This window comes from Anoplophora glabripennis, unplaced genomic scaffold, assembly GCF_000390285.2.
Source record: "Anoplophora glabripennis isolate ALB-LARVAE unplaced genomic scaffold, Agla_2.0 scaffold278, whole genome shotgun sequence".
Lineage (NCBI taxonomy): Eukaryota > Metazoa > Arthropoda > Insecta > Coleoptera > Cerambycidae > Anoplophora > Anoplophora glabripennis.
In genome coordinates, this window is record NW_019416472.1 from 222,823 (window position 1) to 294,869 (window position 72,047).

At 31.8% G+C, this 72,047-nt stretch overlaps 3 protein-coding genes across 3 annotated transcripts in view; all 3 read left to right on the plus strand.

The window, feature by feature from the left end:
* Positions 1-14,252: 14,252 nt before the first annotated feature.
* On the plus strand, positions 14,253-32,695 carry LOC108906610 (myrosinase 1). The gene is made up of 8 exons (XM_018709914.1): positions 14,253-14,332; positions 19,662-19,928; positions 23,928-24,328; positions 25,256-25,344; positions 27,778-28,071; positions 28,987-29,121; positions 29,169-29,275; positions 32,421-32,695. Exons 1-8 carry the CDS (start codon positions 14,289-14,291, stop codon positions 32,656-32,658), a joined length of 1,575 nt encoding a protein of 524 aa, XP_018565430.1. The 5' UTR covers positions 14,253-14,288; the 3' UTR covers positions 32,659-32,695.
* A 2,484-nt stretch (positions 32,696-35,179) lies between these two features.
* On the plus strand, positions 35,180-60,243 carry LOC108906595 (myrosinase 1-like). Its single transcript, XM_018709900.1, has 9 exons — positions 35,180-35,281; positions 41,255-41,314; positions 45,982-46,247; positions 52,039-52,439; positions 54,471-54,565; positions 56,324-56,617; positions 59,085-59,222; positions 59,290-59,396; positions 59,946-60,243. The coding sequence occupies exons 1-9, from the start codon at positions 35,180-35,182 to the stop codon at positions 60,076-60,078; spliced, it is 1,596 nt and encodes a 531-aa protein (XP_018565416.1). The 3' UTR covers positions 60,079-60,243.
* Positions 60,244-67,948: 7,705 nt separating this feature from the next.
* LOC108906615 (myrosinase 1-like) overlaps positions 67,949-72,047 on the plus strand; it is a 23,623-nt gene continuing 19,524 nt past the window's right edge. Inside the window, exon 1 of the mRNA XM_018709919.1 lies at positions 67,949-68,012. Coding sequence (XP_018565435.1) covers positions 67,966-68,012 — 47 coding nt within the window. The 5' untranslated portion in view covers positions 67,949-67,965. The remainder of the gene's footprint in view (positions 68,013-72,047) is intronic.

The following is a 72,047-nucleotide window of genomic DNA, read 5'->3' on the forward strand; positions in this document are numbered from 1 at the left end:
ATTCTGCTCGAAAACAGTGTAAGTAATTATTTTTGGAAAAAGATATCAATAATCTCGAGAATTGTCAAATTGTACCTATAAGTTTTGAAACATTAGGAAAAATTCCCATAAGATAACTAATTTGAACGACTGACAATTTTACTTGACTGTAAAGTTTACAGTTGAATAAAATTTGCAGTCCCAGTAGAAGACAGTAAAACAGTTTAATTTAAATTTATAAAAAAATACGTACTTATATAAAATATTATTGTTTATANCACTATCAAGGTAGAAAGTGCCAGAACCTTCCCAAAGGGTATTTCCTTTGGTACGGGAACATCCGCTTATCAAACCGAAGGTGCTTGGGACCAAGATGGAAAATCTGAAAATATATGGGACCGTTGGATTCACAGTGATCCATCACGCATAAAAAATAATGAGACCGCTGAAGTCGCTTGTAATTCTTATAGGGAACCACTAATTGGCCCATATTTCTCATCGCTATTGGACGTCCAACATTACCGTTTTTCTATATCATGGAGCAGGTAAACTCAAAAACACTGACTTCATCATTCATTTAAATACAACATATTGAATCTGAAATACACACATATTAAACAACATGTCGAACATGTAATTAGTGCGATTTTTACACAAAAAGAAATAGGAATAAAAAAGTCTAATTTGAAATGAACATGGGTGATTTTTTAATAAAAAACTTGTTGAGAATCGTTGACCACACTGTGTCATTTACGAGTCGCATAGATCAACTATGCAGATGTTATACGAAATTCTTAAACTCATTTTTTTATGATATAGGACGGAAATTTTGAAATATCTTATAAAAAAGTTTATAGCTTCATACTGCTCTTATGATTTCCGTTTTTACTAATAAACTATTACGTAGATAAATATTGGACTTTGGTCAAAGGATGGCTACCAATATTTCTTTACAATTTATTATGTTTATTATATTTTCAGTTAATCACGTTTCTTCATATTTGTATCAAATGTACACTAAATGTGTTATATTGTCTTCCGATTTATCAGCTTACTTTCATTTGGAATATTTCTTTCACAGACTATATGCAACATATATATGAATTCTCCATTCGTGCGAATAACCAAATTCTATTTGAGTGTATTCATTAAAAATTTTAATTCAACTTAAAGGCACATACTTCATGTGGTTCCTTCGAGGAACACTGATCGTAAAATTTTTATTTACAGGGCGATTTTGACCAGGTCATTTTTGGAGGATCAACAATTCCTCAACGAAAATTTTAGAGGTCATTGGATTGGCCATAGGGGATCTATTGAGTGGCCTGCGAGGTACCCTGATCTTTCCTGTCTAGACTTCTTTCTCTGAGGCCATTTGAAGTCTACAGTTTATAAAACACAGCTAGCTTCTCTTCAGGTTCTGCAAGAACGCATAACTGTAGAATGTCAAAGGATAACTACCCCTGCCTTGCGTTCATAATGAAAGAGGCTGAATTGCTAAGAAATGGAGTAGATACAAGGTTTATTCCTACAGGAAAAATCCAACAGGAATTAACGTCCTTGTTCATGTCCATATGAATGCTGAGAGTAATACAAAGGAGTACGACAAAGAGATTGGTTATTGCAAGAACTAAGCAACATGCGTTAGATGAAAAATATACAATAAATTTCGAAGACACAGATATGTGAGTATGATAGAGTTTTACAACCTGGTAAGACGAAAAGCATTGGCAATCGAACAACATCCAAATAATATGAGTGGTGAAGAAGGTTTTCGGATGAGTAGAAACTGTTAACCTAGCAACGACGGCGACGCGAGGGAAGAATGTGTTACACCAGCGCTGAGGTCTTAAAGCATTCACAACGGTATCGACGTTTCGACAATACCGTAGATTAACAGACGTCATCCACCACCGTACCGCGCAGGCGTGGAGCGCTCGCGACGGTGCTGGAGAGGCCTAAAGACCACGCCCTCTATTTTCCTCCAGTAGATTAGAAACACGCGCATTGTATTGATATAAAGCGAGCTCATCGACACCGGCGCTATAAGAACGGTCACGAAGTCGCAGGCGGTCTCAGTGGAAGCGAAGCTTTTACAGGGACATATCAAACATATTTTTTTTATAAAAATTCTTGAAAAAGATCAAGACTCATATGACGTAAAAATATTTGCGAAAATTGGAAAAATAATTTCGATGACGTCACAGCTCTTGGGCCGATAAACTTATCAAGGTCGAACTTTATGTCAAACCATGACATAAAGATTCCCGCTTGCAGTTTCCTACTTGCTTTTCCATTTTCTTTTAATGGCGGCCAATTTCTTGGTCACTCTGTTACCGCTTTTTTGCTCCACAGATGGAGCCATTATTTTCAATGTCAATGTCATAAGTTTTCCAGTTACGTAGAAGTATTTAAAAAATTGTAATAGCGATGTTTTACTTTATTTTTCTTGTGTATCACAATTGTTTCGATGTATTTTTAGATTAATTGTACACTGTAGGGCTCCCCTTTAATTAGCTTTGTTGTAACAAAGATGTATGCTCAGTTGCATAATAATTAAAAAAAAATACTGAGGTGTACTCTGAATTGTGAAAAGTATCAGTTTTCGAGTCGGTGGACAGATGTCGCAAGAGACATTCCTATTTGGCTCATAACTGAATAGCAGAAAGATATCAGTGTTCAGTAGAGAAAATCCTAACGGAGAGTGTAATGAAAGGGTGCGAGGGTGGTGAGCTGAAGATTACCAAATCACGAGTTTCCAGTAACTGTAGTTTGTCTGAGCTAAGTCGTCGACTCGCATCAAACCGAACAACCCAGTGTGGTTCTCCGCTACTAGCGATATTAGCAAGAATTAGGTGTACCGTCTCAAAGGCGTGTTTATTTCTTGTTCACTTGTCTCATTTCTACAGGTTTATTTCGTTAAAGTAAAAACAAACCACCACAACACCGACCCTTTTTTTCCAATAAATTTTTAATTTCCTCAAATAATATATTCCTATTCAAGATATTATTAAATATTTTTTGCATACACCTGACCAGACCAGTAATAATCTAAAAGTACAACATTATCCATTAATTCAATATGATTATTCTTTTATCATTGCAGCACTATCAAGGTAGAAAGTGCCAGAACCTTCCCAAAGGGTATTTCCTTTGGTACGGGAACATCCGCTTATCAAACCGAAGGTGCTTGGGACCAAGATGGAAAATCTGAAAATATATGGGACCGTTGGATTCACAGTGATCCATCACGCATAAAAAATAATGAGACCGCTGAAGTCGCTTGTAATTCTTATAGGGAACCACTAATTGGCCCATATTTCTCATCGCTATTGGACGTCCAACATTACCGTTTTTCTATATCATGGAGCAGGTAAACTCAAAAACACTGACTTCATCATTCATTTAAATACAACATATTGAATCTGAAATACACACATATTAAACAACATGTCGAACATGTAATTAGTGCGATTTTTACACAAAAAGAAATAGGAATAAAAAAGTCTAATTTGAAATGAACATGGGTGATTTTTTAATAAAAAACTTGTTGAGAATCGTTGACCACACTGTGTCATTTACGAGTCGCATAGATCAACTATGCAGATGTTATACGAAATTCTTAAACTCATTTTTTTATGATATAGGACGGAAATTTTGAAATATCTTATAAAAAAGTTTATAGCTTCATACTGCTCTTATGATTTCCGTTTTTACTAATAAACTATTACGTAGATAAATATTGGACTTTGGTCAAAGGATGGCTACCAATATTTCTTTACAATTTATTATGTTTATTATATTTTCAGTTAATCACGTTTCTTCATATTTGTATCAAATGTACACTAAATGTGTTATATTGTCTTCCGATTTATCAGCTTACTTTCATTTGGAATATTTCTTTCACAGACTATATGCAACATATATATGAATTCTCCATTCGTGCGAATAACCAAATTCTATTTGAGTGTATTCATTAAAAATTTTAATTCAACTTAAAGGCACATACTTCATGTGGTTCCTTCGAGGAACACTGATCGTAAAATTTTTATTTACAGGGCGATTTTGACCAGGTCATTTTTGGAGGATCAACAATTCCTCAACGAAAATTTTAGAGGTCATTGGATTGGCCATAGGGGATCTATTGAGTGGCCTGCGAGGTACCCTGATCTTTCCTGTCTAGACTTCTTTCTCTGAGGCCATTTGAAGTCTACAGTTTATAAAACACAGCTAGCTTCTCTTCAGGTTCTGCAAGAACGCATAACTGTAGAATGTCAAAGGATAACTACCGATACGTTGCAGAATGTTAGAGAAGAGATAGAGAATCGATTTTATTATTGCATGGATGTTAATGGCGGACATTTTGAACAGTTTGTTAGATAAAGTTCACGAGTAGACTTAATTAATAAATTAGTAAGTATTTTTATTTATTTTTATTTTGACAAGCTGTCATTTCGTTATGGATAAAAATAATGAGGCGAAATTGTAGGATCATAAAGAACTCGTCGAGACCTTTAAAAAGAGGTATGGCACGATCCCTATTCCCTATTCAAATTTGGGGGGTTGTTCTCTCCCCAGCTAGGGTGTTAAACTTACGGGGATGAACAAAACTGAAAAATAATTCCCCCTCAAATAAAAAATCGACGTGTCCGAGCGTTTTCCCAGATTTTTATTCTAAACCAAAAAAATGGGGATGGAAAGTTTCCATTGGCCCACCCTGTATACTAATTTTTATTTATTTTACCTTTTTTCTCTCAATTTCAACCATCTACTGTACTCCTATTGATCACACTTATTCAACTTATAATTTATTTCTTAAAAATCAATTTTATCAATTTTATTTTCCCAAATTTGCCTTTCTCTTTGATATTGTAAAGTTGATGTTTGAATTTAAAAAAAGTGTAACTTATCTTATCTCGAATATTTCGCAAATTCTACAAATTCTCCATTCAACAATACTTGTTATTGCTTCCATGCAATAAAATATTTTTTAAGTACATAATAATACAGGGTGGCTTTTTTCAGCGTCAAAGTCTAATAGCTCGGTTATGGTAGCACCAGGAAAAAAATATTTTAGACAAAAATTGCTCCCAGTCAAGTTCTCCACATTTTAAAATTAGTTTGAATTATACGGGATGTCCCAGTTCCCCTGAGCGCCAATCAACTTTGTTTTTTTAAATACAACACCCTATATATTTTTGCATTTTTGAATTACTCGATGAATTTTAATGTCACTGTAATTAATAATTATGGTGTCTATTATGCACCGTTTCTATATTAATTGATGATTTCTTCTTTCCAAAAACTAAAAATCGTAGACAAACGAAATCTTTACCATTGTTCTAAGCATGACCAAAGCTGTCGAACTAATTAGCCCAAGGATGTGCCAAATACGAGCGCCTAAATTTCTGAATTTTCAATCACAGATAACTTGATTTTTTCAAATGGAACCATGTACTAGATTTTGTTCAGGTGGATTCAAAATTTAATTTCCTTTCGATTTTGTTAAGGTATGTTAGGGTCTATTTCAAACGGTTTTGAAGATAATCACATTTTTTCTCAATTTTTATAATTGTGGTTGGTATTTTTATATTACCAACTCAACCAATAGATAAATTATAATTAACAAATTTACAGAGTATTTTTAAGTTAGTTCCTTTTTAATTGACATCGAACTCAACAAAGTAAGCAAATTTTTCAAATAATATTTTTAAAAGTCCTTTGAAATAATGCGAATGTATTCCTTTAAAAAATATTGTAATATTCAATGCATTAACTAATAGTTATTTTATTATTTTCTTTTTTTATATAGGTACCGAGGACTACGGCACTTCACTAGGTCTTATAAAAACAATGATTTGAGTTTTAAACAATGAAACTGCAAACAAAATATATGTATGTTACTACTTGGCGCCAGAGCTTGTGGTACAATGAGTAAATTAAATTTCGAGGAATTGCAAATGAATAGACTCATTTAATGTGACCTCACATATTTAGGTAACCCGCAACAAATTATCATAGTTGAAATTGTACAAATCAAATCTAACCCGTGTGTACTATTTACATACATATATACTACAAATGAATGAACAACTTCAAATTAATTTATTTTTACAAGGATTTGGAAGTATTTAAGAACAACCAACAGGTGTTTCCTAAAATAGATAAGAATATTCCTAAATTTAAATAAAGTAAAAATGTAACATTAGCCGTCTTAAGTATTCCTAATGCTCATGCTCTGAAAGAATAGCCTCACACGCAGGTGAGCTTTTGTTGATATGTTATGGCTGTCATCATTAGCGTATTTTCTCTTGTTTTGTTTAAGCTTGGCATTTTCTAGTTCTACTAAGATTGTTATTGTTTTTCTTGGTGTTGTATTGTGTCAGTGTGTTTATCGAGTGTTTTTTTCTTCAAGTGATTTATACATACTCTTAACCATAACCAAACTTCATTTGAATGATATCCTATTGCGAGGCTACTTCGTTTACATGAAATTATCTTTAATGCGTATGCTCAGTAACATTGATATACTCGTAATTTTAATTTATTAATTACTATAAAAGTCAACATTGTTCTATAAATTTAAATATATAAATTCTATAATTCTATTAGTTCGTCACTTGGGGTTTGAAACGTCTTAAATGTTTCTAATATTGCCAGAATATCGCAATATTTAAGGCCATGACAAAGAAATCATTATTTTAGCACTTATGTCCAAAGTACATAAAGTCGATAATAATCGATCTAGAAAATGTAAACAATTTTAGATTCACAGTTTAGTGTATAATGACTGTATCAATTTTCAAGAAACTGCAAATGAAACAAAAACTATTATAAAGAATTATAAACGAAGGAATCAGAGAAGTACGAACAATATATCCGCTACAACAAACAACAATTTAAAATTAACGGTTTAGAGTATAGAACGAGTCCACAGTCTGTGGAAATAAACTCTACTAACGTTATCATTGCGACAGGTGCTGCATAAGTACATCTTGTTAATATGTGTTATAGAGATTTCGGGAATATTTAGTGAGTGAAGACATGCTTTTGAATGTATCGATATGCATCATCTACACGATATGACATTTATATACGTTTGACAAATATTTGGCAAGTGACAGCATCAATAGCATAAGATATAAAATTTGACATTGTACAGGGTGTCCCAAAATTCATGCAACAAAATTTGGTCACATATTCTTAAGACAAAAGGGGACCCATATTTTTTCTTTTTGCCAACTGGCCCCCTCTTTCGGAGTTACAGCCCCCAGAAATCTGCCCCTAAGAAGTCTTTTTTATATCTCAAAACCATGTTGTACGAGAATCACTAAATTTGGTACACAGGGATTTTATGATATGTGGAATCTCACAGTGCTACGCTTTTTGGCGAGAAACCCCCTTAAGACATTTATTCGTTGGCCCCCTTGTCTTTGGAACCAAAAAAAAATTGTCGCAAATTTGATTTTTTTTTTTTTAATTATAAGTTAGCTAGAAAGCGATTGAATTTAGAAACATTTTTGTCTCTTGATATTTGTTTCATAAAACGCAATGTTTTTGAGGAAAATGGCGAATCAAGATATGCATTCGATCACATTTTGATATTTTTCTCGAAAACATTGCGTTTTACGAAAAAAATATAAAGAGACAAAAAATTTCTAAGATTAATGGCTTTCTAGTGGACTGATAATTTTTAAAAAATTTAAATATGCGACCAAATTTTTTTTGGCTCCAAAGACAAGGGGGCACGCGAAAAATTGTATTAAGGGGGTGCCCCGCCAAAAAACGTAGCACCATCAGATTCCACAGGTCATAAAACCCCTGTGTACCAAATTTACCACCGAAAGAAGGGGCCACTTGGCAAAAATAAAAAATACGGGTCCCCTAAATTTGTCTTAAGAATCTGTGACCAAATTTTGTTGGATGAATTTCGGGACACCCTGTATACACAATTTTCCAATTATTGTTTATTACGTAATGAAACAATATCTATGCGATTTTTACTTATGGAGGAATCACATGAAGACATATAATAACACTCCCTTCCAACAATATACTCTTCATATGTACATTTATTGTTGTTACAATTTTTAGAAGCTTGTTATAATAATATATTTTTTCCAGGTACAATGTCAATAGCACTTGATATGATGTGGTCCGAACCGGCTTCAACCAATGATAAGGCAGCTGTAGAAAGAAGAAACGCTTTCGAGGTACCACACATTTTGTTAAATTCCTGTTTCTTTTTTTTTGCGAAGGATTTTTTTTTTTTTCATATTCTACACTGAAAAAACAATTAGTTTCTATTAAAGGAATCGGTTGTTTTGAATGCAGTTAGTTTACATTTATGCTAGTTACATTGAGATAAACCAGTTACATTCAATACAAGTCATTTGATTTGTTTGAATTAAAAAAACAAACAGTTTGCAACAGATTTGTCTATAATTAACAAATTAGATTTAATATAACCATTTATGATTTTAGAATATTTGTTAGGCGAATTAAAAGAATAAATTTTTAATACAAATTTATATTCGTTTTTATTTAATAAATATTATTTTATATTGGCCTATCTAACGTTACAATTAAACTTTAAAGGAAAATTATTCCAAATATATAATTTCTTAAATGTGAACCAGCTGGTTATAAAAGTTAAATTTTTATATAGTTTAAAACTATTATCAGTTCAATAGTAAAATATATTATTTAAAAATTATTCCAATCACGTGACCAAGTTGTGTTCTCCCCTGACAGTCGTATCTTCGCCATCATGGCGACTATGTATGCAAGGTGCCTGTAGTGTATTGTGTAGTTCAGTAGGCTAGTATGGACCTCGGTATGGACTACGAGTATATCAAAAGGTAGTGTTTCTTGTTGTTCTTAGATCATATTCATAATATAACATGTGCATATAGTTACAGAGTGCTGTGTGCTGTGTTCCGTTTACTCATCATTAAAATGGATGCAGAAACTGTGGAAGTTAGGGTCAAACAAGTAATAATCGTCAAAAAGTCAGTTTTAAATAAGGACATAGTGTTGCTGTTGTAGTTTCATAAATTTATAATAAAACCCAATTTAACAATCCGCCAATTATTTTTAATCATTAAACTGTCAACAACTATGACAAGTAGTTTTGATCGATATATGTATGTATATAATAAGTTCGGAAAATACAAATCTTAAAATTAATTTTTAGCAAAAATGAAATGTTCGAATAAAAGTATCGTATATACTCGCATGTGCTTCTCTATTAGTAGATCTCAACACTATGTACCATTTCAAAAATTATAAACTTAGATAAGTTATCTAATTATCAGTTTAATTAAATTTGAGAAAGTACATAATTTTGAGACTAATCAAGAAAGAAATACGTCCAATTTTAGCGAAAAAAAAACAATTCACTTTTTATAAACCATTCATTTATTAATATTAAAATAACCTATTTTCACTGAAAAACTGTTAGTTCACATTAAGCTAAGATATATTTCTAATAATCTTATGTCATCTACATCTTAAAATATGTAGATTAATAATAAAGAGGCAAAATGTGATATTACACTAAAAATAAATTAACATTCAAATAAGATGTATTACAAAACTATGAACTTATTATTAGTTACTTTTCACAATATATATGCTAGGCAATATCCAAAACTAGGATTAGTTCATGGCAAACGATATTTATTTAGTCCAAATAAATCCTTTTTTCAGTGTAAAGTATACATATTAAGAATAAAGGAAGCCTTTGGAAAGTTAGTTTATTTTAGAGCATATTTATTCTAAAACGATTTGTCACATAATCTAGTTTAGTAATTGTATAAAGGTTATCCGCATTTTTTATTACCCTTCTGCCTAGCTCTAAATCTGTAATATTTAGATTACGCCAATGTCTTTTTACCTCGAATGTTAAATGCGGTTAATTAAGAAAGTGACGCAGGGGGCTTCTTGGAAGTCTATCTCAACAAATATCGTATGGACTGTACGTATTTGTATAACTCATATCATAACTCTCTTGTTTCAGTTATAAATTTGGCTTCTATTGGATAGATTTTGAAGATAACTTCATATTATACAAGAAAGATTCTCTAGCTTTTTATCGACAAGTTGCTCGCACTTTAATCATACCCGAAGAAATAACTACTACGACAACTAACTGATGTTACAACCGTTCTTGACCCAGTTACCACTCCTGGTGATGCCCCAAAGAATGTTTTGTGCTATTCATTATTATTAACTATAGTATTTTTTTCTCAAATATTATTGTAAATCAATACGAGTAACTATATTTTGCTTGAAATCTAGATACTGTAGTGTTTTTCGTTAGCCTTGGTTTTAAACAATTTAATTGTATTAAAAAAATATATACAATCATGATTGAATATAAATATGAATTTTGACATACAAACAAAGGTAGGTATAAAAAGCATATAGAAGATCTCACCAATGAGATTTAATCTTTGAATATCTGCCAAAGGAGAATTGAATATGTCTCCTTGACACAACCAGGTCTGTCCAACACATTGCCACTCAATTTGTAGCGAAATCGAATAGAATTAGTTTTATTGAAAAAAGACGGCAATTAGAAACACTTGAAAAGAGATCGGTACTATGGGCAAAGTCAAATGTGCTGAAATTTTTAGTCAGATAGAGACTTGACAGTAGCACAGATCTTCAAATCGACATCATATAGCAAAAAGTGGATATTATTCGCGATATCTCTGATGAAACGTAGAGAAATATAAAAAAAACGTGAGGGAAGTATGGAACTATTACTTATTTATTGTTTTTATGTAAATTTGTGCGATAGATGTATAATTAAGTTAAGTATTTAAATATTGAATAAATCTTTCTTTTAATAAAATGGGTTCTACTGATACTCGTTCTGTTTTAATAAATTTATCTGTCTTTACAAATCTCAAATAGTTTACTAGTTGGATACACATTAAATTGGCATTTTGTATGAGTATCTGGTTATTATTTATTTTGTAAGAATATGACAGGGGACAAAGTTTAAGAAGGATCCTACCTTTTTTTTGATCAGAAAAAATCCCTATACAGTTAGTCACGAATATAAGCAGTTAACATTTATTATTTCATTTCGGTAACTACTGATTGTATGAAATCCTGACAAGGTGTATGTTAATATGTTGTGCTGGATGTTCAATAAAAGACATTACAAATTTAATGGATATCTCTGAAACATTTTCTTGTTTTTCTAAAAATTGTTGGAAAACTACGAACTACTTTCCTAAAGTATTATCGATTTAGATATTTGCTCGTCAGTAGGAAAGAGAAAAAGTACAAAATATACTATGTATAACTCTGTAAAATTTTCAAATTTGAAACATCAGTATCGTATTTTGATTTTTGTAACACTAATATAGGGTGATTCACAACTTATCCAAAAAAAAAAATTGGGGATAGAGGCGGCATGAGGCATGAAGTCAATACCGTAATAGTATATTACGTAATAAGTGTTGTAAAAAGCATTTTACGCACGAATGGAACAGTAGCGGCGAGTGCGTAATTCTATGAGTGCGTAATTGCATTATACCACGTATTACGTATTATACTTTACCTACGACCACTACTGTAAATACTTAAAAACACACCGTCTGCGATCAACGTAAGATTCCTATTTTACGTACGGTAAAAAAATCGCACAGCTTGGTAAAAAAATCGTACAGTTTTCCTAGCTACCGCCTTTGCTAGGAAAACTGTGCGATTTTTTTACCGTTTAAGTATTTACAGTAGTGGTCGTAGGTATAAAAAATTGTAAAATACTTATAGTTCCGAGAAAAAAATTATTGAAGTTGTAGTATTTTCAACCGTTACATAGCTGGACAACTGTAGTCTCTAGCGTCATTCGCAATACGCGTAAGACCCACGTGGCCTCAGCGACTCCGAATACTGAAATCCGATTTTACAATCGTCGTGGCGATAATGTTTACAATAGTTTTTTAGTAGTTAGTGTCAAAAATGGCTTGCATGTACAACAACTCAAAGTTGATGGATATAGTTTTAATTTATGGTGAAGCAAGACAACATTTGTATTATAATGAAGCATTTGTGTTATGGTGAAGCAAGATAACATTTGTGTTAGTTTGTAGAAACTGCGTAAGACGGACCCATATGTGTTTACACGTCCGTGGACAAAATTTTGATCAGTTGCTGTAACATCAGGTATGTCAAATTATTTTATTATTTAAAACTACAACTTAATTAATAATAGCGGCAAAAGCAGTTGATCTTGCTGATATAAAATAGGTGCTATAAAATTCTATTTACATATTTCTTTCCTTGCGAAATTCTTTCAAGTTTTTGTCCGTTCTTATCGCCATGCCGGGCGCATTGTGCGAGGTCTGGTTTTATAATGTAGTTTCCAGTGTCGTACAGAAGTATATTTTTAAATCATTTTCGAACTACTCTTTTTTGATTTTTTCTTTACAAAATTGTATTTCTAAGTCCCCTATACATTCAAAAAAATTATTTTTAATTCTGAAGTTCTGAATCACCCTGTATAAAGGAACAATTAAAGGCATCTTCTAAATAACAGCAAAGCTGTAACCATTCTGATAATAAATTTAGATAGAACAAGGAATTGGTTATATTACTAAACTAGCCGATTTACTGATTTTAACATTGGTTAAATAAATCATTTGATTGCAATTAGCTGATATTTCGAGGCTAGTCTCGATCTAGACTAGAATTTCATTAAATGAAACTGTCTGTGTTACTAATGAAACTGGATTTTCCAATAAAACTGTTTATGATGCCCATTTCCGATCCTGGTCGGTATATTTTCTAGTCGGTCGTAAAAAAATATATTTGTCGTATTGTTTAGAAATCTTTTATAGTAATCTGACAAATATGTGTTAGACTAATTTATAAGTAATTGTTACAACCTTTAGATTTGAAACTACAAGAATCGAAGGAGTTAGTGTTTAAATATTGCATAAATCTTTTTTAATAAAATTTGTGCAGATATACAACTCCTTTTGGTATCATCATCTTTTATTTTTTTTAAATTTACAGGTTTTCAAGTATTCTCTAGCAAACTTTTTCTTTTACCAGGAGTACATTCAGATTAGTCGTTATTAGAGACATATTATTTTCATTCTCATAAACTATATAAAATATAATATATCCTAGCGTTAGCCACTATACAGGTTGTTGCTAATTATGTATATCTAGTTATAGAACACTTCAAAATACGAAAAAAAGTTCATGTAATCGTAGTTCGTAGAACACTTCGTTTTAGAGATACCGGAGTCCTGAAATTAAAAAGAGAATCATATTTCGCAAAATGTCTGATATAAGTTGATAAAACTTGGAGTATTGACTAAATTAAATTACAAGCAAATAAAAATTCGTCGAGCCGCTACACTTTGTCAGCCATAGTGAAGATGCCCTTTATTTTGGCACCACTGAATATTTCGTGAATTTAATTAAAGTTATTGTGTTTTTAAAAAAGTATGTCTTCTTTTTTGTTTGATTAACGAACCATTTTTAATTTGGCAACTGTTTCTTTGTATATAACAAAATGCTTAAGAGATTAGTGGGTAAACAGAAAATTTATACATCAGTATTTTGATATTTCATCTTTTCATCTTGTTATTAGCAGACGAATATGATTAGTGTATAATGAAGTACAATGGTACTGAACCTTGCAGCAAAATATTTTTAAATTAAAGAGATATGAAAGTGCAAGTTTTCTATTATCAGATTGTTAGACTTCATCTTTTAGTAATTCTGAATATTGTAAGAAGGCTAATAGAGTAGATACATATACAGAATGTAATTATTTCTGGGAAATGGCTTATGCTATGCTATCAATAATCCTAATAACAGTTAGTTTATGCTTGTTAGTAAATCAAATCTGAATATGTATTAATTTTAACAACAGAAGTGTAGCAACTTTTAATTAAATCACCAAAAGACAATTTATTTGAAAGTCTACTTTGTTTCAGAATAATTTGATTTGGTAGATATAAAAGTTTATGGAAATTAGATTAATTTAAGTTACCCAACGATTTTCTTAAAGTAATTATCGTGGTACAAATATTGCGGTTAATTTATTTACCTCAACTGGACCGGTATAAAATTCAAAATAACTTTTTTTTCTGTGAAACCTGGCTTCCTAAAATCTAATCAATAAATCAACATTAGCCAAAGTAGGTAATCGATAAATCAATGATACCTATGTTACATTTAAACAATCAAGATAAAACGTTATATAAATACTTATTATGATACTCAATTTCATCAACTAACGACAATTTCTGTTGCATTTACACTCGGATTTGTAAATGGATAAAATTAACGCTGTCATATACATTGTACTGGTGGTTTGGTATGTCTCATTTTTTATATTTATAAGTATAAGTACCTATATAATTTCTTAACGAATTTAGGTTATGTGTTGTTACTTTTTATATTTTAGATTTATAGGTAATCTGTGTGATAACTAATACCTGTAGGATAAACTTAGATTTAGTAAATACCGCTAATACCTAATATACAGGTTGTCACGGTACTTGATACAAAAAGTCGAGTACGAATAGATGAGGTCAAAATAATATCAGTTATTCATATAAATTTTTTTCATATGGGCCTTCGTTAACAAGTTACGGACCCTCACATTTGAAAATTAAAAAGTTATTTTTATTTGCAGAGTCTAAACTATTAACTTCAGTATGATGTAAATTTGGTGATCGATGACACATGCGTACAACTTGTTTTTGATGTTGTATGTGAAACTTTATTAGACTTGTTGACGTTTCGAACAACAAAAGAGGTCTGTTTAGAAAATAATCGATCTTTTTGAATTACGTGTAACATGTTCTTGGATTGTTAATGTCTCATTTAGACAAGGCGAAAACCTCGCATTCGTGGGAGAAATTTTCCGACTCGATTTTTTTGCATATTCAGATTCGTGAGATGTTCCTTAACATGAATCAAGATGATGCCGGCCGGAAATCTGGTGCTCACTTGTTTAAACAAGCTTTTTTAAAACAAATTGTAAAAATAGGTTTTTCACTCTTTTTTTTAGGTTGTTTAGCACATTATAAACAAATAAGTTGCTATGCACTATGCCTCTAAAATTGACAGTTTTAAGTTATAAACAATTTAAGTTGCTAAAATGCGAAAATGACGATTTTCAACGGCCGATTTCCGGGTTAAAAATTGTTATTTTTGATGCTGTCAGGTACCTAAATTAAAGTATAGACATCCCCCTACAAGATGCTGAAGAGTTTTTAGAACTCTCATTATTCTAAAGCCTTGTTTTTTAATTGTTAATAAAGCGCTATGAGCCGCGCGCGTGCCTCTGTCATACGCGGATTCGCTATTTCGTTTAGCGGCTTCAGCTTATGTTCTGCGAATTTACCATTCTAAGTACTATTACTACTCATAAAATAATGTAAATATTGATTATTTAAATTTCATAATTCATAATAATTTTATTTAATAATTCAAAATTGTAAATAGAGTGCAGAAAAAAAAGAAAAGGGCAATAGTATCAAATACATTTGATTTTTATTAAGGAACATTTATTTAATACTGCATATTATTATTATTATCACACATTTATTCAATCATAAGAATTCTCAAACTGTTCTATGTTACAACCACATAAAGGTATACAAGTGACAGTTTTTCCTACAAGAACAAGCTTTAGTCTTACAGTTTCATGTACATTTACATTGTTTAACTAAGTCTTTGGATAATGGATCTTTGGTAATAAACTTAGGTAATAATTCACCTGTTTCATTTTGATAACCAAAAGTTGTGAAATCCAAATATTGATATTGAGGAAAAATGGAACTTTTCATAGCGCATTATTCACAATTAAAAAACAAGGCTTTAAAATAGTGGAGTCCCAAAAACTCTTCAGCATCTTGTAGGGGATGTTTACACTTTAATTTAGGTACCTGGCAACATCAAAAATAACAATTTTTAACCCGGAAATCGGCCGTTGAAAATCGTCATTTTCGCATTTATAGCAACTTAAATTGTTTATAACTTTAAAACTATAAATTTTAGAGGCATAGTGTATAGGAACTTTTTTGTTTATAATGTGCCAAAAAACCGGAGTGAAAAAATCAAGAGTCAATTGAAGATGATCCTCGACCAGGAAGTTCTTCGACTTCAACTGATGACTCCCACGTTCAGAAAGTCAAAGATCTGATGCCCGCAAATCGACAATTGACTGTCAGAGAAATTGCAGAAGACGTCAGCATCTCAACTGAGTCATGGCATGAAAGAGTGACCGCAAAAACAGCATATTTTTAGCCTATTTTCTCGCCTTTGCCAGAGACCTTAAAAACATCCTAAAAATATTCTGCATGTCAAATTATTGGTAATAAAAAATCAAGATGAGCATATTTTTTAGTTTTTCGAAAAATGTCGAAAATCACCCCTAATTAGGAGTTGATATGATGACGCAAAACTGAAATGTATGAATAATATCAATAAGAATAAAAGCAATTCTTATTGTATTTTTTCTATAAAATAAAATCTTACAAATAGGAAATAATTTATTTTCATGATTAAGGAGGGCGTGATATAGTTGTAAGTCCACCCTTAAATTCGCTAAGGGGCTTAAATCATCCCCTAAATACGGAAAAAATCAAAAATTACTTGAAAAATCTAGGAAAAAGTACTAGGATATTCTAAATTATTAGAAATTCAAATCGTGTACTTCTCACTAGTATCTATAAGAAAACCACCCCTGTAACGAAGGGGTGAACTACCCCCGAACGTGATAACATACGAAAATATCATAGCGGTATTAAAAAACTGTCGAATATTTTATAATAGATCTTACTTTTCTGATCAGAAAGATTAAGCTGACTTGACTTAATTATTCCGAATTTTTTTTTATAAAAATCAACCCTGATAGGGGGTGAAACATAAAAAAATCAAAAAATATTTGAGAAATCTTGATGAAATTAATAATGAAGTTTAAAAAAATAAAGTTAGGTTATTTTCTGAACAGACCTCGTACTTATTGTTTTCTAATTTAGGAGAGATGACGTGGCAACTATCTCGGACGTTATTTAATCATTAACTAATTACTGTCATGGAAACCCAATATAATAATGTTACCCTCATATAGACTTAAATAGAACGTAAAATAAAATGGTTGTGATAGAACAAATTATTTTAAGGAAAACTGATTCATCGATTTATCTAGTTAGAAATGAAAATTCGCTATGTAGCTTTATAACTACGTCAACCAGTAAGAACCTCAGAATTTCGACGTGAGGGTTATGCAAAACCGATTAGTACCAATGACATTTCTAAAATACAGTAAATCTTCCATATTGAAAAACTAGAGGTTTTATAGATATACGGCTCGTTCTTCGAACTAAATAAAAACGACCTTTTTTCTAAAAAATTTACATTTCGAATTCTGAGGCTGTTAGTGCAACTGACATATTGTATTTCAGTCACTAAATGGCATATTTGCAAGTCAATTTACCGAATTTTTATTTCTAATTAGATAAATCAACTAACCGATTTCATCAATCTACGTAAAACATGCTATTTCAGAAAATGATATTTTTTTCCTAATTTTAACACCTTTGTTTCCGGATTAAAAATCTGGACCCCCTTGTATATACTTAAACTGAAAACAGCTACGCTATTCGCTTCCACGGATTAATACTCTTGTTGATACTGTTATAATTGACACTTGATTGTTGCTAGAACCTTACTCAGATCAACTAAATTTACTATACTAATTTCATCTGAGTTATTTGCACATTATTTTTTGTCTATAAAAGCCAGCTTGAAATAAAAACAAGTAAAATTGTGAACTTTAAAAAATGTCGAATTGAAATTAGCAAATTTAAATAAGGTACCTACGTAAAGATGACTGAAGTAATCAAACATTCTTAGAAATGGCCATATTAAATCCATATAAAGAACTCCTGATCACAAAAAGTATCATTTTATTACACTTTTTAATTTTTTTTAAGAATTTATTGCAATACATTCTACAAAAAATATATAGGGTATTAATTAACTTACGTCAAATATTTTTGCCAAAGGTCCGTTATGTCAAAAGGGGGTAAATACACGGATGTGTGTTGAGTAAAATGTAATTTTAAAATTTGACTTATCTCAACATTGCAAGGAACTGCTGATTTTCATAAAAGATGTTCGATGTACCCACCATTTGTTTGAACACAAGCTTCAGCGCGACGTATCCAATTCGCTCGCACGCGTCGTAACATTGCCCCACGTCTTCTCGAATCGTATTACAAGCTTCAGCAATACGATGTAGCAGTTGGTCGAGGTCACGAACTTCTGTGGAATACTCAACACTTTTCACATATCCCCACAAAAAGAATTCTAAAGAGGTGAGGTTCGGGTGCCGGGGGGGGCATCTAACTAGACTGCCGCGGCCTACCCATCGATTGGGCAAAGTAATGTTTACAAAGTCGCGCACTTTCCGAAAAAAATGAACGGGGTCTCCGTCATGCAGTAACCACATATTTTGACGAACATTTAATGGCACGTCTTCCAATAACTCCGGCAAGCGATTTTGCAAATAATCTAGATATGAAGCACCGTCTAAACATCTAGGCAATTCAAAAGGTCCTATTAAAGTATCATTAACGATACCAGCCCACATGTTCACTAAAAACTGTTGCTGAAAGGCACCGCGACGTATTTCGTGTGGATTTTCGATGGTCCAATGGTAAGTGTTGTGGACGTTACGTGCACCATTTCAACTGAAACATGCTTCATCTGTAACAAGTATTTGCGCTGTAAATTGAGGATTTCTTGCATATTCTTGAACCAACCATTTGCAAAAACCTCGATGTAGTGGAAAATCCTTAGGAGTAAGGGCTTGAACACGTTGAATATGAAATGGTTACAACTGAGCTTCTCGTGATGTCTGCCACACAACAGCATGCGAAATATTTACTTGCTGTGCGATATTTCTGGTGCTACGATGCGAATCTTCTTGGACGAGATCTAAAATCATCTCCTTGACATTTAAGATTCTTAGTGGTCACTCTGGGCACCGTCGCGACCTCGACGCGTTTATACTTCACCGGTGTCCAAAACTCTGGACATTTTCGTTTGCTTCGCTATAAATTATGAGCATATAAAATTCGCGATGACTAAATAAATACGCCATTTTCAAAAGAAAATTTGGAAATACGGTTATTAAATGTACTCTAGAAAAATAGCACAGCAATCACTACAACAATGTATTATTCTACCAATTGACTTTCGAATACAGTCCGGTTTCATAAGAAACCTACAAACTCGTCAAAAGTGTTACAGAATTTTTTGTAAGTACTCGCCGCAATAAAATACATGTATTTCAACAGTTCCAAAACAGTTTTAAACTCATTTTTAATTAGTTTTTTTCTCTATGACCTCAAAACTTCCGACACAAGTTTGTGACATAAGTTAACTCAGTTTTTGCTCCTTTTTCGCCCCCTTAAATTTTTGACGTAAGTTCATTGTTTATCCCTCTATATTAGCTACATAATATGAAATTCTTATCATTAAATATATTCTCAACATGTTGGTGCCTATATTTCTCTAATTTACCTTAGAGCATTATTATCAATTAATTCAATTTCCTTATTTTTCCTTCTCGATTCAAATAAAAGCCGTATTCTTAATATGAATAACATAAAGAACTATTATTTCAGTGCTGCAAACGTAGAAAGTACCAGAGTATTCCCAGAAAGATTTTCGTTTGGCACTGGAACGTCCGCTTATCAAACCGAAGGTGCTTGGAACGAAGATGGAAAATCTGAGAACATATGGGATCATTGGATTCACAGTGATCCATCGCACATAAAAAATAATGACACTGCCGATCTCGCTTGTAATACATACCAGTCTCCGTTAGTGGGCATGTATCATTCATTGAAATTACACGTTCAGCATTACCGTTTTTCTTTATCATGGAGCAGGTAAGCCCTATCACTTTCCTGTTAAAAACCCGGTACTCCTAAAAAGTAAGGGTCTGGTAATAATTGTCAATCACCCCTTGCGGAGAAAATTCAATTTATTTCCGTAAATACAACAACATTCTTAAAGTAACCAAAAAGATGGACTTATCAAATATGAAAATATAGAGGACATATTTTCAAAAACCAAATTTACTTGAGTGAGCAAGTGCTGAACTGTTTTATTTACAAGGTAATTCCTAAGTTCTGTCACAGTTTTTATTGTGCGTCAAATTCAATTCTCTTCAAAAAATTTACATTATTAATTTTGAAAACATTTATTCTGACTGTACCTTATATTTAAAGAGAAAATTTAAAGCTATTGCCTGATCCAACGATAAGACTATATTATGCGTAATAGGGAAAAGCTTTCCTCTAATAAAATAATAGAATAATGGTGTACTTAGAAAAATCTTAAAAGGAAGATAAAAAAATATTGTTTCTACAACTGGTAAAATAGGACCAGACAGTAGATTGGGTGAGGCTATAGAAAATAATGTAACATCTTATATTACGTCACAATATTCCATACACATTTCCACAGGTGTAATTTAATGTAGCAGCCATATGAACACCCAGTACATGTACTTTACTATGTTATGTACAGTTCTGAAAGTGTAGGTCTTTAGGAACTAGTGGTAATCATATGAATTCACAGTACTTACGTTTATTGTCTAAATAACAACCTTGAGATGTATACTCTGTAAATATTTTAGCTTAGATACACCACCTGTATATTGTAAACACGTAGTTTGTTAAGGCATATTGGTATAAAAGCATTTATTCCCAACATTGTAACCAACAACAATGTATGTACCTAATTGTAAAATTAACCTTAAAATGTTTGAAATCACACTTGTTGCATAAAACACAGGAGTCATGGAACATAGTCTAAAGAGATATTTGGGAAATGAACCTATGAACACTGAACAAATAGATAGGATATTAAAGAACAATTATGTTTATACAAAGTAGGGATTTTTAATTGTATAAAGTTTTAACCAGTTTAGTACAGAGTGAGAGCCAATCAGAAGGGTATATTTTTTTGAAACTCCAGTTCTTAAAAACTAGAGGCAAGGCCCTGCTTGGCCATTTTCCATTCTGACTCTGGCTGGTGAAAAGTAAGCAGTTTCTAGTGATTTCGAGCTAAAGTAGCCATTTTGTGTAAAATCACGTTGAATCTACATCATCCTACATCGTGAAACGGTAATTATACCAATAATTAAATAGATAAATTCAGATGTTCATAGATATGTACATAGTTTGTAGATAAATTTTAGTAGTGAGTAAGCACGTTTCCCCAAATATCTATTTTAGAACTAATTAGTTTTTTTCCCACGTTGCGTTTTAGAAGCCAGCCAGCTAGTATCACAGCCAGCTAGTATCACATCCAGCTAGTATCACAGCCAGCTAGAATCACAGCCAGCTAGTATCACAGCCAGCTAATAATCAGCTAGTAATAATCAAGGCTATTAACAACCAAAGTAGTCTAGACAACTAGTTCAGACGGCTAGTTTAAACAATTAGTAATAATCAGCTAATAACAATTAGTAATAACCACCTAGTGATAAAGCTAGCAACTGGAACGCAACTTAGGCGACCATGTGATCATTGTAACAAGTCCAGTTTGAGACAGCCTGTATAACCCGAGTGGACTGTAGACCTTCACCATCATCATAGCCACCACGAACTCCGGATGAGAGTGAATAAAAATTTGAGACACCGTAGTGTTCTGTTTTTTTTATAATTTATTGATAAATTGTTCTGTACCCATATTTTGTTCCCATCCCATACCTGCTGGGGTGTCGGGGGAAAGGAGAAACAATTAATTCTTTAGTTAGTAGGTTGGCGTCCAAATTAAAATCTTTAATACTCTTATTTCTCGTTTCTCCCCGAAAACTAAAGACCGATTTGGCAAGAGTCGAGATATCATAACACCAGAAAAAAACAAATGCGGACTACGACCCAACTGCACTCCACCCAATGAGCTGCCGTAAGCTCCTTCAGCTGTTCACAAAAATATTAGAGCTATTGGTGTAACAATAAATTAGTGATACACATAAAAAGGCACAAAAATTATAAGTTTAGTAAAGAAAAATGCCAGTGCCGATTAGTTTAGGTCCGCCTTTGTCAATTCGAAAGACAGAGGGTGTATCACTCGTGAGAAGAAAGAGCTAGAACACATAGATATAGTAAATTATTTGAAACTTTTCAAGTTACACTAGAAACAAATTAATTTTTCAACAAACCTAAAGCCATCTATAATGTCCATGAAACAGACCTATAATTAAATAATCGACCAGGCCATGTTTTAGCCGAAAAAAGAGCAAAAGACATTTTTACCATACTATCGGGGGAAAAGTGATCTCATATATAACCTGCTGCAATGCTCAAGGCTTTGTTGTACCACTAATATGTGTCTTCAAAGGCAAGAATTTGAAGACCCAGTGGACTGACTCAGTGCCTCCTGGATCTAATATTGTGATGTCTCAAAAGTCAGCTTAACTACAACTATTTTATTGGTTTCAATCGAAAACAACTTCCTTCCACACAAAGACGAAAAGAAGACTTTGTTAATTCTTGTTCTTGTGTTGAACTTCTAGAAACTGCTAAAGCAAATAATGTCAGTTTATTGTGCTCACCTCCATAAACCACCCACTATGTGGAATTTTATGATAGGACTTTTTAAGTCATTAAAGAGCTTACTACTAACAAACTCTCAGAGTAAATGCAAAGTCATTCCGGGAGTCATCCATAGGACAACTGCAGTTTGATGAACTCCTAGTAAAATGTTGGGGAATGTGAGCAACCGTTAGAAATGCAACCTCCAGCTTCAGAGCCACAGGAATATTGGAATCTTGATTGCCTACCCTAACATGCTTGCACAGTTTATGATCAAATAATTAGCAAGCAAACGACAGAAGATCATAGAACGCATACCCAAGTAAACTTTCAGCGCACAAATTCCCAAGTAAATAACCCTGAAACAACACAAGAAGCAAATGCTCAACCAGCACAAAATCAAATTTCAAATACTCTGATGGACTCCATGCCATCTTATACAGTAACAGAGGCTTGTTGCCTAAATCTGGTATAAAGTACGTCTGTTCCTGATTTGACTCCTAGAAAACTTTTAGACCAAATTAATCCCACACCTAAGCTAATCTTATGGGCAAAATCGAGCAAAACCCGTTGATACTCTATTAACGTCTCCCAAACATATTGTGACTGTAAAAAAATAGAGTCATAAAGAAGACAATACAAACAAAGGTCATTCTAGAAAAGAAAACTTCACAAAAAAGTTGTAACAGAAAACATTCATCTTCAACAATCTCGATCAAGAAGACGAGGACGTAGAAGTGAAGTAATATAAAGAATTAATAATCAATAGTTCCAAATTATATTTCATCGTCCACTCCGAAGAATATTATCGTCAGCTGGTCCTTATTAAGATTTCCTCGTCAATGTAAGTTAAACGTCCGATACATTTGAGTAAATGCGACAGATTTTTAAACCTCAACATCTTATATTTCGGAATTCAGTGGGTTTAGACCAGTCGTTCATTGAAGGTTTTGGTTTTAGAATTCTTTCGCTACCTTGATGTTTTGTTTCTCTGTTAAACTTTGTATTCATCCTATGTTGCTGTAAGAGCCACTTGCAAAACTGAACTCTAAGTTCATTATTGTGGTAATTGTGGGCCATTATATACGAAATTATTGAAATAAATATGGCGCTCAAAATCCGCAATAGAACTGAAAAATATGGAAATAAAACCATTCACAAAAGAGCGATAAACATAGGTTTTAGTATCGTTTTTTTTTTAATATGCGGGCGAATTGAAGTTATTTAAAAAAACATGATTTGAACAAAAATTTTGCTTTGGCTAGTAGGTACTACACGCTGTTAAAACTGTGAATAAACTAAGTAATCAGCCTCTAATATGTAACCTTATTTTTATCATAGGATATTGCCGACTGGATTTGCGAATGAAGTCAACATGAAGGCTATTAAGCATTATCAATATGTTATAAAAGATTTACTATTATTCGACATCAAACCAGTAGTGACCTTATATTACCATGACTTACCCCAGTCCCTGCAGAATATAGGGGGTTGGACAAATCCAGATATGGCCAAATACTTTGCGGACTACGTTAGGGTTTGTTTTCAGTATTTTCCCAACGTTATGTACTGGATAACATTTAACGACCCAAGAAGCACTTGTAGAAAAGGATACGGAGAAGGAACATTTGCACCTGGTATAAATTCAGACGGAGTAGGAGAATATCTGTGCGCTTACACAATTCTTAAGGCACACGCTGCAGCTTATCATTTATATAAGGAGGAATTTAAGGACTTGAATGGTAATTATCTGTATCTACGTTACACTTTCTTTATTTATCTCTTTAACCAGATATTTTGCCATTTGTGGAAAAAATGTCAATCTCTGCGCGAAAAGAATCAGCTAATGTCTTCTTTCAGAAAACTAAAAATTAGGTTTTTATATTTTATAATCATATGCCTTTTTGACGTGAAATATTTAACTTAGTCACAACTAATTCCACAAAAACAATAATCCTTGACTGATATTTCTGTCTCAAGATTTATTTATTAAACAGCAGAGACCACACACAAAATTATACCACACGTGAATAATCTCAGACAATCTTATATTTTTTTAATTTTGAAGCATGTACAATTACATAATACAATTTAGACCATCAGTTGCTTAATAAAAATTGCTCATTTTCGTTACCTCTATCACCCTTTTCAAGGAACGCTCCTATTTCAAAAATACTCTATAGTAACATTTTGAAATTTTTGTTATCACTTCCTTTAAGGGTAAACCAGAGCAACGCCAGGATGTTTTTTTATTAAAATAGGCATTGTTTAAAATATTCAATATTAGCTAGAAATGTCAATGTGCTTTTCATAACAGATTAATAAATTAATACTTATTTTAAAGGTTATATTTCATTTGTTAGGCATATATGGAATATACAAATGTAACTATGTTTCATTTGATGCTAAATCTATGTTTTGATTAAAACTCATCTTTCTATTATGTAAAAGAATATACCTAATAAAAATAAGTAAGTAAATATAAATATAAATAGTATAAATATAGTATATATAGTATAAATAGTAAAAAAAAAAAAATAAGTTGAAACAACGTATGACTGTAAATTTAAATTAAATTTACTATGACAATACTGGATCTTAATATTTGAAAAAAACTACAATTTCAATCGTAGAATTTTGATAAAACCAACAGGAATATTTTCTTTCAGGTACAATATCTATTGCAATTGATATGATGTGGTCTGAACCAGCTTCAGAAACTGACATAGCGGCTGTAGAAAGAAGAAACGCTTTTGAGGTATGCTTATACCGGGTGTTAGAAGTTTGACTGCCTTAAATTTAACAGACTATAGAATACATTAAAATAAACAAAAAACCCTCATATGACATGGGTCCTAATCTCAACCATTTCCGAGAAAAAATGATCAGTCTCCAACTTGATGTACAAAAGTTCGATTAATTAAGGAATATTGACATAACTGCGTGCATAAAATACAATGTTTAACTTCTTTATAGTTAATTCTAAAAATTAATTAGCGTTGTAATAAATTTAAAACTCGATAGAATTCACATCGAGCAATGTGACAACGGCTCGGCGGTTTATTAACAAGAGAAACTAAGGTGTTCAGCAATCACCAATACGCAATTCAGTTGATATCTGGATTCAACCATGTCAGAGTGTTTTTTGCGTACCACTATTTCCTTTTCTTTATGGTGATGGACATTTTGAGTATATGTTGTAGCTTGTCTTGTACTTGTACGTTTAAAAATTACTGAATTTTGCTTTGTGGTAAGTACCTAAATTATTTTTAATACGTATGATTATTTGGACGACGTAAATCTTTGGGTATTTTAAATACATGTTTTTCAAATACATAATTTGATTAAAAGTTATGTTTCTGCTTAAAGAAATTCATAATTACTAGAATTTGAGCTAAAATTTAAGCACACACTATCTTCGTACTATAAAATCGATACATTTTATTATTTTATTTATTTAAAAACTGGAAAACAATCGTCTTGAAATTTGCTAAATGTTCCACAATAATAGTTGTTTACATTTTTTCCGTAGGACAAGTCTGCCCCGTGCATACGTGGTGTACATCAGCAGGTTAAGCGCTGTTGTCACTTCATGATGAAACTCCTCAATATTAATACTCGCTATATTTTGAAAACTGTGAATCTTACATCCCTGTAATATACAACTTTTTTGTTCATTTATGATTACTCTGTCTCATGCTGAAGTAATGGCAATCAAACTTCTTACACCCTGTATGTAGGTACTCGTATATATATATATCTACTTTAGTTAATTTTTGTTGTTATTTTTGTACGAAGCTCTTCGTTTCGAATATTGTCAAAATTAAAAAATATATATTTTCTAACTATATGAAAATATTTTGTCCAAATATGAGCATCGTCCATAAATAGTGTTGGAATTACTTTTACTTTTATGAACTTATGTTTTAAGCAGCAGTAAAAATTCATTATTCAACTGTTTAGTAAGCTTATCCTAGATTTAAAAGAATAATAATTATCTCGGAAGTCGAAAACTTATGCGAGAGATGGAGCGGCATATTGTTATTCAGTAACCTCATTAATAAGGGGGATGGTCAAACGCCCATCGATATCAATCTCTCACATTGACACAAGCCAACGTTCTTCCACCCTACCATATCCGCAAGTATATCGAAACAGAGTCAAGAAAATCAATTGAATTTATGTTAAAATGCTAAATAGTAACGTCGAAGTTCTGAGTTTATAATGACAGTATGTTCTTGTGTCTCATCATCGGCTACTGGTTTAATGATTTTTTATCTTTGCTTGGTTAAGTTACTGGCCCAAATAATGCAATCAGTATTAGACGATCAAACATTTTGAAAGGCAGTAGTATAAATGTTATATTTTTCAAAATTTTCAACACCGTTTTTACGATACAAATCAGGTACAGATAAAAAGTTTTTTTATTAAAATTATCCAAGGAATCATCTTCAGAGATACCTATGTTTAGATACTGTATGTGATGTTCAACCTAAAACAGAATAATTACTTAAAATTATTTTAAAAAGTTTTAAGTTTTATTTGTGCAAAAATTCTGCCATTTGTTAACAAAGTTTATATTTGATACAGTATATATTTGATCATTAGAGACAATTATAAAGCCTTTACTTAGGCACATTGTTCAAGTTAGTTGAAAGACACATTTTAACTTAAATTTAATATTCCCATATTTTTTTTGGTTTAACATAAACCCATCAATAACAAAATCATTATCATAAATAAATAACGAAATTCGGCAATAAAACAAAATCAGAAAATATATGACATGCTTGAAACATGGTCACCTTTTATACTTTTACGAATTAAGTTCACATGTAATAATATTAACTAAATGGGTAAATTTGTAATAGCTTTGAAATGATCAAGAAATCTATACTAATATAATAAAGAGGAAAGATTTGTATTTTTGTATGTATGTATGTATGTTTGTTACGAATAAACTCAAAAACTACTGGACGGATTTCGATAATTCTTTCACCATTAGAATGCTACATTATGCCTGAGTAACATAGGCTATATTTTTTATATCCCAAAATGTTTAAAATAAATGTCCACCCGTGCGAAGCCGGGACGGGCCGCTAGTATTGGATATAACCTTATAAAGAACGTTCAAAAATGCTGGAAAATGTTTAAGGATGTCAACCTGTCAATCGGTTTGGTTTTCTTCCAGTTTGGTTTGTACGCCAACCCCATCTATAAAGGAAACTGGCCCCAGGAAGTTATAGACAGAATTGATTACAGAAGCAAGAAAGAAAATTTCACCAAATCTCGCCTTCCCAAATTTTCCAATGAAGAAATTAATTACATAAAAGGTACTTCGGACTTCATGGCAATAAGTCTGTTTTACGCAAACATTGTTGAAGACTCCGAAGAAGCTAAATTCGACGATCCCAGTTACGAGAAGGATATGAAGGCTAAAGTCTATTTGAACTCAAATTGGAGTTTGGCAGTGAACGGACAGCCGGTGAGTCTTTTTCTGCAGGCTGCGCTCAAATCGACTTAATTCACGTTTCCGTCAAATAGTTAATGCTGATATACTAGATATATTTAAAAGTGTATTTTTAAACCTTTCAAAAGGGCTATTACCTGACCATTATTTGTATTTAACAAAAACTTTTGAACATTGTAAGGGTTGCTTTCGCTGTACAGCAAGAATAAAACGCTCTCCCAACGGTAATAATAAAGTATTTTATTGAAAACTAAGTTGTATAGAAAAAGACGTGTTGACGGGGTGAGTGTTCGTTAGAGAGTCAGTCCTTGTGTGTCGTCGCTGGCAGAAGTCCCTGGTCCTTGGCGCCACTCTGCCGGGGTCGTCTTCCGGGAACCCTGTAGTGCGTCCGGCGGCGCTCTTGACGTAATGCTTAAAAATGGGTCAGTTGCGGCATGTGTACCCACAATTGAAACATGTACTGTAATTTTCCGAACTACATTTCTGCCATATTCCATCTAAGGTTTTTTCCAAATTCTCAAAAATATCGAAAATATCTGCACTACTCTACGCAGAAAAACATATTCGATCCGAATCAATAAAAAAATAGGTTTCCTTTGTAACAAATTTTATATATGACACGGATTTAATTTCCTTCTTGAAATCTCACAGATATTTTAGTTTTTGGTAACATTTGCTTTTTGGTTAAATTTTAAATTTTTCCACTGGTTACATAATTTATATTTAATTGATATAATTTCTCTACAATGGTTTGTGGTTTGAATAAAGTTCGGTTTCATCAAAACCACTTCCTTTTCTTTTTCTTACTACTTTTATAAACAAGCAACCGATGAAAAAAGTATCCTATAAAACATGAATTATTAAAATTAAAATTAACCTTGTTTGGTTCACTTATCTTGCTCATTTTTTTAATCCCATTTTATTTATTAGATCGTCCCATGGAGTGCCAGAAAGGCCCTAGCTTGGTTAAGTTCTTCTTTTAATGATCCTAAAATATTTATTACTGCAAATGGTATTCCAGACAGTGAAAATATTACTGACAGTACCAGAGTTAACTACTTTCAGGTAAGAAAAACCATTTAGTTCGCTTATGTTTAATTATGTGCCTCTAGGATTATCTCCTTGCGATACTTGATGCAATTGAAGAAGATGAAGTGAAAGTCTTTGCATATACAGCTTGGAGTTTATTCGACTCTTTTGAATGGACAGATGGATACAGGTAATAAATAAAAGAGGTCATACATACTACTCAATATTTAAATTTTTTAAACGCTGCGCAATTTTTTGCAGAAATCGATGCAAGTATGTGATATTTTCGGAGCTACTATCGCAAATATTTTGTTTTTTCAACATTTTATACGTTCGGAATAATTATCTGAAAAAGTTTTTTGTCATTACAATACATTGATTAATGACAAAATTAAATGATAATAGAAATAAGAAATCACAATAAATCTTTGCGTCGAATGTCGGAAATGGTGAACCGAAATCAAGAGTAGGAGTGCACCCGCACTCGCACAATTCATATAGTGCAGGTATCGGGTGTATTATTTGTATTATTCGCTGCTTTTTCAAATCATAAATAAGTAATGAAAACAAATTTTCATTCAAATAAATACAAGAAAATAAATTCACCAAAAAATTATTATTTAATTAAAAACTTGAGTGTAGTTAGCCCCCAAAGTTAACTCCCAAAACGGAACAGCCGGACAAGAGGAAATAACCTAAGGAATAGTTGAAAGAGGTGTACTATAACGCATCTCTACCATCAAACCGGCTTGTCCGGTCCGGGGGTGGAAATGGCGTGACTTACAAAGTTATCCCCCTATTTTTGCTATAATTCTCATCGTACCCGGACAAGACGATATAACCTAACGAATAGTTGGAAGAGGTGTACTATAAAGCATTTTTACCATCAAATTGATTTGTCCGGTCCGGGGGTGGAAATGGCACGACTTACAAAGTTAGCCCCCTTTTTTTTTGCTATAACTGTCCTCGAACCCGAACAAGACGAACTGACCTAAGGAATAGTTGAAGGAGGTCTGTAATGCATTCCTGCCATTAAAGTGACTTGTCCGATCCGGAGGTGGAAATGACATGACTTAAAAATAATTTAGATAAAATATGGTTTGCAAATTTTATATATTTTTAAAGCGATAATGGAAATAAAGATATAGTTTTATGAGTTTAAAAGTCTGCCAATTCTATGAATAAGAAAGCTTATTTTTTCTTAATGTCTAGAGATCGATAAATCTTAAATCATGCTCCAAGCTCCAATGTTACCCCTTATTCAAAATGTGGAATTTACCTATTTTCGGAACAAGTTTATAACAATAATAGTAATAATATTTATTACATTGCCCCAACAGAGACCATTTACAGGTCAATAATTTAAAAATAAATGAACAATAAAAGGGTTATAGCAAAAATAGGGGGCTAACTTTGTAAATCGCGCCATTTCCACCCCCGGGCCGGACAAGTCACTTTGATGGTAGAGTTGCGTTATAGTACGCCTCTTTCAACTATTCCTTAGATTATTTCGTCTTGTCCGGGTACAATGAGAGTTATAGTAAAAATAGGGGGCTAACTTTGTATGTCGTGCCATTTCCACCCTTGGACCGGACAAGTCACTTTGATGGTAGAGATGCGTTATAGTACACCTCTTTCAACTATTCGTTAGGTTATTTCGTCCTGTCCGGGTGCGATAAGAGTTATAGTAAAAATAGGGGACTAACTTTGTTTAAGTCGCGCCATTTCCACCCCCGGACCGGACAAGTCACTTTGATGGTAGAAATGCGTTAATAGTACACCTCTTTCAACTATTCCTTAGGTCATTTCGTCTTGTCCGGGTACGATGAGAGTTATAGCAAAAATAGGGGGCTAACTTTGTAAGTCACGCCATTTCCACCCCTGGACCGGACAAGTCGGTTTGATGGTAGAGATGCGTTATAGTACACCTCTTTCAACTATTCCTTAGGTTATTTCCTCTTGTCCGGCTGTTCCGTCTTGGGGACTAACTTTGGGGGCTAACTACACTCAAGTTAATTAAAATTAATTAACAAACTTTTTCTTTTTTTCCTTACATGCTTTCTAAATTGATATTTAATAATCAACAAAATATTGATTTTAATATATTTGTATAAAAATAATACATAACTCTATTAAACAATCTATTTTATGTATCTGTTTAACAATTTTAAATGAGCTACGCAATACATTCACTCGGCTACACGGGTCGAAGTGTACTAGAAAGAAAAGAAGGGAAGGGCTAGTCATAAAAAATTCGGCTCAATTGAGCCGGCTCACTGAACCGGCTCCGTATGAGGAACCGGAATCGGTGAACCGGGTCAGCAAAATGAACCGGATTTCTCATCTCTAGTCTATTGTCATCCAACTAGAAGAAGCTAAATAGTCGTTGCACCGCGGACTGTCGGAAATTTACGATCATAACCGATTATGCACCGAGAAGTGACAATTACTTAACCAATATAAGACGCGTCTTACACGTAAATATAATCATTATGAAAACGAATAATTCCATTAACACAGCTGTTATATACAGATTGGGATATTGATTTTTATACAACAAATCTTCCCTACTATACAAATGGAACATAAAGCCTATAAGTCATAATAATATGTACAGTCTGTACGATATTTGTTGAGATAGAATTTCAAGAAAAGAATAAGCCAATAAAGTGCTGTTATCGAAACTACTGTTTTAGTTTACCGCGACAGGAGCGTGCCTTAAAAGTTTCCGCCAATGTCACCGCGACAGGTGCGTGCCAATATCTTTCTACCTCGGGTGTGGAATGCGGTTAATTCCAAGAAAGTGGCGCAGGGGTCTTCTTGGAATTCTATCTCAACAAATACCGTAAGGACTCTGAGTAATTCTTTATAACATTTATTTCACAGATGCATAATGTGCATCAAATGCTTTCCAGTTTTAAACCGAAAGTTAATTTGTAATGCCGTACATGCGGATATGCATTCTTTTTGTAACACATAGCGTTTGTTGTAATTCACTTATTGTTTTCCATAAATCGTCGTTAATTAAAAGATAAATATATTTTATTTTTGATATAAGAATTTTTACGTACATTAAGAGAGTAAAAAACTTTTTCAAGTTCAGTTAATTTTCATCTTATTCAAAACCCAGTATTTCTTACCTAGAAAAATGAACTATAAGAAACCAGCATATTATTTATGTTACTTTAACTAGAAATATTAGAAGGAATTGCAAAATCTTTTATCTTAGAAAATGATGACGTCCTATGATGTATCAGCGGCGGTGGTATATTTTAATACCTTGTTTCTAACATCAAATATTACATATAAATCATACCTTGATTCTCTTGTTTCAGTTATAAATTTGGCTTCTTCTGGACAGATTTTCGCAACATCACGTTCCATGAAAGAGCTTCTCTAAATTTTTATTCCAGAGTTGCTCAATTTTTCATCGTCCCAGAAAAACCCACTACAAGTACAGCAGATGTCACAACGGACACTATCCCACATACCACTCCCGATTCTGCCACCAAAATTGCCTTATATTCTTCACTGATATTAACCATGGCATTTCTATTCCAAATACTATTTTAAATAATATTAATATACGTATATTATATTAATTTTTCAATCATTCTAGTCTCTTTTGAATTCCTATTTTAATTTGGAAAATTACTGTTGATCTACAGAAATTTTATTTAAATTTAAAAGTGGTTTAGCCAAAATATGTCTGTTATATTATTCAAAACTAAACATAGCAAACTCACTATTTGTAATATATATTTTTTACAGAATTTTATCCTTAGTGGTGTACAATATTCCCAATTTAATAATAATAANTGCTTTTGTTTCAGATCGCGAGGCGCGCCGACTGATTTAAATGCACCGCCCGAGGAAAAAGGATGGGGAAAATTTCGGAGGACTTGGAAAACTATAAACACGGTTTATTTGTGCCGTTTTATTTGTTTGTGTTCGCTTGCCTACTTGATTTCAATAACCCTGTGTATTTCAAGGTTAAATAAAAATTATATTATATGGGAATTTGCACTATAAATCTTCCACCCTAAGAATGAAGCATCCCTTAAAAGGTTGACCTTATTTTCTTCTAATTCTGTTTCCTCTAGTTGGTTGACTTTACCCGTGCTCCTCTTTATCATCGCTAGCTTTCTGTTACTTCATCTTATGTAAAATTTAACATCAGCTATTACTAATAAGGTACACAAGATAATAGTTTTTAACATTTTGACAAGATTTAAATTATAAAACAGTTAGATACTTACATAACTTTCCACTTCACACAACGCGGTATGATCACGTATCCCACAAAACGTATCTATACTGTCTATGCTCATCCAACTAGAAGAAGCGTAATAGTCGATACAAAGTCTATTTGTTTAGCTGTTACTTATTAATTATGGCAGGTTTTTCTCACTTCAGAATAAACTTATTTGTCAATTAAGTCCGTAAATATCTGTTTGATAAAGTGCATATTCGTAAGAATGTGAGAGACATAGATTTATTTCACAATTAAACTTAACTTGTCAGTTGAAGAAAACGACCCCTTTTGAAAATGATTTTCTTTGTGAGAAAATTGTAAATTAAAGTTTGCAAAATTACAGTGAATTGAGTTTATTTCAGATTTTACATCTTGTTCTGATGCTACAATTATGGCGCAAGAATTAGGTATTATTCGATGAATTACCAAGGTTGATGCTGACGGAGCAACTGAATTAGAAGCTACAACAACTTTGATAATAATAATAATTTTATTTTCCTACAGGTTACACCCAATTGCAGGAAAGGCTAAACAAATTATAAATATAAGGTAGTACATTGTAAGATGTTTTCAAAACATGAAATGAAACAACTAAAAATTTGCATTAAATATCTCTTCGTACACACGAATTATTTTAAATAAACTATCAAAATGAAGGTCACACAAATATGATATGGAATTAAAAAGAGTGCATGCATTATAAATAGGTGATTTAGTTATTATATATTGTATTTGGAAGGTCACAATAATAACATTATGCCGAGTTTCTATTCTTGAAACAAATATATTCAATTTCAATAGAGCAGGGCAGTCGATTCTATTATTAAATTATAAATAAATGAAATTGAACGATGACTGTAACTGGAAAGCTTGAAATAGTACCTTATTGTCTCTGCCTCTCTCAGGATATACACCATTTTTTTTACTTCAAGAACCGCTGCACCGACTCTATTTGACAAATATTACAGGATTCAAAAAGTACAAAATTCATGTTGTCGTATTATTAGTGGTCTAAGAAAATATGGTCATAATATATCTCATGTTATTGGGGAGATCAAGTGGCTCAACATGGAAAATCGTAGGCGTCACCATCTTTGCATTTTTTTCCATAAGATTATCACTATTCCTTCTCATCATTCTTTAAAAACTAATTTTTTACAGCGTGGTAATGTTCATTCCAGAGATATTAGATTTAAAAAAAAGTTCACGATGCCCCATCATAGAACTGCTTTTTTCAGAAGATGTTTTACATACAACGCTATTACATTTTATAACTCCCTTCCTAACGATTTCAAATTATTTAACAACAAATTTAAATATAAAGTTAAACAATATTTATTGAGCAGGCAGCATTCTACGTAAATTGTTAACATGATTCTTGATTTGATACTTAATTTTGTTGTGCTATTTATTTCTTTATTATTTTATAAACAATAATACTCATACATATTTAGTTACCTATTATGTTAAGATGTTTGTGTGTTTGTATTGCAATGTCATTCTACTTTGAATTTCAATCATTTCTCTTTATGATATTGCTTACCTTATGGTTGAGTGGAGTAGCCTTGGCTAGACTTCGCCATAAGTTGGGTTGAATTATTTTCTTATATTTGTGTTTGTATCATAGTAATTATCTGTCAAATAAAGCCGATTTATTATTATTATTCATATCAACATGGGTCCGATTTCGCTTCGTTCCTTAGCTACACGGTGTCAAAGTTTTAAAATAAAATAAGTTTTTTCCAAAAATCAAGATTTTCACTTGATGGAATTAAATGAAATTTGGACAACTAGCTATTTATAACCGAATACACATTCCTAGGGATTATTATGTTGAACATGAATTACAAGACCGGACTTACCCTTGAGAACAACGGAGACGTGGAAGACAGAAACGTTGAAGGTAGAGAGTACAGCAATTTTAGGCGGTTTTATAGTGGAGTATGGGGCACTTGCGGTTTATTTTTATGGTTGGTTCTTTGTTGTTTTATTTGTACTAAAAAAAAATTCGAACCATTTGATGGGGGGGATCGCCCCCCTTGGATCCGCGCCTGTCTATTTTAAGGACGCTCCATAAGCACCAAATTTACCCATTTCATTTTACTCGAGTTCAAGAATTATTACCTCGAAACTACGCACCCCAATTGCAATTTTGTCAGTAGTTTCAACAAAAAATATGCGAAATCTAGATTACTTACTGACGAAGCTTTCAGCAGAAAGGGTATTACAAATTTTCTCAACTTTCATTCTTTTTTTTTTATTAGGCCAGTCAATTCGCAGCACCAATTCTCAACATGTGGGCAGGGATCGTTGGCAATTAAATCATTGGCCCTAAAGAACTTCAAAATCCCCTGAATCATGCATCTTACCTCAACTTCCTTCAAAATGACCTTCCAGAATTGGTTCCTCTAAACATGAGAAATAATCGTTTATGGTTGCAACATGATGGAACACCGGAGCATTTTGCGGTTCCAGTTCGACAACATCTGAAAGAAATTTTTGGAAACCGCTGTATTGGAAGAGGTGATCCAACCTCGTTCCCCAGATAAAACACCCGTAGATTTCTACCTCTGGGGACATGTGTCACTTCAAGGGCAGAATAATCATGAAGATTTTACGATATCTTGGGGATGTACGGCAATTCATTCGGAACTTTCAAGATGTACTGGGATATACTAAGAGTGTGCAGGAATTTAAAAGGATATGTAAGATTTATTTTAGATTGTGGAATGTACTTGATTGAACACATACGCAATGCGTTAATTTCTTATCATAGTCTCTTTAAAAAGAGACTCTAAACAATGAAATATGAAACTAAGATGTAAATCTAGTCAACTTCTTATCTAGCCAGAACGTTGCTTAACTCTAAATCAAGTCTTGCATTGGGAATAGGGTCGCTGTGGGTGCATGTAGTCATAAGTTGAAAATTGATTTTTTATTTGTATCTCCGGAATCTATTAACCAATCTCAAGAAAATTTGGTACAGATTTGATAGTAGACTTTGTATTCCCTAAAATATGAGCCCTAAAGATTCAACCAGTGGTGTACAACTGGACAGGGGTCACCCCTTTTTATAAAAAAAAACCTACGCCATTGTATTTTTTACAAGTTATTGTAACGGATTTATATTCTAATGCACGAAATACGTAAAAAAGGTAACTTGATTTTTTTCCCTAAGATTCGCCGTTTTCAAGTTATTCATACCAATACAATCCCCTTGTGGTAGACACTTCAAACCATAATATTACAAGCATATTTATGTTTATGCTTAAAAGTAAGTGTAATTTGTAAGCTTCCATATCCATTCAGATTTCCATATCACCTGTGAGATAGTGTTTCTGGTGTGTTTTAGTTTCCCCTGGAGGTCTAATCTTTACAAATAAGAACAATTTATCAAAATAATAATAATAATACATTTACCAAGCAACAACACCTAAACAAGAAACAAAATTAACGTTACGTATTTACAGCAATTGTTCAAAATTCGAACCACCCACATCCATACATTTCTGACATCTTCTGTTAATGGAACTAATTGAAGCTAATAGCATGTGGTGACTTTATTTTAATTCATTACACCTCTCTTCTATTCGCTACAGTAGTTGTAGTCTAGTATCTATTGGAGTAGAGTAAACTTTACTTTTCAGATAGGTAACCCCAAACATAGAAATCCAGGGGGTTTAGATCTGGTGATCTGGCTGTCCAAGACACTGGACCCTCTCCACCATTATGGTTGACTGGCATTTTCTTCTGTCTATCCATCACCCCATATAATTTTCATTAAGCCATTCTTGTATTATTCTCCTCAAGGAGCACCATCTATTTGTATCCAGCTATTTTGTCGTATATTTAATGGAACATCCTCTAATAATTCAAATACTCGTAGATGGTTTTCTAGAAAGTTTAGAAATGACTGGGAATTTAAATGGGGTGGCAAGAAGAAAGATCCACATACTACTTTATTGCGATTTATCCCGAGCCATACTTTTACAGAAAATTCGTGTTGAAAAAATCTTGTCCGAATTCCATAAGGATTTTCTTGTGACTAAATATGCAAATTGTGAAAATTCACTACCCCTCGCCTTGTGAACGCAGCCTCATCAGTCCAAAGTATTTCTAGTAAGAATTCTAATAACCACTGATAAAAATTCAGGCGTCTCTCTGCAACTCCCGGAAGTAAACTTTGCACAGGTTGTAAATGGTACGAATTTCTGCCATCCTTATGTAGAATTTTTCAAATTTTCGATTTACTCACCCCAAGTTGCCGAGACGTTCTTCGTGTACTTAGCCGAGGATCGTCGTCAAATGCTCTTAAAATTTCATTTCTGTGCCTTTCATTGCTCCGTCGTGATTTTCCAAATATCGTTTTAATCCAAAAAGATTAAAGCCACGAGTGTAAAGAATTTCGTTGATATGCTTACAAATTGCACTTAGTTTTAGGTATAAACATAAATATTCTTATAATATTATGGTCTGCTACAAGGGGATTGTGTTGGTATGAATAACTTGAGAACAGTGAACTTTACGGAAAAAAATTAAGTTATTATTTTTTTTACGTAATTTTTTAATACGTGCAATAGAATATAAATCCGTTACAATAGCTTGTAAAAACTACAGTGGCGTAGGGTTTTTTTTATAAAAAAAGGGGGTGACCCTGTCCAGTTGTACAACACTGGTTGAACCTTTAGAGCTCATATTTTAGGGAATACAAGGCCTACTATCATACATTATCCGTACTAAATTTGATTGAGATCGGTTAATAGATTCCGAAGATATAAGGAAAATAAATTTTTTTAAACTTCAACACCCTGTATCTCTAAAACGAGGCCGTTTCAAACCTATGTTTATAAGGCAAACACCTACTATTTTAAAGAGATCTATCTGCCCTAGAAGTTTCCTGCATAAAATTCGGACCACCCTGTATAGATTTTCTTCAATACATCTAATCACCGTTACTCATTGCATTGGAAACTTATTTTTTTTATCTGCCGTTATCTGCCGTACATGTCCATTTTCACGAAACTACTTTTCAATTTCGCTAATTGTACCCCGGAATATAGACGGCAAATCAGGAAATTTTTCTTAAAATAGGCGACCAACTTCGGCCTGTGATCGCATTCTAACCCCGTAATCAATTTAAAAATTTAGGGATTGCGACTGCCACTGGAATTTAAGCATGAAATTTTTGCGTTGAAGAATGTCAGTCCAGAATCCAAAATCGACGTGTCTCGTGATTTTTATAAATATGCACAATAATTGAGATACTGAAATTATTCCATTTGGTTGTTCCACAGGAATAAATGTAGAAATTTGATTAAAGTTACAGAGAAAAAATACTCAAGTCTCAATTTCGAGTTTAAATATATTAGTTTTTCCTCAGTTTGGTTATTCCCTACCAGTACGAAAAATGCTCACAGTTAAACGATGAGTGCTGCAGTACCAATAATTGCAATTAATTTTCAGTGTTTGTACGATTTAAAAAATAATCTAATCTCAAGAGCATCTGGCACTATATAAGTGTATCAAATATGTTGCTTTCTTCTAGTCACACTAAAGATATAAATTAACAGTGATGTACAAAGTACTGTTGGTGTTACCGCTGATTTTATCGGTTTCGAGGTGAGTCCACTTTATAAGTTACTTCGGTGCACTGATATTATAAAACAAAATAATTATGTTGAATATTCTGGAATATTCTAGATAACGTTATTTGTAACACAAACAAGAAAGAAGTAATATCCGTTGAATAGTGTTAATTTACAATTACACATAAGCTTGATATTTTTATGATAGCAACAATTCTGATTCTATAAAGATTAAGATTCAGATGTTAGTTAAAGATATAAAAGAATCTATAATATAATAATTGTCATAATGCCGATAGCAGACAAGCGATATAATAAACTAAATTTGGGTTAAACAATTTTAGATTTGTTGGAAAAGTTAGATAAAGAATTGAACATTTTATTTGTGGTATATTCTATTCAACATCATTTGATATGCCAAATAGTGATTTTTCTTGTTTATTAGTTTTTTATTTACTGAATATTTCTGCCACATTGAAAAGAAAAAAAATTAAATAAATTGCACTGTTTAAGCCAAAAATGAAGTCAAACAATAGAAATCCTTTGGTTTGGACTCCCAGAAATAGATACCGCTGTGTGTGCTGTTTTATAGCAATGAAGCAGTCTGAATTCAAAAAATACCGCAAAAAAGAGACGTGTGATAGAATTAAAACGAATCGGTACAAATATTTGGTATAGACCATTTTTAATTGTAAACAGTAGTAGTTTGGCTTATTTACTTTTATCAATCAAATAGTGCATACGGTAGCCAACATCCTCCCATTCCTCTCGTATCCTTTACCCTTGGCTACCATAATAGTGTGACATCATCATCATTTGGTAAGTTTATACATAGTTTCCTTTTTTCTCTCTCTCTCTTGTCTCCATTATTGGTTACAGTCCATTCCGTACTTTATAATAGCTTAATACTAAACAGCACCAAAATTTAGTTTAAATAACCAGAAATACCTGACAAAGTTTATCAAAAACTCTACTGCAAAATTAGATACAAAATTCAAAAGAATTTAGTACATACTGTAGTCGTGGTCGTTCCTCCGCTACGGGGAGTACCTACTGCTCGCGACTCTCCCTCATCCTGAGATTCTCTAGGGCAGCGGTCGGCAACTGTCGGACCGCGGTCCAGATCCGGACCACAGAAGGTAAAAAACTGGGCCGCCAAAAATGTTTTGAAAGTATAATTACTCATATGTAAAAAATATTTTTTTTTCTGAGATAACAATACATTTGAGTGCCACCCTTATCATTTTTAATGGTTAATAGGTTAGTTAAAAAAAACTGGCTCAAGACCGCAAATGTAATTTCTTCCGTTGATTTTTGAATACATTTGAATACAAATACTATCTAAATTGTATTTCCTATTATTTTGTGAGTGCCAATTAAAATAAAAAATTAGTAAGGATTATACTCATGATATCCAGATGCTTTCAACAACCCTTAAATTGTTAAGCAAGGATCTTCATCGTGGTAAGTTTAATATGAGCATTTTGAAAAATACAGGGTGGCTAAAAAATTGCGTTACTAGTAAAACGTCAAAATAAGGGATACAGAAACACTCTCTCTAATATGTGGAGTTGGAGCCACTTCACAGATAAATTATTATTTTTTTAATTTTACCACAGCTGTTAACAAAATTCATTTTTAAGGACAAATAGAATCTCCATTAGATACTTTTAGGCCTTAATTCAGACCATTGATAATAATTAAAAATAGTTACTAGGTTTTGTCATATTGTGGCATATTCGACTTTGTTGAAATAAAATTCATATATGTTTGTATTAAATTTGCAATTTCAATAAATAAAGCGCTATATAAATTTCATATAAAAAAAATCGATTAAACTACAGACAGTAGAAATATTAGCATGTACTGTTGTAGAATAAAAATCAAGAGGGGAATTTGTTAATTTATAATCTAGAATAAGTATTACAACAATCACTATATATTGTGACAAACCATAACCTGCCAAATTCTGTAAATATATTGTAATTTGTTATATTAATACATCTTTTATTTAAAGAATTAGTATAAAATTTCAACAGTTTCAAAATTAAAATTCAAAATAAAATAAAAATAAAAATAAAATAGAACAGATATAGGAACCCACACCCATCATTGAAAGAGTCTCATCAAATAAATATAAATGCGCTCATAATAATAATAATAATACAAATTCATAATAGTAGCAACTGTTCTCTATCCGATTACCAATATTTTTAGATACTCTTATTTCTCTTGCTTAGTTCCGGGTCTTCTTTAACACGTTCCAAGATATATTGTTCAACTTCAGGAACCCTTACATAACACTACCTTCCATAATCCGCGGTTTCAGGAGCAAAGGGACTGGTTTCCCGAAGCCGTCTCTCCACAGCAGCAAACGTTGGGCGACTTGGTATGCTCTGACACACTCTCGACCATTTCCTTCAGAATAGCCAAAAACTAATAACATGTCGGTATATTCTGCATTGGTGTATTGTACGGCTATGATGAATGAAAATATAAATCAAATTATTAAGTAAATAAACTTTTGAATCTTAGTAATAATTTAGGTGTTTAAATGCGACATTTTTAACTTGAAATTATGACAACCAACAATCAAAATTATTTGTGTAAATACAAGTACCACAACTTGTAAAAAAAAACGTATCCCTAATAAAGGTAATACAGAAAAACCATATGGAATACGCCGAAATGAATAAGCGTGTTTGTTAAAAAGTCCCATTTTTATTTAAAGAATATCAGAAAAAAATTTTTAAATATTTTTTTCCGAATTTAATTTTTGTGTCAAAATTGCTGCCAATGATTAAAATTACAAATTTCGAATAAACCATGAGAGTAATCGAGTCTTATCTAGAGTACCTTTATTGTAGTAAATATTTTACTACTATTCCATTGACGTAGAATTATGGAAGGTGTAATTACTAAAAAACCCATGTTATACGCCAATTGATTGATATTACTCATAATTTTAATTTGATTATTGTGCTATAGAGCGGTGTCAACAACTTACCAAATTTTAGCATATTCGCGTAAGGCGTTTTAAATTTATAAAAAAAAAACGATTTCAAAATTATTGCAACTTCAGGGCCGTATAGGTACCGCCCAAACGAAGCAACTTTGAACCAATGTAAGCTTAGCTAAATCGACTTATTTTTAGCCATACTATATCTAAAGCTAAAGTTAAAGACCTTTTAGGGACACCCTGCATATAAGCAGAGAACATATTACGCTCCGTTTTAATCGTTTTCCTGACTTCAGCTTTTGATTTTTTTTTGAGATATGAATACAGATTTTAATGAAAACTGTTCAGATTATTTCAATCCATTCAAACCTGAAGCAGAAATAAATTTCATATATAAAAATTTGGACAAGGTCGTGTTTCCGTTAAACTCTTGTCTTGTCTCAACATTGCAAATATCTGAGCTATTAGAAAATTAGTGCAATTAAAAATAAAAACTTGTAGATAATGAGATTGTGGAAATCAGTAAGTATATGTTTTTCTTTGACAACATCAGCAATTTTTATAAGTAGTTTTATTATATTTAGTAAAAAATAAAAAATACATAAAGGACTACTAGATCTAAGTTATATACAGGGTGATTCAGTCATAATGTCGTTAATTTTAACCACGTATTCGGAAGGCTTAATAAAGGCAGAAAATCGGAAAAAAAATTTTTACTCGACTTTTAAAAATGAAGGAAATCGACCCATAACTCCCGCTACGAGGGCGGCCCTGGCGGATGCCCGGATGCTCGGAAAATTTTGTAACGTAATGTCGCGAATAGTTGTCGGCTAAAGCGAACAGCGTTGCCAAGTTCACATCATAATGTGTGGTTCTCATTTACTGTTAAACGTATTCAAGTAAATAAAGGAGCATGTTGCATTTTATTATAAATAATTTTAACAATTGTATTAACTTAGTGCAGAATGTTTTAACAAGCCTGACTTCTCGAAGTCAACTTTCGTTAAAAGAAAATAAATAAAGTAAAGGTAGTTACCAGTTTGTAGGCACACCGTATTTTATCAAATAAAAAAGTCGGCACACTACTAAATACCCGAATATACAAAATGCACTACACACGGTTACAAAACCATTAACAATTTAAAGCGTTTATTCAAATCTACCACCGTCCATATCTTCCGCATTTTTCCAACTGCATCTATCATACCATACCGCGCAGCGAACGTGCAGGACATCGACAAAATGACTTAAATGTAATAGAGGCTGTTTTAAATTTAGTCGAGGAGCAGCCTACTATTTCTACAAGAACAATTTCAAGGCGACTGGAGATATCACAAACCAAAGTTTGCGGATATTGCGCGAGAATTCATTCAACCCGTATCATTTTCAAAAAGTTCAAGCTTTAGAACCAGCTGATTTCCCCAATCGTCTTGAATTTTGCAGTTGCAGCTAACTTTATTTTTATTTTTAAATCAAAGTGCGCTGGACGGATGAACGCTGTTTTACTCGTGCTGACATTTTAAACAAATAAAAAACATATTACTTTCTCAAAAACAATAAGTACCTATCTAGGTTACACCAAAGTTTATATTTACACTAAAGTTTACATTTATTATGTAAACTTTGGTTATACGCAACTGCATATTGAATAATAAATTGAAATATTAAAACTGTGTATTATTTAACATAATAAATTATAAAACGTTAAAACGTTAATAATATTAAAAATTATAAATTGTAATAACCGTTCATTGGAAAACAATCATCCCGATTCATTACATTTTCCTTTGATAAAAGGCCGACAACTTTTTGCTCTATGGAATGCGATCCTACTACAGTTCGTATTAATCTAGGAGCCAGATAGGGTTCCGTTTACTAGCTATAAAAATAAAAACTTTTTACAGCCATTTAAACATTTAATTTGTTGATAACAATTAAATTCACCACTTTCAGGCTTTGCGACCAAGTTTTTTGGATTCAGATAAAATACTACGAATAAGTTGTTTGCAGCCGTGGCACTCTGTTGGCCATGGCACCCTATCTGGCTCCTAGACTATGCACACGTACACGTGCAAATTAAAAGTGGGTCAAATAAAAAGGTTATTGACCCTAGATACAGGTTAGCCTAGGTCGGAAACACGTACCGAGTTGTTTATTTGTCTCCGTCCGATTGTCTTTTTATTTTCTATTACTTACAGTCAATATTTAAATACTACATAAATTTCACCCTCTCTTTATAATTTATCTAGTGAGTGTTGGTTTTTTATGTCATTAATTCTGTAATGAAATTTAAATTACTTGAACTCTTGGAGTTTTGTAACTTCAATATTAAATTTTATTTAAAGCGAAACTGAGCTAATTTCTTTGCAACCATAATAGTCACATTTGGTCAGATGAAAACCCACACACTACTCGTCGGTTTAGCTTTCAGAGGAGGTTCGGTGTCAATATATGGGCAGGAGTAAATGGCGATCGTTTAATTGGGCCGCATTTTCTACCTGAACATCTGAATGGGCCGCGTTACTTTCAATTTTTAATAGAATTCTTTGAAAACCTCCCCCTTCAGATGTTACTGGATATGTGGTATATGCACGACGGAGATCCGGCCCATTTTGCTCGCGATGTCCGTGGATTTTTAGACGATCAATGTTCCAATCGGTGGATAGGGAGATGAGGGCCCATAATCCTATGGACTTTTGTATATGGGTTATATGAAATCTGTCGTGTATCACACCGAGATAGAGAATGTAGAGCAGTTGCGGAATAGTATCGAAGATGCCGCTGAAGAAATACGTTACAACCCTGGTTTATTCCATCGCATCCGCCGCTCATATATCCAACGTGTACACTTGTGCATAGACGGTAACGGTAATGTATTTGAACATTTGCTGTAAGCCCGAAGGCTTACAGCAAATTAAAAAATTAACATTATGATGTTAATAAAAACTGATTTTTGGCAAGGCATGCTCAGACCTCCTCGAGGTTCTTGCTGGGCAACAATAACAATTTAATGTGTTGATTGCATAATTATAAAAAATAATTCATAGCATTTTAAATTATCATTGGCCGACGTGAGCAAACCGTTTATTTATTGTCTTTATATGTGCGAAAATATATAAATATGGCAACGTTGCATCTAGGGCGCGTTGTTCATATCGTAGCCGTGCGCAAATTCTGAATAAGCGACTGACGTCAGCCGGTCAGTGACAGCTTAAAAAGGGGGTTAAATAATGAATTAAAAATATTTTTCTTCTGCTTAAATATGCATTTAATTTTTTTTAATCACGCCATCGTATTATACTCATTTTTCTCTATCTGCTCTTAAAATTAATGACATTATGACTGAATCACCCTGTATAAATAAAAGTTAAAATATAAATGGTAATTAATTCATAAGACCTGTAAAAAAATTACTTTTCTTTTCTAGTTTTGGAATTGTTATAGATACATCTCTTTTCTCTAATTACTTCACTCTCTCTGCCAAGTAGATAATCTCTAGTTCAACTATTGGGTTTTAATCTTGATTTTTATATTATCAATAAAAAAATCCTTTGTTTCTTTAATTACATGTCATTATTGTGTAAAAAATAAAATAATATTCTCCAAATGTGTATTATTTTTCATCACATCATTCTAAAATAAACTACGAATCCTTAAAGATTATCGACGTACCTACTTAAGCAATACAAAATTCTTCAGATAAAAAAATTAAATAATAAACCCCTTGACGCAAAAAAATACAAAATACTTCAGATAAAAAAAATAAACTAAAAACCTCTGACGCAAAATGAAAAATATACTACTGACTACTAATAAATACATAATAAATCTGTGGAATAAGTTCTTGGTTCGCAGTTGGTCTTAAATATCTTTGTAATTTTCTAGGATAATATATTATAAGTACTATTTAAATCTTACACACCTTAAAATTCCAAATTCAAAAAAAAAGAGGAACATTAGTAAATAGAAATATAGGGAATAGTAGTAGTGTTATTTTCATCTCCACTATACGCAACCCAAGGGATTAGTAGATATGTCCTTACCATATATCCTGTATATATGTATAACTGAAAATAATTTTATTTTATTTTATTTAGTTTCGTAGCCGCAGAGAACAACCTTACATTCCCGATGGTTTCTTGTTCGGCGTCGCTACGGCAGCCTACCAAATTGAAGGAGCCTGGAATGAAGATGGAAAAGGTGAAAACATCTGGGATCGTTTCGTCCATAGCAATCCCTCAGTCATTAAAAACAATGATACCGGAGATATAGCCTGTAACTCATATCACAAGTATAAGGAAGACATAGCTCTTGCAAAAGAGCTTGGTGTGAACCATTATAGATTTTCCATTTCTTGGTCTAGGTAAGGTTAAATCTTCTAGGTCTGCGTAACATAAAGCCAAGAAAAGCGTATATGTATAACAACAAAAATTTACTAAATATTTGAATAGGTAAACAAAAAAAGTATATTTTTTCTCGATTTTGCATAATTCAGCCAAACAGGGAAAAACAAAACGAGTTCCTTATTGTACATTGAAAGGCAGTATCAATTCAATTTTTGGGAAAAGTCCTAAAACATTGCCTATTTGATGGTTTGTCTGTAGTAGTGCAAGTTAGCAATTTAGAACTATAAAGTGTAGATGAGATTAGTTAATCACACAGAACAAGAAAAAAAAATTATATACTTCTTAACAGAATATGATACCCCCTTTATTTTGATCTGCTGAAGAAGATGGAGCAATCAGAAATAGCTCAAAACCAACTGTTTTTTGTTAAAATTGTTAAGATTTTGAAATTAAAGTATTTACACAGACGCAGACCTATTAACAGGATCAAATATTTCTAATCCTGCACTTTTTTCTCTAAAGTACCTCTTTATGGAGTTACAGTTATTTGAACTAATTTTAAACATTAAAATGAATATAACTCCATTTAGTTTTTATCAGAAAACTTCGGGAACTTGAAACATTTTCCTTCTTTATTTAAAGCTCTTAAAAACTGTTTCATTAAACCAAATTTAATATGTAATGGCGGAAGAAGAACCTTTGATGGATCTATCGCATTGACAATATTTTTTGTTCTTTTTGGTCATGTTTTCTTCTTATAATGGTTTTTCCTATTTCTACTATCCCATTCGCATAAAAAGCGAGAATATTTTGTGTACTCTGCTTGTTGTCCAACTAGTTATCTTTTAATTCTCTACAAACTCGCCATTTGTGAATATCATATTTTATCCTATCTAAAACCAATTTTCGTACATCTCTTTTAGCGTTACTAAATGTATTATAGGTATAGAAGAGAAATTATTTGTATTATGCAGAAAAACTCCCTTTAGATTACTTTTAGAGCAATCTATGAACATTTTCCATTATTCTCCCTTATAAATATTTCATTCGTCAGTCCTTGAATATTTGTACAATATACGTATACTAATGAATATTCTTCATCCCAAGAAAAATACTTTCAAAACTCGTATTCCCGCTTTCGATATACAGTACTTTTTGTTCCTTTAATCAGACCTCCCCTAAGTAAATTCAGAATACGGATGAGGTCATTAAGTTCTTGTATCCATTGTTCCGAAATCTTCTTCTTTTTGGCATTTGGAATATAATCCTCATCATTTTTTTTCTCTAAAATACATTCTTGAGGAGTATGGTTAATTATAAATAAAAAATTGTTATGCATGTAGTGAAACTTATTTTTTAACTAAACCAAATATGGATGGAACAGTGCAAATGATCAACAGTACAAATAAATCATTAAAACGTTCAAATAAAGTTTTAAACAATATTCGTTGCCATATTAAATAATTTCCTAGTGAAGAAACAATCACTATAGTTTAAACTATTCAGAAAAAGTTTATTCGTGCGAAAAGAAATGTACCTATGCAATGTTTACAGAAAAAAATCCACATATCTGTCTTATATGAATCATATAGAAGTATATTTAACAATAAATTTAATACTTATGGGTTTTTGTCACACGTATGCTTTTAATTAATAATTGTAGTTTATGAATATTAATTTTGAAATATAGAAAATTGGCAAATGTCAAATTTTTATCTTTGCAATTATCCTGGTTCTTCCCATATACCCTTCATTTATTTGTGTTTTTTTTTGTTTTTGTATTTAGAGTTAAATATTTTTGTCCAAATATGTTATTACGGTATTATAACTAGAGCAAGATTTTTGCATGCTAAATTAGTAATAATTAAATGAATTATTAAATTAGTAATAATTTAACTGTCTTATCAAGCTTGATTTTCAAGGTAAATTCAACTGTGCAATCAGAAGTTTGATACTTTCACAATTTTCCAGTAACTCTTAGTATTTTCAATGATATCCGTGTCTGTGTCACTAGGGTTGGTTTTTCACCTCCTAATAAATTCATTTGTTAATTAAATATGTGTGAAAAAACGTATAAAAAAGTGACAATCAATTCAACACACCATTTCAATAATTCAACTAACCAATTAAATTTATAATTGAAACACAGGGTCCTAAATGAATTAAAATAAAAACTGTCGAGTATGAATCATTGTCGTTATCATTATCATTATTATTATTATTAAAACTATGGATGTAGATATAATAGACGGAGAGATTGGTGTCAAAATCTCCCGTGATCGGATTAATGGCCAATGTTTTAATGTGTAGGTCGTATGTTGTATAACAGGGTTTCAGAGTTTGCTGACACCCCTTGTTGGGCAGGGGTTGGGGGTGCGGGAGTAAATATGAAAATCGCCCCGTGATCAGATTAATGTCAGCAACTCATAATATATATTCTAGACCTTCGGGGGAGTACTAAAATGAAAGTTGCTGACAGCCTAGTCGGGGCAGGGGCGTTTAAAACGAGGTCAAATGTACCACTTTCCGAGCGCGCAAATTGTATGCGTAGTCCAGACGGTATCTGTTTCGGGTTGGGTAAAACGTATTTGATCGGAAATTTTTGCTTTAACGGCTTCCAAATAACATCAGAAATGATAATTTTTCTATGCAAATAAAAAAACGTGGATTTAATTGTTATTGCAAAAAAGTATAAAAAAATTGCAAAATAATTCATATTTTTCTTGGATTTCTCGTCGACAACTTAGCAACTATTCATTTTAGACAAAAATGGAAGAGGAAAAAAGTTTTGTAATTAAATTTTGATCAAGATAGAGTTAGTTGCAATTCGAAAAAATAAATATTGTTATTGCAAAAATCGGAATAATCAATTAAAAAATTGCAAAAAATGCTAGTTTATTTGTTAATTTTTTTCAGACACTTGAATAATACCTAGAATCTTCATACTTTTCCCAATTAAACTTCTTCTGCATAGAATCATCACACCAAATTTCATCCAATTCGGTTCGATAGTTTTTACATAATAATTGTTTAAAAAATTTTTTTTTAATTAAAAGATTTTCAAAATCAAATTCCTAAAAATCCAAAGCTTTTGAATACTTGAAAATTTCACCACAAAAAGAAGAGCTCTCAAGCTTTAAAATAATTTTTGAAAAATTCAAGGAGGACGATTAGGTGAGCCGTGGTGATTGTTTAAACATTTTCGCAATTTTCACGCTTATAAAAAATTGCAATACTTAATTAATGTTTTTTTCAAATTTTTTTTAATTTTAAAATATGGTTTGAAAGTACTCGGAAAGACGAGTATTAAAAAAAAACCTGATGATCCGCCCATTATTTTCGGGCGTCTTATTTAAAATGCCACTCAAAGATATTCAAGACCGCGTGAAATCAATGAAATATCAGTGGTGGGGGAGGAAACACCCAGCTACCCCGATCTGAATTCTCGAGTTCAAAAATGCTCAGAGTACTGCACCCATTGCCAAGGGCAAATGTGTAAAAATGCTTACAAAACAGTGGAAGTAGACGAGTTAGAAATCGATTTTGAAGAAGATATGTCGGAAGAAAGTGCAAGTGAAGTCGACAATCAAATTTCAGAGTCGTTAGAAAATGATATTTTGCAGTTGCGGGACGAGGAAATCGACGACGAAATAGATTGTGATAATACTGATGAGGCATGTGAATTAGAATTAGATTAGATTAAATGTAAATAAAAATTGAAATAAATAGTTTAAAATTTGAAAAATTATGAAAAGTGTGTACTGTTTATTGAAGTATCCAAAAGATTCTTATACTTTTTTATATATAAATAAAAAATAAATTTTAGATAAATATTTTAAAAGTAAACGAAAAAATTAAAATTATAATTATTCACAATTTATTTTTTTTGAAAGATTTTTAGAAATTTATCGTACAACTAAAAATTAATACCAATTTTCAGTTGTTTATTTAAATAATTATTGTTTAAACAATTTTATAATATTTAAACAAACTTACTAGTATTACCTGGTGCAACATGCAAAAATTTTGGTCGTGAATATTAACATAGTAAATAAATAAACATAATAAATTAATCATTTTTTAAAGTAACTGTTTATCGGCATGTCAAAAGTCCAATAATTAATAATAAAAGGTAGTTGAAAATATGATAATTGAATTTTTTAAGTTGCGAGACATCGATTTAAAAAAAAATCATCGAAATTGGTCCATTAGAAGTTGAGATAAGTGAAATTTTTCCGAGCGTCGCAGTTTTGAACTCGAGAATTCAGATCGGAGTAGCTGTGTGTTTGCTCCCCCCACCACTGATACCTCATTGATTTCACGTGGTTTTGAATATCTTTGAGTGACATTTTAAATGGGACGCCCGTGATTGCAAATTTTGAAAACTTATATCTGGAATGTACTCAAAATGACAAACATATTAGTTAAAAAACAGCCCTTATACCCTTATAGTTTTGTTGTAAATAAGGGTTAACTTTAACAGGCTATAACTCCAAAAGTAATGGGCGGATCATCAGTTTTTTTTAAATATTCGTCTTTCCGAGTACTTTCAAACCATATTTTAAAATAAAAAAAAATTGAAAAAACATTAAATTATTGCAATTGCAAGAGTGAAAATTGCGAAAATGATTAAACAATCACCACGGCTCGCCTAATCGTCCGATTTGAATTTTTCAAAAACCATTTTAAAGCTTGAGGACTCTTCTTTTCGTGGTGAAATTTTGAAGTATTCAAAGGCTTTAGATTTTTAGATATTTGATTTTAAAAAATTTTTAATTTGAAAAAAAAATTAAACAATTAGGTATTATGTAAAAACTATCGAACCGAATTGGATGAAATTTGGTGTGATGATTCTATGCAGTAAGAAGTTTAATTGGGAAAAGTTTGAAAATCCTAGATGTTATTCAAGTGTCTGAAAAAAATTGACAAATAAACTTTGTAATTTTTAAATGATTTTTTCGATTTTTGCAATAACAATAATAATTATTTTTTCGAATTGCAACTAACTCTATCTTGATTAAAATTTAATTACAAAACTTTTTTCCTCTTCCATTTTTGTCTAAAATGAGTAGTTGCTAAGTTATCAACGAGAAATCCAAGAAAAAAATGAACTTTTTTGCTATTTATTTATACTTTTTTGCAATAACAATTAAACCCACGTTTTTTTTATTTGCATAGAAAAATTATCATTTCTGATGTTATTTGGAAGCCGTTAAAGCAAAAACCTCCCATTATATGCGTTTTACCCAACCCGAAACAGATACCGTCTGGACTACGCATACAGTTTGCGCGCTCGGTAAGTGGTACATTTGACCTCGTTTTAAACGCCCCTGCCCCAACTAGGCTGTCATCAACTTTCATTTTCGTACTCCCCCGAAGGTCTAGAATATATATTATGAGTTGCTGACATTAATCTGATCACGGGGCGATTTTCGTATTTACCCCCGCACCCCCAACCCCTGCCCAACAAGGGGTGTCAGCAAACTCTGAAACCCTGTTATACAACATACGACCAACACAGTAAAAACAAAATTGGCCATTAATCCGATCACGGGGGATTTTGACACCAATCTCTTAGACTATAAGGACACAAATATCTATTTTGAACTCAATATTGTAACGTGACTTTTGTGTTTCTTTATTTGAATACGCCCTACAGATACATCTTAAAAAAGTGTATTGAATAGGTACTTTTTAAAATTTATCGTATTAAACTTTAACTGGTATATTTGCAAATGATCCTAACACTTATTAGTAATTAGTAATTATGTATAATTTGTTATTTGACATTATCTGAAATAATTTTAGAATATTACCTACTGGTTTTGCTGATAAAATCAACATCAAGGGGATTATGTACTACCAAAATTTAGTAAACGAAATAGTGAAACAGGGCATGATACCTGTTGCCACCTTGTACCACTGGGATCTTCCTCAACCCTTGCAGGACATCGGGGGATGGACGAATCCAGAACTAGTTCACCACTTCCTCAGTTATTCTCGAATAGTAATACAGAACTTGAACCAAGTTGGATACTGGACAACTTTCAACGAACCCCGGCCAATCTGCCAATATGGATACGGTCTAGGAGTCCTTGCTCCTGGTATAGCCCTAGATGGTACAGGCGAATATTTGTGCGCGTATGTCTTGGTAAAAGCGCACGCTGCTGTGTATCATATGTATAAAACAGAATTTCCAGACTCCAAAGGTAATATTGCTAAACATTGTTATTTATTAAGTAAATATTATTAATATTGTATTTTTCTCTCCTCGGTTCTTCCTGCGTATCCGCGGCTTATTTTGATGTCGATTTTTTCTCTTTTTCTTAATTAATTTTTCTTTTCCAAAAGTTTGAACAGAGATACAACGTGCGATTAACGGTCATCGAAGAAAATCTGAACGTTAGGGAAGATTTCAAATAGAATTTTGCATTTGGAAACGTCTCTCGGGACGCTCAGTTCGCGGTGGGTCGTTAGATGAAAAAAAATTAATTTAAACATTTCAAAATTTGCATTTACTTCTGTTGTTAAATGTTGAAATACTCGATATACAGGCAGCATACCGAGAGACCGTCTCTCAGTTTGTGAACGCCCAATTATAAACTCTTCAAATTTTTATTTTTTGTGTCCTCTTCCACTCTATTTATTTAAATCTTATACATAAACATTTTATATTTGGAAACCAGAAGCCTGCTTGAAACTTTTTAAATAAAATTTGCCTGGGTTCGAACCGCTGCTTCGGACTCTCTTTAGTCATTTTACATTTTTCTATTTTATTTATTGAAGTTCGTTTAAAAATTTAATATTTACCGATCAAATGTCTTTATATACAAGGTACCTCATATAATGGACACGGATTACAATCGGATGAATTTTTAGTTATTTAACTTTTATTTATTAAAGTTTTGGTTGACAAATTTTATATTTACTGACCATATGCCTGTTTTAAACATAATATACAGATCGCTTCAAAAAATTGAAAAGGAAAAGATTCAACACAGACAAGCTTTTTCTACTTTAATTAATGAAGTTTTTAGAAGAATTTTATGTTTACTAAATTCCTTTTTGAAACTTAATATACAAGATATTTCGTAAAATAGTGGGGTATCATCGTGGGCGAGCCAGACTTTTTTATATTCTTACTTTTTTCAATTTCTCGAAGTTTTGAAGAAACTTATTAGATGCATTTTTGTTAATTTATATACAAAGTGATTTATAAAATTAATTCGTGCTATGATCTTAGACGAGTCAAACTTTCCCTTACTATTTTTACAGTTTCTCTATTTTGTTTAAGTCTATTCTGAAAAGGTTTATATTCACTAACTGGATAGATGTCTTTTTGAATATTTTTGTACTGGATGTTCCACAAAATTGATCCAGGTCAGAATATTTCTCCTTTGCTTTTTCCACATTATTTACTGAAGCCAATTAATAAAATATTATATTTACTTACCAGATGACTTTTTGAAACTTTATATAATTAATATTAGTTAAAATTTAATAAATAATAAGTTAATGTAATAATACGTAATATAAAAAAAATATCCTAGTTACTTTTTAAGGCCGTTACAATTTTATTTTCATTTAAAATAAACCTTCGACATAGCTGAATAAATAAAAAAGAACTGAAAAAAGTTTTCGAACGTGCTATTCTGTGTTTTTATAGTATCTAGAATTTCGAAACTAATTGTTTATTTTCTCAGTGTGACATATTTCTGGATGAAATAAACTGTTTGTCTTATTCTTTCACAGAAAAATGTATTTACTTTTTCTTCCTTTTCAGTATGTTATCAATATTATCAATTAAATTAGAAAATTAGATAGTAAAAAATGCCGGAAATAAATATTTACAGACAATATATTATTAATATGGATTTATTTTAAATAAAAATATAGTTGACTTAAACCAAAGTAAATAGATACGCTTATTTAAACAATTTAAAACCTCAAATTTACTTTGTATTTGACTGATTCTGACAAAACTGACAAAAACATTGATTACTAACCTTCTCGAAAATGGAGCATATTATTTATATTGAATAAGAGCACCTTTTGTGTCATTTAGGATTCTTTTTCAGAGTACAATTTTAATTACTAATTAAAATGAAGTATCAACATCATTTTTAATATGTGTGCACTAAAATTAACTAAAATTAATTACCTACTGTTTATAAAAAGAAATTTGTTTTTTTATTACTCGTATAATGGATATTAAATATGTATATTTTTTTATGTTGCAGCTAAAATGTCAATAACGATTGATGGTGAATGGTCCGAACCAGCTAGTGACAAAGAAACTGATAAAGAAGCTGCAGAAAGAAGGAATCAGTTTGAGGTAATGATAATATTAATGATAATAAATTTGTATGTGAGATATACCTCCTATACAGTACGTCATATCTTAATCTTAGAGCGACTGTAATGTGGTACAGGGTTGCAGGGTACTAGCATAATATAGGTTACTACTGTTTATTTATTTGATTGTTGCCACAAAGTTTCCGATATCTACTACTGGTAGTACTGCATACCGAAAGAAATGAGCTTATTAGACTGTTTCTTTAACAGAAAATGTTTAACGCATATTAAAACTTTTATATCAAATATTCAAAGTTTTATTTAAAGAAAACTCACCTCTATACTCATTAATCAACAAATTTAACTGGAATGCACTTAATAAACATTTTTTTTTATTATTTATAAAGTTATACAGAGTGTGTCATTTAACACTACCGCTGAAACAAAATATTCTTTTAAAATATTGTTATTCACACCACATATTAATTAATAAACCACTATCACGGTTTCGCAATCGGCCTCGCGAACGCGATCTAGATGTCCTCGTCGTCGGTCGCAGCGGTTCACTCTTTGTGAATAGCTTCGCCATTGCCTGCGACATCTCCACCAACTGTTTCTCGATGCAATCCAGCCTGTCGTCTTTTGGACGGATATGATTTTCGACGTAGTTTTCTTGTTTGAGGCTCATGTTTGCTTGCTGCATTATGCGAAATAAAAACCACCGTAATTGCACAAAAAATCGCGTACTTTCACTAAACGACGATTGAAAGATCGCGTCGGTTGAAAAATCAAGTCGATTGAAATAACACGACGGCTGAAATATCAAAACATGAGGGTTGCTTGCGATATGCAGCTAAATAAAACTCTTTCCCAACAGTAAAAACAAAAGTATTTTTATTGAAACAAAGTTAGTGAAAAAAAAGTATTGTCGGGGAGAGCGTTCTCTGGAGAGTCCTGGTGTATATATCTGGTCCTGGATCCAATCTGCCGTGGACCTTTCCTAGAACCCTGGGTACGTCCCGCGTCTGTTCTTTGTCCTTGCAACTATTAGGCGTCAGGCTGGCGCTCTTCACGTAATACTTAAAATGGGCACTGTGTTATGTCTATTTGTATAAACTATACTTTCTAATAGTTTGCAACCTTTTATTATTCGACCGATTGTTTCGGCCAATAAACAGCACTACAAATATCATTTGTGATGGTATCGTCCTTTAAAATACGTTTCTTTATACGCGTTTGTTGCTGTGACTTGATCTTGAATTCCAAGTATAAAACCCTCAGTTTCTATGAAGCGGATTGGATGACCAGTTTATTTTCTATTCTCTTCCATTGAGTTGAAGATGAAAGACTGTCAATATGTTTAGAGGTGTGCAAATCTATTCGTACTGTAGCCCTATGTAATGAGTGTTATTTATTATAGAAGTAGGATCTAAAGGATTTTATTTGTTTGATGCAAAGTTCTTGAAGGTCTATAATCCCTCTCCCTCCTTCTTTTATACTTAATGTTGTTCTTTTTTTACATGAATTGGGGTGTAGTTTTCTATTTTTCCTTTTCGTTTATTGTTATTGTTATTGTTATTTTATTATTATTATTACTAATAGTACTAATAATAAAATAATAGTAATAATAATAATAATAATAATAATAATGTCCCACTTATAACTATGTTTGTATATTTGGACACAAACAGAATTCTTTAACAGAAATGTTTTTTTTTAGAAAATAACAAATAATTCCCTCTTGTCAATTCCATTCGTGGATACAGTCTGTATGATACTATAAGCACTTTTTTTTCAGTTTGGATTATACGCTAATCCGATATTGAATGGAAACTGGCCTCAGGTGGTAATAGATCGTGTAAAGTATCGCAGTGAAAACGGGAATTACTCAAAATCACGCCTTCCCGAGTTCACCACAGAAGAAATCGCGTATATTAAAGGCACCTATGATTTCATCGGTATCAACACATACTATACTACCCTCGTTGCCGATGCCGTTGAGGTTGATTTTGCCACGACCAGTTATGCGAACGATGTCAGGGTTACCACATCTGCAGATCCTTCATGGCCTGTCGCACCAAATGGAAATACGGTAATATTTGTCAAAATGACAAGGGAGCTTTCTAACAATGAAACAATAGCTTACAATTTTTTTAATAAATTTCTCGTAATCTCCTCGGTTTATGTTCCTACCTCAAGAGATGCACTTTTTTCACCTTATAACAATTGAAACCATTTTTACGTAATATCCTTCTTGTACTATCCTTCTGTAAATTGTAGTTTACTTCAGTCTGTCACTGTTTTACTCATTTTCCCTGTTTACACAATTTAAAATTCTGTTAACAACAGCTGATTTTCTTGCCCTGTCCTTCTTAAGAAATCCATATCAGCGAAGGTTTTCTATATTCCGCAAGTGCTTGAATAAAATTAAAATTGCATTGATAGTACAATACAAACATAATACACTTCTCAATATGTAAGAAAATATAATTATTATTCAAAATTATAGTTTTCCAAATCACACTGAACTGTAACAATTTTCCAACCAACAGTTTTGTATAAACTATCACAATAAATAATTTATTAAATGACGACATTACTGGCATAACACATTTGTTTTCATAGCGTGCTACATTTAGCGTAAGCTACTTTGTCTGTGCAAGAACAATGTTGAAGGCTCAGTTTTCTCTAAAGTAAAAAAACAATATTATAATAATAATGTGAAAAGAATATCTATATTTTGCTTAGAAGTACATTATATTTATTAAATTTTTTGTAGTTGACGTATTTACAAAAATTTCTACGTTAACACAAAAATGTTTATATTTTTTATACCAAAAATGTAAAAAATATCGCATGAAAGGAAAAAACAAGCAATTTTTTGTAGCCACAGCCTGCTTCGATGACAATTTTTTTTGCCCGCGTAAAGGGCGCAGCACATTACATACGGTACATTAAAAATCTGTTTACACTAGGTGAAAGATATCAATTTTGCCATGAAATTTTATTAAAATAAGTTTTCTCTATGTCTTAAAATAAGAAAGTTAGACGATCCTATAAGCTTTCGGTACAAACAAAGTTGATCACGGATCTCAAATTTGTTTTTACAAGCATGAATGCTTCAAAAATACAACAAAAAACATAATACAAAGATTTTCGATGTGTGTCGTATTTAATATACGAGATCCATCCATAGGAGTGGTCGTCTTATAGTAGACAGCCTGTATACATATATTACTATACAGTGCGTCCCAGAAGTAACGCAAAAAATTAATATTTCATTTTGTGTTAAGTTTTCACAAAAACGCTAAAACACGTCAATTAGTAAATTAGAATTGTCGTTTTTCACGTTGCTTAAACCTTTTTTGCGCTATGTTTCATAAACCTATGACGTCATCGACATTTTTTTAAATAGCACCACCTAATTTTTTAAGCATAAATGGATAGTCCTTTTGAAGGGAAATACGTCGATATAGGGTTTGGCCTACTTTACTTTGACAGGAGCGGAAAAAAGCCAATGACTGGAATGGACATGGTTTAAAATAACAACAAAAGTAGGTATCATAAACTGATGCGAGAACAGTGCCACAGTATAAAATGGAAATTTGGGGATGTTTTGTGTTTTGGTTGATTGTAGGTACGTTTTTATGTACTGATATGTTGGCATTTGCGGCGATACGACGAATGGCAATGTGTGGATTTTCAGTGACAGCTAAACATAACATTTTGCCTATCATTTTCTGTCACTGTCGTTGGCCTTCTAGATCTAGACACATTTCTAACATGGCCAGTGTCTTCAAATTTGGGTACTAATCTGCATACTGTACACGGAGGTATTGGTTGTTCTGGATACTTGGCATTGAATAATTGACATATTTCATCATAACTACGGATCCTATATCTCCGTATTCAACCATAATTAGGATTTCAGTTCTTTGTTTCTCATGTAAACACAACACCATCGTAATGTAAAGTTATGGTATTTGTAACTGTGATAATGATATGAGGCACTATTGCATTCGCTAACTGTCGTCTTCAGAACAATGCCTACATAGCCACTGTGATCGGCTGTACCTACCCAATCTACATAAAAATGTGCCAACAATCAACCAAAACAGATTTTTTGCTATAGCACTGTTCGCGCATAAGTTTGTGATACCTATTTTTGTTAATAATTCAAACCATGTTCATTCCAATCGTTGGCTTTTTTTTCGCTCCTGTCAAACTAAAGTAGGCCAAACCCTATATCGACGCATTTCCCTTCAAAAGGGCTATCCATTTATGCTTAAAAAATTAGGTGATGGTATTTAAAAAAAATGTCGATGACGTCATAGGTTTATGAAACATAGCGCAAAAAAGGTTTAAGCAACGTGACAAAACGACAATTCTAATTTACTAATTGACGTGTTTTAGCGTTTTTGTGAAAACTCAACACAAAATAAAATTTGAATTTTTGCGTTACTTCTGGGACGCACTGTATATTAAAGGCTTGTTTGCTTTAAAAATAATAACAGTGTTTAATATTGCCTAGCTAATAATAAATCATTTTTCAAACTTAGATTGTACCTTGGGGAGCTAGAAAATATTTGAAGTGGGTAAAAGATACATACAATAACCCGGAAATTTTAATCACGGAAAATGGCGTCTCTGATGACGGCAGTACTTTGGAAGACGACGACAGAATCAACTTTTATCAGGTACGATTTATTTCGGATGCATAGAATAATAAAGAATCAAAAGTTCTTTAATTACTATTGTCAACAGGACTATCTTAAAGCAATACTTGATGCAATGTATGAAGACGAAGTAAAAGTATTTGGATACACTGCATGGAGTTTATTGGATAATTTCGAATGGATAAGTGGATACAGGTAGGTAACAACTTTTTTCTAAGGATATAAGACTTTAAAAATACAAAGAGAAATTTAACGATATATGAAAGAAATATGTCTGCTTTTTTGTACAAAATATATAATACTCCAATCTCTCATCTCATCCCAAAAAAAAACGAATACGAAATTTCACGAAAAGATATTAAAGAAAATGTTATTTATTTTTTCAACTTTGACACCCTGTTGCTCTGTTATTATCGATTTTTGTACTAAGGCAGGAATTTGTTAACAATCGGTCTAATTTTTGGAAAATCACAAATAAAATAGTTATGTATGTATGTAAAATGCAAACATGCAGTAGCTAGGCTATGTAACATATCAGTTTAGTTGAAACCCCCTGAAATTTTCAAATCTCGACGCCTATATTCTGAAGTATGTATATGCTATTTATTCATTTTATATTCTGCCTTGACATACAGGTATGTAGAAACAAAATATAGCAAATACAATCCCGAATGACATTTTACAGTGCCTACTTTTACAATATTTTTTCATATTTCACTGAATTACCTTCTTGAATATTTTTAGTGTACATTTTGGACTCTACCACGTAAACTTTACGGATCCGGATAGGAAAAGGACTGCAAAAAAATCAGCAAGCTATTACAAAGCCGTAGTTGCCAATCATATGCTACCAGATATTGCAACGACTACAAGTTAGAAACCAGAAAGCCAGAGACTACCACTCATGGTTCTGCTGATAGAATATTCATTCTATCAGAATATTTATCAGGATATTTAGTTCCTATACCTTATTAGTAGTAATATTTTGGTGCCGCTTCAAATATTTGTATAGTTTGATCAGCATTAAAAGCAAAACCATACCTATTGTTGTTTTAGTATTTTATATTATATTTGGTACTTTTACTGTTATATTACTAATTATTTGCCAGAAAGTTAAAGAAATACTTACTTGTATATTTTATATGTTTTATTTAGATAACTTGTTTTGACTAAAATTTTAAATACTTTATAATAATGTTTATAGTAATACATATGTTAGTAGAAATATTTTTAAATATTCATTTAACTGTTGTAATTTGTAGGCTTTCATATATAAAAAATACTAAAACCGAAATTTAATTCAAATATTTTTAATAAATAATAAATAAAATTTTTAATAACTATGTATGCTTCTCTTCATGAAGGTAGTAAGAATAATGTCAAAAATAGGTTATTTTTTAAACTTTGTTTATTTATTATATTTATAAGTGTCAATATTTGTTGTGTGACTATAACAAGATAGTCACTGGTAGTAGCCTTGCCTTATAGATTTCAAAATGGAAATGTATAAAATACACAACGTTATAAATATTAGAATGTGAAGAAAATCGGCATTGGCTTATACAATGCAAAAAGCAGTATTCCGCTAAGGTGAACGTTTGCTGTGGCATTTTAAATCTAAAAATCATCGGGCCTTACTATTTTGAAGGAAATTTAAATGCGGATGGTTTTTGAGATTCCTACAAAATTAATTTATTGACGAAATCGATAACTTGTCTCTAAATGTTCGTATTTATTTACATGTACAGCTGGATCTGCTTCAAGGTGTACACCCCAGTGATCAGATAACAAAGTAGGTATTCATTGAAAATGTTCGTAGACTTTGAGAATCAGTCTTCTAAGAAAATGGACGTTAAAATCTCCTGAAACAAAAAACATACCACCTTCTCTACATAAAACATCCAAAGCTAGTGTAAGCCTGTACAAGAATATATCAAAGTCTCTCTTAGGAGATCTGTATACTGTCATTAATTTAATATTATCCGTTTCAATATTGCGCAACGCATCTCAACTGAGAAATTTGTTGTCTGCTGTATTTCTTTATAGATTGTGTAAGATGAATTTGCATAAATAGCTGCACCTCAATGTTCTGAATTCGCTCTACAATATTTTAAGACAAGATTATAGTTTGGTATACCTACTTACAGAATCCAGATTATCGCTGGAGCACCAATGTTCACAAATTAGTAGAAAGTTATATTTGTTTTCATTTAATAAACTCGCTCGTTTTGTTACGAATGCTTTGCACATTCAGATGCATCATTTTGAAGTTAAATTTATTTACATTTAGTGCAACAACTAGATTATTATCTATTTCCCTAAAAGAGCATTATAATCATGAGACTGATTTGTTTTTTCTAAGGTGGATCTTCTGATTATTTTACAAAACAAGCGGAGTTTTTAGTAGCTATAATCGTATTGTTACAAAAATATAGTAATACTGTCAAAAATATATATGAAATTTAAGAATTATCAGTGTTAAACGATATTTGAAAATATTATTACTTACAAAATAAAATGGTATTGGGTAAAATGATTACATATTTGAACTATTAAATCGAAGGATTCCTGTCTCATTCAAAAAATGAACAAACTGTAACAACTAGTAAATACAAACTAAACTCGACAGAATTGTTAGAAAATTATGAATTTCACCACACTTTGTTTTTGTCAATAAGGTTTGCGATTATTTAATGGGATATAGCCTGATTTGATAGTAATATGGATAACTGGAGATGGCTGAATTTGAAAGTAATGTTGAAATATATTCTTAAATAACCTGGGGTTTACTTTGGATTGTGATGATATTTAAAGGTACGTACAGAGCCTTCATAAATGAATGCAAGCCACGTGACCAATAATTTTGTTTGAAACAGTAAATTATAGTTAAATTAAAAATTATTAAAACCATATGAGCAAGGCATTCAATCAATCAGAGATTGGATTATCTCGAGTGTAGATGCAATGGTTTGTTACTGTTGATTGTTAATGTGTGTCTTATTGTTTTAATCATTTTCTGCCATCGTTTTATTGTTTCCTATTTGCTATGTACATACATTTAAGTCATCGGATTACTGTAAGTGATAAGAGAATCAAAATTTTGAAGTTAATACAAATTTTTTTCAGAACGTTTTTACTCCAGAACAAGATACATTATTTTCGAAACGGTGAAGAAACATTAACTATGACAATTTCTTAAACCGGAAATGTGCTATTGTCAAAAGAATTGAAACCAAACACTGCATTTGCAAAGGAAAATCTACGCAGACCAACTGTACCTACAGAAAATGTTGTCGATAATATACAGCAACGAATAAATCAAACTCCTACAAAATCAATATCAAAGCTGTGTAATGAAACAGCAAATTTTTTGTTAAGTTCGTGCAAATATTATCAAATTTAGTTTGTGTAAAATATTTTAACTTTGAAAATTTTGTTCGAATTTGAGATTAGATTGTAGTATAGTTAATATCCCAAAATTTTCATTTTAGGGCTTTCACTTGGAACATCTCATAAAAATTTAAAAAACAACTTCATTTACACCCATACAAGGCAACTGTTGTGCAGGAATTACTTCCCATAGACTATGAAAACGATTACAGTACTGTGAGTGGTATATAAGACTGCCATTACTTAGAGTAACCATAAATGAACAAAAAAGTTCTATATTATAGATATATTAGAGGGGCATAAGATTAACAGTTTTCAAAATACAGCGAGTATTAACATTGGGGAGTTTCATCACAACGTGACAACAGCGCTTAACCTGCTGAAGCGCACCACCTGTACACGCGGCAGACTTGTCCTACGGAAAAAATGTAAACAGCTATTAATGTGAACCATTTAGTAAATTTCAAGACGATTGTTTTCCAGTCTTTAAATAAGTAAAATAAAAAATATCGATTTTGTAGTACCTACTAAAATAGTGTTGTGCTTAAATTTTAGCTCGAATTTTAGTAATTATGAATCTCTTAAAACAGGAACTTACCTTTTAATCAAATTATGTATTTGAAAAATATATATATATAATTAAAGTACCCAAAGATTCACATCGTCCAAATAATCAAAGAGTATTAAAAATAATTTAGGTACTTACCAAAAAGCAAAATTCAGTCATTTTTAAACGCACAAGTATAAAACAAACTACAACATATCGTCCCTATTATCACGTAGACGTAAAATAAAAATATCCTACAATAACATTTCAATGTTGCATGGTGACTTATAGTTCATAAAACACTAACGATAAGTTTATTCTTCTGTATGTAGCAAGGATCTAAAGAATTCCTGATATTCTGGTATTTTCACAACTGGAGGTCTCTCCTTGACACAGTGAAACTAAATACATTTTTTGGATTATACGCCCTACGTGATAAGAGGGACAATATGCTCAAAATGTCCACCACCATTTTCGATGCACGCACGACACCTTCAAATTCAACTTTCGCTCACTCGCTGGAAAACACCTCAAGAAAAGGAAATATTGGTACGTAAAAAACACTCCGACACTGTCGAATTCAGATACCAACAGAATCGCGTATTGCTGGTTGCTGGATACCTTAGTACCTCTGCCGTTGTCACATTCTATCGTCTGTTAGAATTAAGGCAGTCAAACTTCTAACACCCTGTAAAAAACGTGAATAATAATTTGTTGAACTCGCTGACGAAGCATGTTTTCGCATATCAGGTTATGTAAATAGCCAAAAGTATAGAACCTGGGCTGCAGAAAATTCTCATATATTTGTAGTTTGGGTAGCGACGTCAAGAAGACGTAAATTAATGTAAACTTTTTCGTAACGCTATTTTATTTACAATAAAAAGTAAACTGTCTTTTATCTTGTATTTAAATAAAAATCAGTAAATTGCAATAGGTTCACATCATCTTTTTGCTTTCATGGTAAAAATTTGCAATTTGTTTATTAACAAGTGAAGTCTGATAGTTTCTTCCTCTTAATAAAGATAAATGCATTTCAACGAAAAAAATATGTATATTGTAACGAATTGGAAATGTACACAAAGAATCACGAATGAAAAGTTACCTGACCGAACTTTGGATCATAAATAAAAATTAATTATTAATAAACAAACAATAAAATAGTATACAATTGTTAATATAAAGATTCTGAATATAAAATAAGTAACAATTAAGAATATCACATAGTATTCATCACATTGATAATTTTAATTTAATTCACAAGCACAAAATAAATTTTTTTAAAAATGCAGAACATCGATACTTGTTAACACTCAGTACAGTGAAAAAACAGAATTTAAACCTAGAGTGACGTTTATCAAATAAAAGTCCAATATCCATAGATGAATCTGGTAAGCATATTTTGGAAAGACGAGTAACTGTATAGAAAATATCTTAAATGAACTTAAGTCATATATGAAATTTTTATTATCAAATGTCAAATTAAATTATAATTTTTATCAAATGTCAAAGCTAAAGTTGGCAAAAGAACATAAAATAAGGAATATTTTAATAATTAGTAATAGAATTGTATGTTAAAAATAAAAGGACATTTGTAACAAATGTATTAGTTATAAGAAGTGCAGTGAAAAGTGTTGTTAAAAAAAGGACATCCAAGGACTGGAATTTCTGTGAAGGGACCTTAAAAAAAATTAAGACCAGAAAAATCCAGAAAAAAGGAGAAACAAAAGTTTATTGATTAGTTACGGCTTGGGTTTTGTAAAAACTAGAAAAGAGAGAAGCAGCTCCAATAAATTTTAAATGAGTTCAAGAAATACAGTCAAGTGTAGTCTTATTGACTTAAATATGAATTAAACTTGATTATGTAATTTATATAACTCAAAGAAATACAGTAATAATGCTGAATATATTATTATGTTTACAAAAACGTCAATCAAATCTAAATCTGACTCTCGCCTTCTATATAACTGTTCGCAACAGATATATCGTCACTTAGTAACTGGACTCGGTCCGCACAAGGAAGTAAATTAAACTCACCAGCAAGATAGAAATTTGTTTGTTCTCAAAATCCAGAGAAAGAAAATTTGCCATCGAAGAAAAAATTTCCGTAACCAGTATAAAGCAGTTTCCATAGAGGTTTCCAGTGGCCCCATAGATGGTATACAGAACATCTACATAGTTTCCAACAAGGAAAGATGCAAATAGCAAATAACAGGTACCTAAAATTGAAAAATAAAGTGCACTATAATAAAACTGATAGCTATAACCTAAAAATAATACATTACTAATGTATTAAACCTTAGAAAAAGGATAAATAATAACAACAGGACTTACCTGAACAAAATTGAATACAAGCAATTTAATCATAGTTTTAAAAAACTCCAAAAATTGTATGAGCTCAGACAAAGTTATAAAAGGGACAGCCATTTTAATTTTAAGATGAAATTCAGTTTGTAAATAATAAGAAAGTATGCATTTTACGATAGGCAAAACACAATACACGGACAAGTAATTAAGATAGCATAAATAACACTAATTGCAAATATAGTAAATTTTTTTTAAATGTGTGCAAAACCATACTTATCGCATCAACTTCAACGTCACTTGTTACGTGGGTGTTGTATAATAATGAAAACGTAATATTGACAGTTGGTAGAAAGCAGCGCAGAAACAAACGCTTAGGTGGGGAATTCTGGACGGAAGCCTAGACAGTAGAAGTGAGAACAGCGCAGAGTGAAAAGTAAGACGATCGGTGCACGGTGAAAATATATAAGTAGTGAAAAATTAAAAGTGTTTAACCGGTATTAGTTAGGGTAATTATTCTCTAAGTACTTTGTTGTTAATTGTTCTATGTAATCTTATGATTGTGATGGTTATAGATGTTTAATGATAATAATTCTATATATATTTAGCCTTCATTGTCTTATGCTCAGGGGCGTATATTTTTCTAACGTAAAATTGTTACAATTATTATTAAAGATTGCTCATTATTTATTACATGTTAAAATATGTATATATTGTCGTGACTGCCCGGATATTACAATAACAACTCATTTGTTTCACATTTAACTTGTTTTGTCATGATTACGTTGTTCGAAAAACAAGTAATAAAGCATTTCTTGTGCTCACTTTATGTCAAGACGCATATAAGGGCCTTGTTGAATTCACTAACATTTTCACCCTTGAGGGACGAATCTGAAAAAAAAGAATAATTAAATACAAAAAAAGAATTGCTAAAACAGATCTTCCGAAATCTAAACTATAGCTGGATTGCCTCCCGTATAGGACTCCAGTACTTTTCGGCCCTGCCGGCTAACTAACACCAAACCTCTTCAGTTTTACTTGGAAGTGTGTTTGTCTAATTCGAGTGAGGTGACATTTAGTGACACATTAAATGAGTCAGGTCTTATTTGTCTTTAGCAAAGGATCTTAATTTATGCCTTTTGTTAGCGGTTGTTTTGTATTTATGTTTGGGTAGTTAGAGCAACGATCGTGGGTTTCTCTGCCATGCTCTTTTCCCACAGGAGCTCTAGGTGAGCCTGGCACTCTCATTTTATGTTAAATGGTTGCTAATGTTTTTATTGTTCTTTCTATTTGTCACATGTTTAATTTGAAGACTGTTGTATGTAAATAATAAAGTTAGGAGTATTTTCTCTGCTTTTGTTTTATAAAATTAAAACATACTTCCCCTCTTTAAAGTTAGTAGCCAGCGCCTTCCGGTCAATAAAAAAATAGATACATACAACGTAGGTATTCCTCATGACGATCACATATTTTTGGCCACAACTACGTATATTTTTTCTTTTCGATCGAACCCGGGGTTGTTATACTACAAATGAAAAGCACAGTCCTTGTATTGTATAAAACTGTAGTAGAATAGAAAAGGTATAAAAATAAATAAAATATTCTTTATTATTATTGTTAAAACAAAAAAATAAATTTAGTATCTAGAGAAGCCATTCACAATTTTAAGTCAACAAGTTGAAGTTTTGTTTTTTCAAAAATCTAACTAAAATTTTAAATAAATATTGTATTAAAAGTTAAAAACTATTTATTCTGGCGTGCTGCATTGAACTAGTTTGTGTATGAATGATATAGAACCGACTCCTGAGATCTCAAATAAAACAAACATCTGAGTAATAGCTAGCAAGGGATAAAGAAAAAGTACAAGGTAAAACAAAAGAAAGTTTTGTATTGAACAATCTACAGTTAATCAAAACAAAAATAAAACATTTAATAAAGAAAAATTTGATTACAGAAACAAAAAAAATAAAATAACGCAACACACAATACATAACACAAAATTGGCAAAATTAATAGCTCATAACAAATACCTAAGTATCTAATACTAAATTATATGTGTTCTGTTATGTTTAATTTCAATAGTTCATGTCAATAAAAATTTAAAAACGATTTTATTTAATTGCATGTAACCCGTTCAACCACTCCACTGAGGTTTAAGGGCTTTCATTTGATATTACCAACCGTATGCTCAACGGTCACGTGACTTGTAAACATTTATGAAAGCTCTGCAGTAAAGTAGACTACATAATGTAATTACTGGGTAATTACACTAGTGGTGAATTTTCCCTTCCTAAAATGTCATCGTATCGAAAAGGGCAAATAGTAAAACGTTTTTCTACATTTTGGTGATTCCCCTACCAGCACGAAAAATAGTAACAGTTAAACGATGAGTACCAATAATTGTAATTAATTTTCAGTGTTTGTACGATTTCAAAAATAATCTAATCTTAAGAGCATTTGGCACTATATAAGTGTATGAAATATGTTGCTGGTTTCTAGTCATCCCAAAGATATAGATTAACAGTGATGTACAAAGCACTGTTAGTGTTTCCGCTCATTTTGACGGTTTCGAGGTGAGTCCACTTCATAAGATATTTCGATAGGCTGATATTATAAAGCAAATTAATTACGTTGAATATTCTAGAATATTCTAGATAACATCCGTCGAATAATGTTAATTTACGATTACTTTTTATGATAGAAATGATAGAGTGATTTTATAAAAATTAAAATTCAGATGTTAGTTAAAGAGTATAAGAATCTATTTTATAATAGTCATAGCGCCGATAACTAACAAGCGATATAATAAACTAAATTTGCAACGGGAAAGTCTGATAGTTATTTATTAATAACTCATATTTACAAAAGGTCACAAAAAATGGGTGGTGCAAAATCCCTTTACTCAGGTCTCTTTGATAAGAAAATGTCGATTCTTTATGCCTCCTAAACAAAAGCACTGTTTGACCCTGTAGAATGAACTGATGGAAGTTGGAATAATTATTATTACTCTCAAGGAATGCTATGCTAAGAGATACGGTTCTTAACTAAAATGAATATTACCATTACCAATTATATATTACCAGTTGCATAACACATCAGTGATGTCCCCTTTCGCATAAAAAAAATGTTCCTAAACACTAAAAGTTACACATTCTGGAATCTGGAGCTACAGCACTTAGGTCTCATTGGGCTCCGTGTACTTCTTACCATTAGGGGATCAATCCATCTGAGCCATTAATCAACCTATTAAAGAGAAAAAGGTGGTGACGCTGCTCAGGGGGAACTGTCTAATATGGACCATAGACGGACCAACGTTCTCCCAACACGGGACTCTCTTGTTGACGACATACATTTACATAGCACATGTAGTACTGCTACTCATCTTCCTGGTCACAACACCTACAAAGAGGTGTTTCACACTTCCTCATGTTGTGAAGGTGCTTCCTTAGCCAGTTTGAATAGCTCTCACCAGGCAAAGATTTGGCTGTGTCTTTGCTGGAGTATTCTAAGAACTTCTTAGCAAATTGACAGCTATTTGTTTCATCCCACCGTTTCGTAAATTCTTTGTGGGTGTTTTCCTTGATAATTTCAATAACTTGACTCAGCATACAGATATGGAGGACTCAGAAGCCAATCAGTGTAAGTCACTTTTCAAATAGAGATATTGAAGGTTTCTTTAAAGATGATGTATGAAATGTATGAATGTATAAAATGTTATATCTCAATAAAAATAATTATTAGGGGAATCTTTATTTCATTACAAGTTTTACAAATAACTAATTTTTTCATTTTCTATATCCAGTGACTTACCCTGATTGACTTCATATGATTGTACAAATTAAAAAGTTTTTATATAATGTTTTGAATATGTTGTATTGTAACACTGTAAGTATTATGTTTCTTTACATTTTTTGTTCTCTTTTTTGTGTTATTGGAGATCTTAAATATGATCAATTTGATGTTGAAAATATATGTATTTGTATGTGAAGATGAGCATCTTTTTTTCATGTTTTATTCTTATAAAATGTTATTATATTCTCTTTAATTTTGGAAACCGCATTCTTATATAATAATAAAAGAAGGTTACATTTACGATGTTATATAAATATTAGTTAGCCAAAGATGAATCAAATTTAATGCTGATTCATGGGCTGATATAAACAGACGATCCTTTATCTTCGACACTTTGTTGTATTACACCCTGTAAACATATTTTAAATAATGTATCTGTTATCTCTTGCGCAATGATGCACTTTAATTTGTAAGTGTCACTTAAAATTATTAATGAATTATGAAAATTTATAAGTACTACTTTATCAAATATGACATTCTTTTTCCTAAAGTCAGACAAAAAATACTTTCGTTTTCCGATTGTTTATTCCATTCTGAAAAATGTTAGGGATACAACATTGAAATGAAAAGCATATTGCATAATTCTAATATTTCTTATCTAGTCAGTGATATACTTGTATATTTAACAGATAAACGTAAAAAGAGAGGAGATAAAATTTGGCACTCACGTTTCTGGTACTATTATTCTAATTCCAGTATATACATAAAAGATTCAGTAATATAAAAACAAATGAAAAAGATTGCTGAAAATATTATTTTCCAAAATACATGTCTTTTGATGTTTGATTTTGATCTATTTATTTATTGAAATTTTGATTTAATCAAAACATAGGTTAATTGTATTACATTCAGAAATTTTGAAACAAAGTGTTTAAAAAATTTGTTTTTACAATTTTATAGTACGTTGAGGGCCACTAGTATTCGTCAAGTTAAAATTTATGGCAGCAAATAAGCAAGTAGTTTCTTGTTTATGTTTAACTGATTGTGATTATTTTAAGAACAAATAAATGTTAATTGTCACACTAGTTTTAAAATGTGTTTTATAACAAACTAGTATTAAGTCGCGTAACGTACTGTCGAACCACACTGTAGGAACAAATCACTGTTTAACGTAGAATTCGATAATGTGTGAGTTTTGTGCCGAATAATCTGTCGAAATAAACATGGAACACTTCGTAAATTTCATATGCACTATCGAACACTGTATTGTTTGAAGAAACTGTTAGGAACCGTAAGTTCGATATAATTATCGACCAAAATTTATCGTACGCCATTTCGGCGGTTGTAGTACTTTTTGTATGAATATGCAGGGTGTTTCAGAAAGACCTCCCGTAAATACAGGGGTAATAGTCATTACTAACTACAGTCACTAAAAAATCACTAAAATTTTTATTTAATGTTAATTAAAGTTTAAAACATTACTAAGAATGTATGCGTTATTTATGAGACATCCATCAATAAGTTTTGACATAAGCCTACTGGGAGAAAAGTCAATTATTTTATACACCGTAATATTGTAAGAGTTCAATTAAAAGCCTTTTTTCTCGAAAATCGTCTATATTAGGAAGTTCTAACAAGAGGACATTATTTTTAGAAAATAAAATTGTACTTTGGAAATTGGAGCTCGAATGGTAAAAAACCTAATCTTAAAAAAATGTGAACTTAAAATGTAATAACACTGTAACATAACTAGCGCCCTCTATGAAATATCCAAACAATAATAGACCAGCGGGTTTGGCAACATTAAAAACACCTGTACACCAAATTCCATAAAAATATTTCGCACCGTTTGAAAATTTTCGTAAAAATTCTATTTAAAAAATTTTATATTGTCGCTCTGTATCTCGAAAACAAGAGGAGATAGACATATAGTTCATAAGACAAAGAATTCTTATTTTTTGTCGTACTATCACCCCCTGTATTTACGAGAGGTCTTTCTGAAACACCCTGTATAAGCGAAGAACATGCTACGCTCCGTGTATTCATGCAATAAAATAATTTGTTTTAATCTTTTTATTTTGGCAATTCCTAACATTAAATTGTGATTTTTTTTTTAAATACAGATTTTAATAAAAACTATTCAGATTATTTCAATCCACTCAAATCTGAAGACAAAATTAATTTCTTATCTAAAAATTTGAATAAGTTGGTATTTGCGTTGAAGAACACTTTACAAATACCTGGACTATCAGAAAATTGCTAGATAATTAAAAATAAATGCGCAAAGTTGTAATGAGATTGTAGAAATCAGTAAGTATCTGTTTATCTTTAGCAACATCTGCAACTTTTATAAGTTTTTTTATTATAGGGTGGCCAAATGAAAATGAAACAGTGCCATTTTCAGGAACTGCGTCAATATTGTAGAAATACGCTCAGACCCGCGATTTTAGATTAAAGGGAGACATTCTTTGCCAGTATTTTTGACTCACTTTCACCCCCAAGCAAGGGTAAGCATCACCCCAAAATATTTAAATGGCATTGGGGGTTGAGTAATATTTCTTTTGAAAGCTCTTACAATTCTCTTTACAACATACTTTAAATTTTATAATTCCGCCCAATACTTTGAAAAAAATTACATTTTAAAATTTAAATTATGTTTAGTTGCTTACTTACTACTTAGTTGATTAAATGTTCAAACTGATGACCGCCCGCTTCCATACAAGAATATAGATTTTGTTCGAAACATTCGCGCACATTCCGAAGCATTTCCGGAGTGATTCGACGGCATTCGTCGACGATTCTTTGACGCAAATCTT

Bases quoted from the DNA above. Each gene is read 5' to 3' on its own strand.
- LOC108906595 (XM_018709900.1), top strand. From the start codon at position 35,180: ATGAATTACAAGACCGGACTTACCCTTGAGAACAACGGAGACGTGGAA. The intron at 41,315-45,981 runs GTATGCTCTGAC...TATTTTATTTAG, and splicing joins AGCAAACGTTGGGCGACTTG to TTTCGTAGCCGCAGAGAACA. The intron at 46,248-52,038 runs GTAAGGTTAAAT...AAATAATTTTAG, and splicing joins TTTTCCATTTCTTGGTCTAG to AATATTACCTACTGGTTTTG.
- LOC108906610 (XM_018709914.1), top strand. From the start codon at position 14,289: ATGGATAAAATTAACGCTGTCATATACATTGTACTGGTGGTTTG. The intron at 14,333-19,661 runs GTATGTCTCATT...CTATTATTTCAG, and splicing joins TACATTGTACTGGTGGTTTG to TGCTGCAAACGTAGAAAGTA. The intron at 19,929-23,927 runs GTAAGCCCTATC...TTTTTATCATAG, and splicing joins TTTTCTTTATCATGGAGCAG to GATATTGCCGACTGGATTTG.